This window comes from Ranitomeya imitator, chromosome 9, assembly GCF_032444005.1.
Source record: "Ranitomeya imitator isolate aRanImi1 chromosome 9, aRanImi1.pri, whole genome shotgun sequence".
Taxonomy (NCBI): domain Eukaryota; kingdom Metazoa; phylum Chordata; class Amphibia; order Anura; family Dendrobatidae; genus Ranitomeya; species Ranitomeya imitator.
In genome coordinates this window covers 40,592,651-40,664,739 of record NC_091290.1, presented here as the reverse complement: position 1 = coordinate 40,664,739, position 72,089 = coordinate 40,592,651, and the positions used below count along the sequence as shown (strand labels likewise).

At 42.7% G+C, this 72,089-nt stretch overlaps 1 protein-coding gene across 1 annotated transcript; it reads left to right on the top strand.

Annotated features, from left to right (window-relative positions):
- The first annotated feature begins 15,710 nt into the window (after positions 1 to 15,710).
- On the top strand, positions 15,711 to 66,621 carry LOC138649862 (phospholipase A and acyltransferase 2-like). The gene is made up of 6 exons (XM_069740583.1): positions 15,711 to 15,861; positions 35,774 to 35,865; positions 40,121 to 40,212; positions 47,367 to 47,466; positions 64,239 to 64,498; positions 65,731 to 66,621. Exons 3-6 carry the CDS (start codon positions 40,198 to 40,200, stop codon positions 65,830 to 65,832), a joined length of 477 nt encoding a protein of 158 aa, XP_069596684.1. The 5' UTR covers positions 15,711 to 15,861; positions 35,774 to 35,865; positions 40,121 to 40,197; the 3' UTR covers positions 65,833 to 66,621.
- The last annotated feature ends 5,468 nt before the right edge of the window (positions 66,622 to 72,089 follow it).

Genomic DNA, 72,089 nt, shown 5'->3' with positions numbered 1-72,089 from the left:
ACGTGAACGCTGCTGACGGATTCGTTTTATTGTTACGTTATCAGAGTAAAAATTCTTATTATTTGTGATCTTACATTGTGCATTAACGTTTTTCCTTTCCCTTGTTTTTCCTTCCTTTGTAGGATTTAGGCAAAACTTCCAGCAGCGCTGAAGAAGAAACCAGAGTGAAGAATCAATATGTAGGGTGGGTGGGTGGGCTGGGAGGGTCTTACAGTATACACACTGGCTACATATCTCATTACTATTCCATAAATTGGCTGCCTTTATATTTATTTATTTATTTTATATAGCGCTAACATATTCCGCAGCGCTTTACAGGTTGAACACATTATCATCACTGTCCCCGAGGGGGCTCACAATCTAGATTCCCTATCAGTATGTCTTTGGAATGTGGGAGGAAACCGGAGTGCCCGGAGGAAACCCACGCAAACACGGAGAGAACATACAAACTCTAGAACCCAGGACCCCAGCGCTGCAAGGCTGTAGTGCTAACCACTGCGCCACCGTGCTGCCCTTTATATAGCTCACAGGAACCTTTTGTATGCATGTACTTCATGTATACGTGTGTGTACATGGTTCCCCCTTGCAGGACGAGAGTGTCTGTGTCAGCATTGTCAAGAATTGTAAGAAATGATTCCCGATTCATTACATCCTTTAAAAGTTGGGTAAGGAGCTAGAAACTCGTATCAGGGATTCAAGCTTGAGGAAGATTATTTGCATATTCCAGGTGCCTTCTGGGAAAAGCGAAAAGTCTCCCTCAGCAAGAAGATCGTTGGGTACAGCCGGGACCAGCTGCTTGGAAAGCATCACCAAACCAGGGATTCAAGCTTGAGGAGGATAATTTGCATATTCCAGGTGCCTTCTGGGAAAAGCGAAAAGTCTCCCTCAGCAAGAAGATCATTGGGTACAGCCGGGACCAGCTGCTTGGAAAACATCACCAAACCAGGGATTCAAGCTTGAGGAGGATTATTTGCATATTCCAGGTGCCTTCTGGGAAAAGCGAAAAGTCTCCCTCAGCAAGAAGATCGTTGGGTACAGCCGGGACCAGCTGCTTGGAAAGCATCACCAAACCAGGGATTCAAGCTTGAGGAGGATTATTTGCATATTCCAGGTGCCTTCTGGGAAAAGCGAAAAGTCTCCCTCAGCAAGAAGATCGTTGGGTACAGCCGGGACTAGCTGCTTGGAAAGCATCACCAAACCGCGCGCCGTAGGGCGCGCAAATTTTTGCCTGTAGAACATTATTGCAAGAAAGCTTGGCTGAGTAGATTACACAAGAAGGAAAACACACAGCAAGTCAGCAGGATCTAGGAGCAACATGGCAGATGTGACAACCTACATGGTGAGCTGCAGCATGTGCTACATGTTCGCAGATCGACCAGAAGAAGAATCCAATTTCACCTGTCAGAAGTGTAGACTAGTGGCCCTTTTAAAAGAAAAGGTGCGGGGTCTGGAAGAAAGAATAGCAACTTTGAAACTCATCAAAGAGAATGAAGACTTCCTAGACAGAACAGAAGCATCTCTATTGGTCACAGAAGGTGAAAAAAGTGTCAGAGAACCTCCAAAAGCAGATGAGTGGAAGCATGTGACCAAAAGAAGCAAGAAGACGATGGAGAAATCACCAACCACACAACTGAAGAACCGATATCAAATCTTTGTAGAGGATGAAGATGGCACACCTAAGGATGAAGCAATACCAGCAAGCAAAAAAGAAAAGGGCACACAGCAACAAGTGACAGCAAAAAGTACAGCCAAGAAGCAACGAAGAGTGGTGGTGGTGGGAGACTCACTACTGAGAGGCACAGAAGCAGCCATCTGCAGACCGGACATAACCGCAAGAGAAGTATGCTGCCTTCCAGGTGCGATGATCAAGGATGTGACCGATAGGATACCAAAGCTCTTCAGCTTCAAGGACGTCCACCCATTTCTTCTGATACATGTTGGCACCAATGGCACGGCAAGGAAGGACCTACCGACAATCTGCAAAGACTTTGAAGAGTTGGGGAAGAAAGTAAAGGAACTGGATGCACAGGTAGTTTTTTCTTCTATCCTTCCAGTAGACGGGCATGGCACCAGGAGATGGAACAGGATCCTTGATGCGAACAACTGGCTAAGACGATGGTGCAGACAACAAGGATTCGGATTCCTGGACCACGGTGTGAATTACTTGTACGATGGACTCCTCGCCAGAGACGGACTACACCTCAACAAACCTGGGAAACACACATTCGCCAGAAGTCTCGCTACACTTATCAGGAGGACGTTAAACTAGAAGAAGAGGGGACGGGAAGAAAAACATTAGACTCGAACAAAGAAGAACCAGGAAAACATACTCAGAAGGGAGGTAAGAACATTTCTAAAACAATCCACAGCGAGGAGATTGGAACAAAACAAAATCCTCTAAACTGCATGCTCGCAAACGCCAGAAGCCTGACAAACAAGATGGAAGAACTAGAAGCAGAAATATCTACAGGTAACTTTGACATAGTGGGAATAACCGAGACATGGTTAGATGAAAGCTATGACTGGGCAGTTAACTTACAGGGTTACAGTCTGTTTAGAAAGGATCGTAAAAATCGGAGAGGAGGAGGGGTTTGTCTCTATGTAAAGTCTTGTCTAAAGTCCACTTTAAGGGAGGATATTAGCGAAGGGAATGAGGATGTCGAGTCCATATGGGTTGAAATTCATGGAGGGAAAAATGGTAACAAAATTCTCATTGGGGTCTGTTACAAACCCCCAAATATAACAGAAAGCATGGAAAGTCTACTTCTAAAGCAGATAGATGAAGCTGCAACCCATAATGAGGTCCTGGTTATGGGGGACTTTAACTACCCGGATATTAACTGGGAAACAGAAACCTGTGAAACCCATAAAGGCAACAGGTTTCTGCTAATAACCAAGAAAAATTATCTTTCACAATTGGTGCAGAATCCAACCATAGGAGCAGCACTTTTAGACCTAATACTATCTAATAGACCTGACAGAATAACAAATCTGCAGGTGGTCGGGCATCTAGGAAATAGCGACCACAATATTGTACAGTTTCACCTGTCTTTCACTAGGGGGACTTGTCAGGGAGTCACAAAAACACTGAACTTTAGGAAGGCAAAGTTTGACCAGCTTAGAGATGCCCTTAATCTGGTAGACTGGGACAATATCCTCAGAAATAAGAATACAGATAATAAATGGAAAATGTTTAAGAACATCCTAAATAGGCACTGTAAGCGGTTTATACCTTGTGGGAATAAAAGGACTAGAAATAGGAAAAACCCAATGTGGCTAAACAAAGAAGTAAGACAGGCAATTAACAGTAAAAAGAAAGCATTTGCACTACTAAAGCAGGATGGCACCATTGAAGCTCTAAAAAACTATAGGGAGAAAAATACTTTATCTAAAAAACTAATTAAAGCTGCCAAAAAGGAAACAGAGGAGCACATTGCTAAGGAGAGTAAAACTAATCCCAAACTGTTCTTCAACTATATCAATAGTAAAAGAATAAAAACTGAAAATGTAGGCCCCTTAAAAAATAGTGAGGAAAGAATGGTTGTAGATGACGAGGAAAAAGCTAACATATTAAACACCTTCTTCTCCACGGTATTCACGGTGGAAAATGAAATGCTAGGTGAAATCCCAAGAAACAATGAAAACCCTATATTAAGGGTCACCAATCTAACCCAAGAAGAGGTGCGAAACCGGCTAAATAAGATTAAAATAGATAAATCTCCGGGTCCGGATGGCATACACCCACGAGTACTAAGAGAACTAAGTAATGCAATAGATACACCATTATTTCTTATTTTTAGGGACTCTATAGCGACGGGGTCTGTTCCGCAGGACTGGCACATAGCAAATGTGGTGCCAATATTCAAAAAGGGCTCTAAAAGTGAACCTGGAAATTATAGGCCAGTAAGTCTAACCTCTATTGTTGGTAAAATATTTGAAGGGTTTCTGAAGGATGTTATTCTGGATTATCTCAATGAGAATAACTGTTTAACTCCATATCAGCATGGGTTTATGAGAAATCGCTCCTGTCAAACCAATCTAATCAGTTTTTATGAAGAGGTAAGCTATAGGCTGGACCACGGTGAGTCATTGGACGTGGTATATCTCGATTTTTCCAAAGCGTTTGATACCGTGTCGCACAAGAGGTTGGTACACAAAATGAGAATGCTTGGTCTGCGGGAAAATGTGTGTAAATGGGTTAGTAACTGGCTTAGTGATAGAAAGCAGAGGGTGGTTATAAATGGTATAGTCTCTAACTGGGTTGCTGTGACCAGTGGGGTACCGCAGGGGTCGGTATTGGGACCTGTTCTCTTCAACATATTCATTAATGATCTGGTAGAAGGTTTACACAGTAAAATATCAATATTTGCAGATGATACAAAACTATGTAAAGCAGTTAATACAAGAGAAGATAGTATTCTGCTACAGATGGATCTGGATAAGTTGGAAACTTGGGCTGAAAGGTGGCAGATGAGGTTTAACAATGATAAATGTAAGGTTATACACATGGGAAGAAGGAATCAATATCACCATTACACACTGAACGGGAAACCACTGGGTAAATCTGACAGGGAGAAGGACTTGGGGATCCTAGTTAATGATAAACTTACCTGGAGCAGCCAGTGCCAGGCAGCAGCTGCCAAGGCAAACAGGATCATGGGGTGCATTAAAAGAGGTCTGGATACACATGATGAGAGCATTATACTGCCTCTGTACAAATCCCTAGTTAGACCGCACATGGAGTACTGTGTCCAGTTTTGGGCACCGGTGCTCAGGAAGGATATAATGGAACTAGAGAGAGTACAAAGGAGGGCAACAAAATTAATAAAGGGGATGGGAGAACTACAATACCCAGATAGATTAGCGAAATTAGGATTATTTAGTCTAGAAAAAAGATGACTGAGGGGCGATCTAATAACCATGTATAAGTATATAAGGGGACAATACAAATATCTCGCTGAGGATCTGTTTATACCAAGGAAGGTGACGGGCACAAGGGGGCATTCTTTGCGTCTGGAGGAGAGAAGGTTTTTCCACCAACATAGAAGAGGATTCTTTACTGTTAGGGCGGTAAGAATCTGGAATTGATTGCCTGAGGAGGTGGTGATGGCGAACTCAGTCGAGGGGTTCAAGAGAGGCCTGGATGTCTTCCTGGAGCAGAACAATATTGTATCATAAAATTATTAGGTTCTGTAGAAGGACGTAGATCTGGGGATTTATTATGATGGAATATAGGCTGAACTGGATGGACAAATGTCTTTTTTCGGCCTTACTAACTATGTTACTATGTTAATACCTGCGTCTTACACCTCTTTGCGTTTTGCCTCGCTCAAAAGTGGGTATTGAAACCAGGCCGCTATATAATCTATACTTTTTTTATTTTTCTTTCTGCTTTCATCATCTCATGGTAATGTTATGTCGCCTCTGTCCCATCTCATTCCTACCTTCACTCGTAGAATCCATGATCTTTCACCCTTTGATCTTTCTTATTTGATCTTTAAACAGGTCATTCACCTTATTAAAATTATTTGTCAGGTCTATGTTCACACCCTAAACATCCGCTTTTTCTGCCCTCTCACACCCCTCACCCTTCAAAAAGTCTTCTCTCCTCTGTTTCTGTCCAGCTACTTAGTTCGATCACTGTTCTGTTCCACAAAATGCCACATTAACCAATATATTAGATTTTCTTACACCACAACCCAAGTTTTTATTATTTAACAATGCAGAATTTAATTTATATTTCACGTCTATACTGAGAAATAAGTGTAGAAATGCGTTAGAGAGTCGCTTCTGTTTTCTGGAAAGTTAGCAGACTTCTAAAGTGTCCCTCTCCTCCACTCCATGCTGGTGTCGCATCTTTCCTTTTTCCTGGCAGCAGGAGACCTGGAACATTCCCTACACTGTAAAGAACAATGCAATGTCATCCCCCTGACGGAGAAATTCCGAAATACCCGGCCAGCACTAGACAAGTACTGTAAGGCAGTCGTTGAAATGAATATCCCACCTTTTCTTATCCAAAACTCTTCTGCTTTATCTCTTAATAGAACTTTGATAGCAATTTCAGCTTCAATTTACTGATACAGAACTCCAAATTATCTACATAGAACTAAAAGCTGATGTGACGGACGATTGTGGCCATCATGAACTGCATATTATATATTCAACGCAATTGCATGATATGCAGTAAGGTCCCATCGCCGCAGCTGAATGATTTACAGCTATTAGCCAGGCTGAGTACATGTGGGGGTTGCCTGGTTGCTAGGGAATGCCCACAAGTAATCAAGCTGGCTAAGAGATGTAAATCATTCAGCTAAGGTGAGGAAAACTAAATCTCCGAGCACTAAAAAATACTCGGAGGACCCCCGAACGTGCTCGGTAAATCTCGAGTAACGAGTATATTCGCTCATCACTAGTTTACACCAAAAATACAGGACAAAATAGTGGTGTTTTACTGAATACCGTGACTGCAACACGATGAACCCCACAGAGACTGTTCGGCACTCCTCATGTTACTGATCTGGCAGTCTCCCTCGTCAAAGCTAAGGCGAAAAGCGCGTTGGGCTGTGCTGGTCCAACACCTGGGTATGTTTTCTCCTAGCAAGTAACTATGTTTATGGTACTTTGTTTGCGCAAAGAGTGTATGTTGCACAGTGGCACTTTTTATATTTATATTTAAATGGTACACTTTTTTTCATACTAGCTAATGTTATACTAATCACTTTTTGTTCCCAGTATTTGATCCTTTGATCATAATCACTGATACTAATTATTAACTTATAACACATTATTATAATGCACTGGGAATAATCAGATTTCAAGGGAATTGTTATATTTTAATCATTGTAGTAACTATTTATCTACTATAATAATCTATTTGCGCTACAAGATATTACATAACAATTATTATTGGACAGTGATATGTATAATTTTTTAAACATTCTTTAATATTAATATTTAATAGTCACTGTTCCAATATCACTTGCGATTTTTTTTGGAATTTATTCTATGTAACATATCATGTGTATTTAATTATCCATACCCTCGTGCTGATTCCAGCATTTTTATTGCCACTTGGTGGCCTTTTCCTTGTTATATTTATAAATATTTGTTTAGATTTTATGAAATAATAAAATATATATCTTTCTCAAGAAATGAAGTGTGTATCATATGTTTAGGTTTATAGTGATTGGTGGATACACGTCAAGTTTGATTATATCTTCTGTATGATAAGTGAATTTTTATGCAAAGTGATGGTAAAAAAAAATGGCATAATGCACTAGTCTTTACTGACCAGTCTATTGCTTGTCAACAGTAGGCAGCTCCTGTGCTCTCCTGCTTTGTGGCTGAACAGATGTGAGTGATTCAAACTGAATTTTTTCGATATGCCCTTCCAGAGTTTTATTACGGTAATGTGAAGCCAGCCTTAGGCCTTATTGACACGGCCATGTTTAACCCCTTTCTGACATCGGGCATAATAGTACGCCGATGTCAGACACCCTCCCTTTGATGTGGGTTCCAGCGCCAAGCCCACATCTTTTCCGGCACATGTCCACTGTTTTGAACAGCTGACATGTGCCTCTAACAGCTGTGGGTGGAATTTCGATCCACCCGTGGCTGTTAACCTGTTAAATGCCGCTGTCTAACTCTGACAGCGGCATTTAACACACGCTTCCGACAAGCGTCCCGGAAATCCCGCCCATCGATGCCCGTGTCACATGACTGCGGGTTGCCGATGGGTTGTCATGACAACCAGAGGTCTCCAGAAGACCTCTGGTTGCCACTGCCAGATTGCTATGAGCGCCGCCCGGTGATCGGCGCTCATAGCAAGTGAGCAATTCTGCTACATACAGGCGATCTGATCATCATCTGTATGTAGCAGAGACGATCAGGTTATGGCAGCTTCTATTCTCCCATGGAAACTATTGAAGCATGCAAAAAGTACAAAAAAATATTACAAATAGTACAAAATTTAAAAATATAAACGTGCAAATCACCCCCCCCCTTTTGCCCCGTTCAAAATAAACAATAAAAAAATCAAATATACACACATTTAGCATCGCCGCATTTAGAATCACCCGATATATCAATATAAAAAAAGAATTGACCCCATCGCTAAACGGCGTAACAAGAAAAACTCAAAACGCCAAAATTATGTTTTTTTGGTCGCTGCAACATTGCATTAAAATGCAATAAAAGGCGATCAAAAGATCAGACCTGCACCAAAATGATATTTTTAAAAACGTCTGTTCGGCGGCCAAAAAATAAGCCCTCGCCCAACCTGAGATCACAAAAGATGGAGACGCTACGGGTAGCGTCTTTAAAAAAAAATTTTTCACCACATGAATAAAAACCCTAGACATGATTGGTGTCTATGAACTCGTAATGACTTGGAGAATCATAATGACAGGTCAGTTTTAGCATTTAGTGACCCTAGTAAAAAGACAAACAAAAAACAAGTGTGGGATTGCACTTTTTTTGCCATTTCACCACACTTGGAATTTTTTTCCCATTTTCCAGTACATATGTTAAAACCAATGGTGTTGCTCAAAAGTACAATTCATCCCGCAAAAAACAACACGACCTCACATGACCAATATTGATGGAAAAATTAAAAAGTTATGGCTCTGGGAAGGAGAGCAAAAAACGAAAATGCAAAAACGGAAATACCTCCGAGGGGTTAAACATACATGAAAAAATGATACCACTGTCATCAATGTACAGTCCGTATGTCCATTTTTACCATCCTTGTGTTATCAGGGATTTTCACTGAATAAATTACTAAGTTGCTCCTATATTTTGCAATGCTAAATACGGGCAGCTCACCTATGCCATCCGTGTGCTGTATGTTTTTTCACGGACCTATAGACTTGAATTGGCCCTTTTCATCCATGCTGCATGGAAAAAAAAACCAGACATGTCTCCGTGTTTTGTGTGGACACACTTCTGTGAAAAACATGGACGTGTGAATAGCACCATAGATTGTAATGGGTACTTGTTGGATCCATAAAAAAAAAAAGAGATGCAACATGGACGGCTGAATGATGCAAAAAAAAAAAAAAAAAGTCTTACTGCTAAAGGAACAGATACTGACCACTCAAGTGTCTTAGGTCGGGTTCACATTAGTGTTTCAGTCCGCAGCGTGGTGCTGTGGACTTTTTTCCTTAGCTCCGCCTACTTCCGCATGCGTCCTGAGTACGTATCTTTAACATTGGGTATGCAGTGACATGCGTTGTATGCGGATACGTCCGCGTGCGTCGTTTTGACATGCCCTCCGAACGCAACATGTTGCATTGTCTTGCGCTATTTTTTCCTTGTACAGAGTCAATACATGGGAAAAAAAAATACATAGATATATCAATCCCCTAAAAAGTGATTCATATAGATGTAAACTGAAGCTTGGAGTCCACTTAATCCAATGCAGATTTTTCTTAATCCAGCTATCCGTGCACATCAATAAACTCTAGTTGGCAAATATTGCGGTTTTTTTACCTCTTTTTTAAGGCGATGTTAGAGTCCACAATAGGGTTGCTTAATTCCTCCTTGCGTACCCCTTAGTTCATGTGATGGTCGGAGTATAGGAATCAAAGCAGCAGCTCAGGAACTAGATATCTTCAGGAGCGCTGTCCCGGCCGGTGACAGACGCTCCCTCTCCTCCTTCCCAGCGGTGCACGAGCTCACCAGGCTCGTGATCAAGGTATGCAGTGCCGCGTTCAGCCAGCAGGACCTTGAGTGAGTTGTCACGTGACCAGCAGGAATACGAGGCGCTGTTAGGACCATATCCAACGCGTTTCGGAGATCGCGGTCTCCTTCATCAGGGATGGTCCAACAGAAAGCAGAGCCGCTTTATATACAATCTGTTCCTTCGTTGCAACAGGACGAGGGTGGAGATAGATGTTTTAAATAAACGCAAACAGCTCATCTTCACTGTTTAAACCAGACGGCTTTAGTGAGTCCAGATTGAAAATCCATCTACTCTCTGCTCTAGACATTTTGTTAATAAAGTCCCTTTTTTGCCAATCTTTTTTAATTGTCTCCAAGCCTGTGACTATTGTGCCATTAATTAACCCATTGTGATACTCTATATGTTTAGACAGTGGGTGGCCAGTGAACTTCTTCCTTATATTTCTCAAATGTTTGCTGATCCTTACATTAAGCGGGCGCTTAGTGCGTCCCACATAGATGTTGCTACATGGGCATTTTAAAGCGTAAATCACCCCAGTAGTGGTGCAAGTAATGACATCCCGAATTTTAAAATCCTTTGTCCCACTTGCAATAGATTGCTGTTTTGGTATTTTTAATAGTTTGCATATTTTGCAATGACAACAGGGGTGAAAACCTGGTGTTTTTCTCCCAATATAGCAGGTGGACCTCCTTTCTTGATTATAAATAGGTATTGAAGGAGCTATTGCATTACCCACATTATGGGTTTTTCTAAAGATGAATCTGAGATTTGGGGGTATTTTGTCACCAATTAATTTATTAATAAATCCCAGTCTCCCAACGATTAAGTGGATTCCAAGCTTCAGGTTACATCTATATGAATCACTTTTTAGGAGATTAATATATCTATGTATTTTTAGCCCTATCTATTAAAAATGTTTTTTTATTAGTATAGATGGTATGTATAGGCGCAAACTATGAGTTTTTTTTATAAGTCTAAGACATGAGTAATCCCACTGACCAATTAGTGTTAATGTTAGATAAAGGGATTTGCTATGTGACTTCTGATTGGGGCTGTCTGAACATAAAGGAATGCTCCTGCTGGTGTGATACCAACCCCCGGAAGACGGCTGAACGCCGAAACGTGCGTTGGTGCTGGCACCATCACCCACAGGAGGTAAGTTTTGTTTTTGCACTATTCTTACTACCCGTACAGGATTGTTAGTGATTCTTGTATAGATTATTATTTATTGTTATAGCGCCATTTATTCCATGGCGCTTTACATGTAAGGAGGGGTATACATAATGAAAACAAGTACAATAATCTTAAACAATACAAGTCATAACTGGTACAGGAGGAGAGAGGACCCTGCCCGCGAGGGCTCACAATCTACATGGGATGGGTGAGAATACAGTAGGCGAGGGTAGAGCTGGTCATGCAGCGGTTTGGTTGATCGGTGGTTACTGCAGGTTATAGGCTTTTCGGAAGAGGTAGGTCTTCAGGCTCTTTTTGAAGGTTTCGATGGTAGGTGAGAGTCTGATGTGTTGTGGTAGAGAGTTCCAGAGTAGGGGTGATACGCGAGAGAAATCTTGTATGCGATTGTGGGAAGAGGAGATAAGAGGGGAATAGAGAAGGAGATCTTGTGAGGATCGGAGGTTGCGTGCAGGAAAGTACCGGGAGACGAGGTCACAGATGTATAGATTATCATGCCTTGGGAGGGTTTCCTTACAGCTACACAGATTGTTTGAGGAATAACTATTGGGGATTTGTTGATATGTGCAGCCTCTTATGATTACAAATGTGGGTTATGGTGCCCTTTGGGTTACCCACTCTTCTTTTTTGTGTGGTATTTCTATGTATTTTTGTGAAATATAATAAAGGTTTATACTTTAAAAAAAAAATAATGGTTCAGGTTCATATGTGTTTATCGGAGCAATTGAACTTTAATGAACCTAGTGATGGGTCCAGTACTTAGTGGGGGCATATATCTTTCTATGGGTAAACATATTTTGTGAGAATGCCCCAAGTGGTGACTTCAACACGTTTGCTAAAATAGCGCTGTATATAAGTAGAGCAACAGACAGCAAAAACAGTGGAAAATCGGCCTAAAATGCCCAATCTTGGAGCACGCAGATATGTGGCCTGTATCTTTTATCTTTTTCAATGCAAAATAGTACTGTATATAGGTAGAATAACCACACTGCTTCTTCCTGCCTGTTGGGGTGCTACGCCTCCTTCCCCATGTGTGCTGCTGTCCTCACTCTGCATGTCCTCCTGCCAGGTTGGGTCAGTCACTATGTCATCCACCACCTCCTCTTCCACATCCGCACCCTGCTCCTCCTCCTGACTTTCTGGCAATTGTGTGTCTCATGATCGTCCACCTCTTGTGACACTTTCCCACCATCACCTTCGTGTGACCGTGGCTGTTCAAATGTTTGGGCATCGCTACATGCGATCTCATCTGGCCCCACTTCAAGTTGACCGGCCGAGAGTCCAGAATCTTTAAAGTGTAAACTGAACAGCTCTTCGGAGTGTCCAAGTGTGGGATCAGTTGTCTCAGGACACTCGGCATGGTGGGAGGAAGGAGGATGAGGGTGAGTAATATCCAGTCCACACTCACGGCTACTCAGACTTGACCGTGTGGAAGACATGGTGGTGGTTGTGGCTAAGTGACTGAAAGCATTATCCGCTATCCAACCAACAGTTTCACGCTGCTCTGGCTTCAATAGTGGTGTGCTGCGATCCCCTAGAGACTGGGACAGGAAGGTCAAGCGAGAAGATGTGGGTCTTTGTTGTAGCCCACTTTCAGCTTTGCCACGGCCTTGTCCTCTGCATGCACCATCAGAATCACGTCCACTTCCCCGACTCTTTCCCACTGACTTCTACATTTTAAATGGAGTACTAAACTATTTCAAAAGCTCAACACCAATGTATTTATTTGGAGTTAAATTATATCTGATCAGTATGCCTTCCAAGCTACGATTTTTCCACCACAGACACAACAGGCCCCAGACACAGATAACAGACTATATTTTTTTTTCTCTTGCATGTGACATTTGGCAAAATAATAAAAATGAGTACAACAAGGCTAGCAAACAGAATTATGAAACTTATGCCTACGAAGCAACAATTTTTTCACCACAGATACAACAGGCCTCAGCCTGACATAACAGACTGTATTAAATTTTTTGGGGGGGTTGGAGAATTTTTAAAATAACAAAAAAGAGTGGAACAAGGCTAGCAGACAGAACTATGAAACTTATGCCTGCGAAGCTACGATTTTTCCACCGCAGATACAACAGGCCTCAGCCTGACATAACAGACTGTATTCAATTTTTTGGTTGTTTTGGAGAATTTACCTACAAAAAAAATTGACCAAGGTTAGCACACAGAACTATGCCACATATGCCTGCGGAAATATGATTTTTCAAAAACAGATACACCAGGACTCAGCCTGACTTAACAGACTGTATTAATGTGTTTTTGGTTTTGGTGAATTTAACTACAAAACAAATTGACCAAGGCTAGCACACAGAACTATGCTACGTATGACGGCAGAAATACTATTTTTTAAAAACAGATACATCAGGCCTCAGCCTGACATAACAGACTGTATTAATTTTTTTTTTTTTTGCTGTTGGGTTAAATTTAACTACAAAAAAATTGACCAAGGCTAGCACACAGAACTATGCTACGTATGCCTGCGGAAATATTTAAAAAAAAAAAAAAAAAACAGATACACCAGGACTTAGCCTGACATAACAGACTGTATAAATTAATTAATTTTTTTTGCTTTTGGGTGAATTTAAAAAAAAAAGTGGCACAAGGCTAGCACACAAGTATGCTACGTATGCCTGTGGAAATACGATTTTTCAAAAACAGAAACACCAGCCCTCAGCCTGACATAACAGACCGTATTTTTTTTTTTTTGCTTTTGGATTAGCGAGAAGATGTGGGTCTTTGTTGTGGCACGCTTTCAGCTTGGCCACGGCCTTGTCCTCTGCATGCATCATCAGAATCACGTCCACTTCCCCATCCCCTTCCCATTGACTTCTACATTTTAAATGGAGTACTGAACAATTTCAAAAGCTCAACACCAATGTATTTATTTGGAGTTAAATTATATTTGATCAATATGCCTTCAAAGTTACGATTTTTCCACCACAGACACAACAGGCCCCAGACACAGATAACTGACTGTATTTTTTTTCTCTTGTATGTGACATTTGGCAAAAAATTAAAAATGAGTACAACAAGGCTAGCAAACAAAATTATGAAACTTATGCCTACGAAGCTACGATTTTTCCCCCACAGATACAACATGCCTCAGCTTTACATAACAGACTGTCTTAAATTTTTAGGGTGGTTTGGAGAATTTTTAAAATAAAAAAAGAGTGGAACAAGGCTAGCAGACAGAACTATGAAACTTATGGCTGCGAAGCTACGATTTTTCCACCACAGATACAACAGGCCTCAGCCTGACATAACAGAATGTATTCAATTTTGGGGGGGTTTGGAGAATTTTTAAAATAAAAAAAGAGTGGAACAAGGCTAGCAGACAGAACTATGAAACTTATGGCTGCGAAGCTACGATTTTTCCACCACAGATACAACAGGCCTCAGCCTGACATAACAGAATGTATTCAATTTTGGGGGGGTTTGGAGAATTTTTAAAATAAAAAAAGAGTGGAACAAGGCTAGCAGACAGAATTATGAAACTTTTATGCCTGCGAAGCTACGATTTTTCCACCACAGATACACCAGGCCTCAGCTTGACATAACAGCATGTATTAAATTTTTTGGGGGGTTTGGAGAATTTAACTACAAAAAAAATTGACCAAGGCTAGCACACAGAACTATGCTACGTATGCCTGCTGAAATATGAGTTTTCAAAAACAGATACACCAGGACCCAGCCTGACTTAACAGACTGTATTAATTTTGTTTTTTGCTAATTAAAAAAAAAAGAGTAGAACAAGGCTAGCACACAGAAGTATGCTACATATGCCTGCAAAACTATGATTTTTAAAGAGATACATCAGGCCTTAGTCTCACATAACTGACTGTGTACATTTGGGGGGGGGGGGGGGGGTGAAACAAGAAAACTGCAGCTAGGTATATAGTAAATAAGCAGCAGAAGTGATGGAGCTTTGGGAGGGATGCAGTGGGAGCTATGTACGCACATACAGTGCCTGCAGGCCTTGCACTGATGTGGATATGCTGTGCCCTGCATACCTAGCGCTGAAATCTCGGGACCCACAAATTAGCCCTAAAAAGGACTGTTGGCTTCTCAGGAGCTGCGGACTGAACAGTTGCAGACCTACACTGACTATTAAAAGCACGATTCTGACCCTACCTCGGCAGCAGCTCTCCCTACTCTCCTGTCTGAACCCCTATATTAGGCCTAATGATTTTTGAGAGGAAATGTGTCCTACTGATTCTTCACTGCAGCACAGTTTTAGCCAAAACCATTTGGATTAGGTCATACGGCCGTCTGATTGAACCCCTATATTAGGCCTAACAATTTTTTAAGATAAAATGGGGCCTCCTGGCTGCAACACTGTTTTAGCGCTATCTAGCTAGATGCTGGGAGATGGATTTCACACAGAACAGCATCCTATCCAGCTAATGGACACGTTCACTTTCAGCACCAGGAGCGGCCTCTCTGTGCTGTGACACTGAGGAAATGGCACCAGAAACAAGATGGCTCCTTCTTACAGGGACAGGGACATGTGACTTCTGCAGCCAATCACAGAACACCTTGTGCCATGATGTTTGGATCTTTTCTGAGCGCCCTGATTGGCTGCTGGACTGCAACCACACTACAGAAAAAAATTACACTGCGCAGGTCCTCCGACCTAGACACACCCACCCCCCTCATAAAACACGTCCCCTCCATCACATCCCCTCATTAAACCGCGCCACACCTCCTCTTATTAAACACGCCCCACCCCACCCATCATTAAGCATGCCAATCCTGCTCATTATGCAGAAACACTAATCAGAAAAAAAAACTACATTTTGCACGGAATCACTTCCCAGAAGGCTGTCTACACTGGCGCTGCGGGAAGGAGTCTCACAGGAGCCGCCAATCTAGACGCGCCCTAACTGGTTAATATGCGGGGCAAGGCTGACAGCGCGCCCTCCACCGTAGGCCGCAGAGCCGCGGTTGCCTGGTAACAGGGTAGACACTGCTTCCAGGTATGTTGTAATTTCTGGGGGCGTGTCATACCCGGGGGGCGTGTCATACCCGGGGGGCGTGTTCTAGCAAAGTCAGGACCTGGAGGGAGGAGCTCATAGTCTAGCTACAACCGGCGGCTGTGGCTGCACATGAGGCTGCGGAGCGGCGTGAGGCTGGACATATGCCGGCACCGTCCCCTGCTCTATCCTCGGTGTCCGCCGTCCTGCTCCTCCTCAGCCCGGTGTCCGGCTCCCATCTGTGCTGGTCTATGTATGTGTGCACTGCCTGACAGCGGAGCTGAGCGATGCAGCATATGCCGGGTGTATATATATATATATATCAGCCAGTATAAACAGATTACTAATGTACATTAGAGGGTCTCCTGGGATCCCTGTATCTCCTCATAAGTTCCCCCCTGCCGGCACCAAATACCCCAACTGCGAAAGGCGGGAAGACAGACACATAGTTTACACTAAGCCCCCAACATCGGCCAGTACTCCATATGCCCCGCACCGACATGCTGCTGCCAGGGGGCCCCATAGTGGTCCCACACAGGGCAGTGCTGATCTCATGGCCCCCAAAGTGCTCACCCCACACTACAGTGCTGCCACGGTGCCCACCCCACACACTATAATGCCACCACAATGACCACCACACTATAATACCGCTAGAGTGCCCACCCCACACACACACTATAATGCCCCCACAGTGCCCACCACACACACATACTATAATGCCCCCACAGTGCCCACCACACACATACTATAATGCCCCCACAGTGCCCACCACACACACATACTATAATGCCCCCACAGTGCCCAACACACACACATACTATAATACCGCTAGAGTGCCCACCACACCCACATACTATAATGCCCCCACAGTGCCCACCCCACGCACATACTATAATGCCCCCACAGTGCCCAACACACACACATACTATAATACCGCTAGAGTGCCCACCACACACTCATACTATAATGCCCCCACAGTGCCCACCCCACGCACATACTATAATGCCCCCACAGTGCCCACCACACACACATACTATAATGCCCCCACAGTGCCCAACACACACACATACTATAATGCCGCTAGAGTGCCCACCCCACACACACACTATAATGCCCCCACAGTGCCCACCACACACACATACTATAATACCCCCACAGTGCCCACCCCACGCACATACTATAATGCCCCCACAGTGCCCACCACACACACATACTATAATGCCCCACAGTGCCCACCCCACACACATACTATAATGCCCCCATAGTGCCCACCACACACATATAATATAATGCTCCTTCAGTGCCCACCACACACATACAATAATGCCCCAACAGTGCTCACCACCACCCTCACTATAACACACACATACTATACACACATACTATAATGCCCCCACATACAATAATGCCCCTACAGTACCCACCACCCTCACTATAATGCCCCCACAGTGCCCACCACACACACATACTATAATGTCCCCACAGTGCCTGTACAAAAAGAAGAAAGCTGCGCAAAAATAGTGCACACACAACCCATATAATATATGAACAATGCTTTATTAAGACTATAGAAAGTGCAAAAACAAGACATAAAAACATTTAAAAACATGTGGAGAAAACACCCATACATGCATGATCAATATCCCCTGTATATGAAGACATGAATAAAGTAGGCCCAACAAGGGTACAATACACCCATTAACTATTCCAGTGAGTTATAATAATTTATCTTCAAAATTTGTGTATAGAAAACCTTGTGCAACTGTTTGCACGACTGAGGTGTGGCCCTCTCCAACAGTTCATTACCAATATAGTACTATAATTAAATAGGTATAAATGCACTTTCTATAGTCTTAATAAAGCATTGTTCATATATTATGGGTTGTGTGTGCACTATTTTTGCGTTGCTTTCTTCTTTTTTACAGGTATGCTCTTGGCGCATTGGTAGCACCCTTCCTTTATTTAAGATTACACAGTAGTGGCGCCCGCTTAATTTGTATATTTCTATATGTCCCCACAGTGCCCACACACATACTATAATGCCCCTTCAGTGTCCACCACACACAATAATGCCCCAACATTGCCAACCACCCTCACTATAATGCCCCCACAGTGCCCACCCCACACACATACTATAATGCCCCCACAGTGCCGACCACACACATACTATAATGCGCTCACAGTGCCCACCCCACACACATATACTATAATGCCCCCACAGTGCCCACCCCACACATACTATAATGCCCCCACAGTGCCCACCACACACATACTATAATGCCCCCACAGTGCCCACCACACACATACTATAATGCCCCCACAGTGCCCACCCCACACACATACTATAATGCCCCCACAGTGCCCACCACACACACATACTATAATGCCCCCACAGTGCCCACCACACACATACTATACTGCCCCCACAGTGCCCACCACACACTATAATGCCCCTACAGTGCCCACCACACACACTATAATGCCCCTACACTTGGAAACTGCCTTTAACATGCAAACCACCCTTGGGGGTAAAGGGGTTAAAGGGAATCTGTCACCTCATTTTTTGCATATAAGCTTCGGCCACTGCCATTAGGGGCTTATCTACAGCATTCTATTATGCTATAGATAAGCCCCCCGATGTAACCTGAAAGATATGAAAAACAAGTTACATTACACTCACCTGTTGCGGTCCGGGTCCGATGGGCGTCGCGGTCCGGCGCCTCCCATCCTCCCATCTTCATGCGATGAAATCCTCTTCCTTGCTTCTGTCACGGCTCCTGCACAGGCATACTTTATCTGTCCTGTTGAGGGCAGAACAAAGTACTGCAGTGCGCAGGCACTGGGAAAAGTCAGAGAGGCCCGGCGCCTGCGCACTGCAGTACTTTACTCTGCCCTCAACAGGGCAGACAAAGTACTCCTGCGCAGGAGCTGTGACAGAATCAAGGAAGAGGACGGCATCGTATGAAGATGGGAGGCGCCGGACACGGACCGCAAGGCCCATTGGACCCGGACTGCACCGGAACGCCCCTGGGTGAGTATAATGTAACTTGTTTTTCTCATCTTGCAGGTTACATCGGGGGGGTTATCTACAGCATAATAGAATACCCCTGATGGCCGATTCCCTTTAAGTATAATATGCATCGTGTTGCCGACGCAGTGGCTGTGAGCTGATTTAGGTGGTGTAGCCACAGGGAGCGGTGCATGACAATGGCTCACACTCCGATGTCAGCTGCCGGCTGTGTGGTGGCTACAAAAGACACTGCGCAACCTGGGAGCCGAGGAAAGGTGAGGAAAATCTTTTTGTTTTTAATTATGCATTAGGGGCAGAACGGGGACACATACACTAGGACTGCGGACCATGTAAACCAGGATGGGGACATATATACCAGGGTGATGGGCATATATACCAGGAAGAGGGCATATATACCATGATGGAGACCATGTGCACCATATATACCAGAATGGGAACTATATATACCAGCATTGGGACATATATACCAGGATGCGGACATATTCACCAGGATGATGGGCATATATGTAACATCCCAGGTAACCAGTAGTTACAGTGGCATTGCTTTCCTCACGGGGAGAGTGATGTCATGCTTGGAAGCGTGGAAGGATCCCTTTAACAGGTATTCAGCACATACAACACCGTTTTGACTCCACGCCAGAAGGGAGAGCTCTACACCCGACTTCAGGGTTGCTGCTCTCTCTGGTCGGAAGGAGGAGTCAGTTACTAGGCAGTTGGGGAGAGTTAGTCAGTTGGTGAGAGGAGGGGGAGGAGTGAGGAAGGAAAGCTGGGGCCTTGCAGACAAGTGATTCTGCAGCTCCTGGGAAGGAAAAAGACAACAGAGCAACTTGTAAATTGACTGAAAGGAGGAAGGAGCAAAGGCGAAGTGAAGAGCTTGAGAGTGAAGTTGCGACTGAACTTCCTCCACACTGAGCGCATATACCGGTAGCCGGAAAAAGCCGGATTACTTACCGGTAATGCTCTTTTAGTGAGTCCACAACAGCACCCCACTGGAGCGAGGGATCCGCCCCGCAGGAACAGGAAACCTACAGAAAATAAAAGGGGGCGGTCCGCCTCTCCTCAGTTTTGATTTCAGAGTACCCGGAGGACGGCCAGTATTAGGCAAATATCATTTATTCAATTTTCAAACTTATTTGCTTTATGATTAAAAGAATTTTACTCAATAGTATACACTATATTAATCTAGGGAGGGATGTAAGAGGGTGCTGTCGTGGACTCACCAAAAGAGCATTACCGGTGAGTAATCCGGCTTTTTACTCTTCGCTACGACAGCACCCCACTGGAGATTTTCCAGAGACCATCACCTAGGGGGGGACCACCGTGATGAGGACAGTCCTGCCAAAGTCTAGGTCAGAAGTTGACGATAGGTCAAGCCTATAGTGGTTATAGAAAGTAGAAGGATCTGACCAAGTTGCCGCCTTACATATAGTTTCAATTGGGACCTCTCCCCTTTCTGCCCAGGAGGATGCCATAGCTCTGGTAGAGTGCGCTGTTATGCCTACCGGAGGATTTTCTTTCCTCGCGGAATAAGCCAGTCATGGAAAGTCTACTTCTAAAGCAGATAGATGAAGCTGCAACCCATAATGAGGTCCTGGTTATGGGGGACTTTAACTACCCGGATATTAACTGGGAAACAGAAACCTGTGAAACCCATAAAGGCAACAGGTTTCTGCTAATAACCAAGAAAAATTATCTTTCACAATTGGTGCAGAATCCAACCAGAGGAGCAGCACTTTTAGACCTAATACTATCTAATAGACCTGACAGAATAACAAATCTGCAGGTGGTCGGGCATCTAGGAAATAGCGACCACAATATTGTACAGTTTCACCTGTCTTTCACTAGGGGGACTTGTCAGGGAGTCACAAAAACACTGAACTTTAGGAAGGCAAAGTTTGACCAGCTTAGAGATGCCCTTAATCTGGTAGACTGGGACAATATCCTCAGAAATAAGAATACAGATATAAAATGGGAAATGTTTAAGAACATCCTAAATAGGCAGTGTAAGCGGTTTATACCTTGTGGGAATAAAAGGACTAGAAATAGGAAAAACCCAATGTGGCTAAACAAAGAAGTAAGACAGGCAATTAACAGTAAAAAGAAAGCATTTGCACTACTAAAGCAGGATGGCACCATTGAAGCTCTAAAAAACTATAGGGAGAAAAATACTTTATCTAAAAAACTAATTAAAGCTGCCAAAAAGGAAACAGAGAAGCACATTGCTAAGGAGAGTAAAACTAATCCCAAACTGTTCTTCAACTATATCAATAGTAAAAGAATAAAAACTGAAAATGTAGGCCCCTTAAAAAATAGTGAGGAAAGAATGGTTGTAGATGACGAGGAAAAAGCTAATATATTAAACACCTTCATCTCCACGGTATTCACGGTGGAAAATGAAATGCTAGGTGAAATCCCAAGAAACAATGAAAACCCTATATTAAGGGTCACCAATCTAACCCAAGAAGAGGTGCGAAACCGGCTAAATAAGATTAAAATAGATAAATCTCCGGGTCCGGATGGCATAACCCACGAGTACTAAGAGAACTAAGTAATGTAATAGATAAACCATTATTTCTTATTTTTAGGGACTCTATAGCGACAGGGTCTGTTCCGCAGGATTGGCGCATAGCAAATGTGGTGCCAATATTCAAAAAGGGCTCTAAAAGTGAACCTGGAAATTATAGGCCAGTAAGTCTAACCTCTATTGTTGGTAAAATATTTGAAGGGTTTCTGAGGGATGTTATTCTGGATTATCTCAATGAGAATAACTGTTTAACTCCATATCAGCATGGGTTTATGAGAAATCGCTCCTGTCAAACCAATCTAATCAGTTTTTATGAAGAGGTAAGCTATAGGCTGGACCACGGTGAGTCATTGGACGTGGTATATCTCGATTTTTCCAAAGCGTTTGATACCGTGCCGCATAAGAGGTTGGTACACAAAATGAGAATGCTTGGTCTGGGGGAAATTGTGTGTAAATGGGTTAGTAACTGGCTTAGTGATAGAAAGCAGAGGGTGGTTATAAATGGTATAGTCTCTAACTGGGTCGCTGTGACCAGTGGGGTACCGCAGGGGTCAGTATTGGGACCTGTTCTCTTCAACATATTCATTAATGATCTGGTAGAAGGTTTACACAGTAAAATATCGATATTTGCAGATGATACAAAACTGTTTAAAGCAGTTAATACAAGAGAAGATAGTATTCTGCTACAGATGGATCTGGATAAGTTGGAAACTTGGGCTGAAAGGTGGCAGATGAGGTTTAACAATGATAAATGTAAGGTTATACACATGGGAAGAAGGAATCAATGTCACCATTACACACTGAATGGGAAACCACTGGGTAAATCTGACAGGGAGAAGGACTTGGGGATCCTAGTTAATGATAAACTTACCTGGAGCAGCCAGTGCCAGGCAGCAGCTGCCAAGGCAAACAGGATCATGGGGTGCATTAAAAGAGGTCTGGATACACATGATGAGAGCATTATACTGCCTCTGTACAAATCCCTAGTTAGACCGCACATGGAGTACTGTGTCCAGTTTTGGGCACCGGTGCTCAGGAAGGATATAATGGAACTAGAGAGAGTACAAAGGAGGGCAACAAAATTAATAAAGGGGATGGGAGAACTACAATACCCAGATAGATTAGCGAAATTAGGATTATTTAGTCTAGAAAAAAGACGACTGAGGGGCGATCTAATAACCATGTATAAGTATATAAGGGGACAATACAAATATCTCGCTGAGGATCTGTTTATACCAAGGAAGGTGACGGGCACAAGGGGGCATTCTTTGCGTCTGGAGGAGAGAAGGTTTATCCACCAACATAGAAGAGGATTCTTTACTGTTAGGGCAGTGAGAATCTGGAATTGCTTGCCTGAGGAGGTGGTGATGGCGAACTCAGTCGAGGGGTTCAAGAGAGGCCTGGATGTCTTCCTGGAGCAGAACAATATTGTATCATACAATTAGGTTCTGTAGAAGGACGTAGATCTGGGGATTTATTATGATGGAATATAGGCTGAACTGGATGGACAAATGTCTTTTTTCGGCCTTACTAACTATGTTACTATGATAGACTCCCTGATCCACCGGGATAAGGTGCTTTTTGTTACTCCATGACCCTTCTTGTGACCCTGGAAGGATATAAACAGAACCCTACACTATTGCCAGCTGCTGGTCCTTTCAATGTATTTTAAAACTACTCGTTTAACATCTAAAGTGTGATACTTCTGTTCTTCAGGAATGAAGGGATTACTGAAGAAAGTGGGCAAGATTATCTCTTGTGACCTATGGAATTTCTTTGCTACTTTGGGAAGGTAGGAAGGGTCTGGTTTAAGAATCAACTTATCCTGAAAAGTTACCAGGAAAGGTGGATCTATAGAAAGAGCTTAGATGTCACTGATTCTCCTAGCCGAAGTCAGTGCTACCAAGAGGGCCGTTTTGAGTGATAGGTGTTTAATGGGTATTAAGTCTATTGGTTTGAACGGAGAGTCTGTTAGGGCTTGTAAAACTAAATTTAGATCCCAGGGTGGAATTCTAGGTATGTTAACTGGATTTATCCGTTCGCAGGCTGTGATAAATCGGGATACCCATCTATTTCCCGCAATGTTATTGCCATAGAGGGCTCCTAGTGCCGATACATGAACCAAGTATTTACAGTTAAACCTAGTTCCCTCCTTTTTTGAAGGAATTCCAGGATAGATTGTATTAGGATTTCTGATGTGTTGGGAGATGTATGGAATTGTAGGAATTTCTTCCATATCCTTGTATATATTTTCGTGGTGGAATGTTTTCTACTTTGGAGGAGTGTGTCAATCAATCCCTCCAAGAACCCCCATAATTTTACATAGTAACATAGTAACATAGTTAGTAAGGCCGAAAAAAGACATTTGTCCATCCAGTTCAGCCTATATTCCATCATAATAAATCCCCAGATCTACGTCCTTCTACAGAACCTAGTAATTGTATGATACAATATTGTTCTGCTCCAGGAAGACATCCAGGCCTCTCTTGAACCCCTCGACTGAGTTCGCCATCACCACCTCCTCAGGCAAGCAATTCCAGATTCTCACTGCCCTAACAGTAAAGAATCCTCTTCTATGTTGGTGGAAAAACCTTCTCTCCTCCAGACGCAAAGAATGCCCCCTTGTGCCCGTCACCTTCCTTGGTATAAACAGATCCTCAGCGAGATATTTGTATTGTCCCCTTATATACTTATACATGGTTATTAGATCGCCCCTCAGTCGTCTTTTTTCTAGACTAAATAATCCTAATTTCGCTAATCTATCTGGGTATTGTAGTTCTCCCATCCCCTTTATTAATTTTGTTGCCCTCCTTTGTACTCTCTCTAGTTCCATTATATCCTTCCTGAGCACCGGTGCCCAAAACTGGACACAGTACTCCATGTGCGGTCTAACTAGGGATTTGTACAGAGGCAGTATAATGCTCTCATCATGTGTATCCAGACCTCTTTTAATGCACCCCATGATCCTGTTTGCCTTGGCAGCTGCTGCCTGGCACTGGCTGCTCCAGGTAAGTTTATCATTAACTAGGATCCCCAAGTCCTTCTCCCTGTCAGATTTACCCAGTGGTTTCCCGTTCAGTGTGTAATGGTGATATTGATTCCCTCTTCCCATGTGTATAACCTTACATTTATCATTGTTAAACCTCATCTGCCACCTTTCAGCCCAAGTTTCCAACTTATCCAGATCCATCTGTAGCAGAATACTATCTTCTCTTGTATTAACTGCTTTACATAGTTTTGTATCATCTGCAAATATCGATATTTTACTGTGTAAACCTTCTACCAGATCATTAATGAATATGTTGAAGAGAACAGGTCCCAATACTGACCCCTGCGGTACCCCACTGGTCACAGCGACCCAGTTAGAGACTATACCATTTATAACCACCCTCTGCTTTCTATCACTAAGCCAGTTACTAACCCATTTACACACATTTTCCCCCAGACCAAGCATTCTCATTTTGTGTACCAACCTCTTGTGCGGCACGGTATCAAACGCTTTGGAAAAATCGAGATATACCACGTCCAATGACTCACCGTGGTCCAGTCTATAGCTTACCTCTTCATAAAAACTGATTAGATTGGTTTGACAGGAGCGATTTCTCATAAACCCATGCTGATATGGAGTTAAACAGTTATTCTCATTGAGATAATCCAGAATAACATCCCTCAGAAACCCTTCAAATATTTTACCAACAATAGAGGTTAGACTTACTGGCCTATAATTTCCAGGTTCACTTTTAGAGCCCTTTTTGAATATTGGCACCACATTTGCTATGCGCCAGTCCTGCGGAACAGACCCTGTCGCTATAGAGTCCCTAAAAATAAGAAATAATGGTTTATCTATTACATTACTTAGTTCTCTTAGTACTCGTGGGTGTATGCCATCCGGACCTGGAGATTTATCTATTTTAATCTTATTTAGCCGGTTTCGCACCTCTTCTTGGGTTAGATTGGTGACTCTTAATATAGGGTTTTCATTGTTTCTTGGGATTTCACCTAGCATTTCATTTTCCACCGTGAATACCGTGGAGAAGAAGGTGTTTAATATGTTAGCTTTTTCCTCGTCATCTACAACCATTCTTTCCTCACTATTTTTTAAGGGGCCTACATTTTCAGTTTTTATTCTTTTACTATTGATATAGTTGAAGAACAGTTTGGGATTAGTTTTACTCTCCTTAGCAATGTGCTTCTCTGTTTCCTTTTTGGCAGCTTTAATTAGTTTTTTAGATAAAGTATTTTTCTCCCTATAGTTTTTTAGAGCTTCAGTGGTGCCATCCTGCTTTAGTAGTGCAAATGCTTTCTTTTTACTGTTAATTGCCTGCCTTACTTCTTTGTTTAGCCACATTGGGTTTTTCCTATTTCTAGTCCTTTTATTCCCACAAGGTATAAACCGCTTACACTGCCTATTTAGGATGTTCTTAAACATTTCCCATTTATTATCTGTATTCTCATTTCTGAGGATATTGTCCCAGTCTACCAGATTAAGGGCATCTCTAAGCTGTTCAAACTTTGCCTTCCTAAAGTTCAATGTTTTTGTGACTCCCTGACAAGTCCCCCTAGTGAAAGACAGGTGAAACTGCACAATATTGTGGTCGCTATTTCCTAAATGCCCAACCACCTGCAGATTTGTTATTCTGTCAGGTCTATTAGATAGTATTAGGTCTAAAAGTGCTGCTCCTCTGGTTGGATTCTGCACCAATTGTGAAAGATAATTTTTCTTGGTTATTAGCAGAAACCTGTTGCCTTTATGGGTTTCACAGGTTTCTGTTTCCCAGTTAATATCCGGGTAGTTAAAGTCCCCCATAACCAGGACCTCATTATGGGTTGCAGCTTCATCTATCTGCTTTAGAAGTAGACTTTCCATGGTTTCTGTTATATTTGGGGGTTTGTAACAGACCCCAATGAGAATTTTGTTACCATTTTTCCCTCCATGAATTTCAACCCATATGGACTCGACATCCTCATTCCCTTCGCTAATATCCTCCCTTAAAGTGGACTTTAGACAAGACTTTACATAGAGACAAACCCCTCCTCCTCTCCGATTTTTACGATCCTTTCTAAACAGACTGTAACCCTGTAAGTTAACTGCCCAGTCATAGCTTTCATCTAACCATGTCTCGGTTATTCCCACTATGTCAAAGTTACCTGTAGATATTTCTGCTTCTAGTTCTTCCATCTTGTTTGTCAGGCTTCTGGCGTTTGCGAGCATGCAGTTTAGAGGATTTTGTTTTGTTCCAATCTCCTCACTGTGGATTGTTTTAGAAATGTTCTTACCTCCCTTCTGAGTATGTTTTCCTGGGTCGTCTTTGTTCGAGTCTAATGTTTTTCTTCCCGTCCCCTCTTCTTCTAGTTTAACGCCCTCCTGATGAGTGTAGCGAGTCTTCTGGCGAATGTGTGTTTCCCAGGTTTGTTGAGGTGTAGTCCGTCTCTGGCGAGGAGTCCATCATACCAGTAATTCACACCGTGGTCCAGGAATCCAAATCCTTGTTGTCTGCACCATCGTCTTAGCCAGTTGTTTGCATCAAGGATCCTGTTCCATCTCCTGGTGCCATGCCCATCTACTGGAAGGATAGAAGAAAAAACTACCTGTGCATCCAGTTCCTTTACTTTCTTCCCCAACTCTTCAAAGTCCTTGCAGATTGTCGGTAGGTCCTTCCTTGCCGTGTCATTGGTGCCAACATGTATCAGAAGAAATGGGTGGACGTCCTTGGAGCTGAAGAGCTTTGGTATCCTATCGGTCACATCCTTGATCATCGCACCTGGAAGGCAGCATACTTCTCTTGCAGTTATGTCCGGTCTGCAGATGGCTGCTTCTGTGCCTCTCAGTAGTGAGTCTCCCACCACCACCACTCTTCGTTGCTTCTTGGCTGTACTTTTTGCTGTCACTTGTTGCTGTGTGCCCTTTTCTTTTTTGCTTGCTGGTATTGCTTCATTCTTAGGTGTGCCATCTTCATCCTCTACAAAGATTTGATATCGGTTCTTCAGTTGTGTGGTTGGTGATTTCTCCATGGTCTTCTTGCTTCTTTTGGTCACATGCTTCCACTCATCTGCTTTTGGAGGTTCTCTGACACTTTTTGCACCTTCTGTGACCAGTAGAGATGCTTCTGTTCTGTCTAGAAAGTCTTCATTCTCTTTGATGAGTTTCAAAGTTGCTATTCTTTCTTCCAGACCCCGCACCTTTTCTTCTAAAAGGGCCACTAGTCTACACTTCTGACAGGTGAAATTGGATTCTTCTTCTGGTCGATCTGTGAACATGTAGCACATGCTGCAGCTCACCATGTAGGTTGTCACATCTGCCATGTTGCTCCTAGATCCTGCTGACTTGCTGTGTGTTTTCCTTCTTGTGTAATCTACTCAGCCAAGCTCTCTTGCAATAATGTCCTACAGGCAAAAATTCGCGCGCCGTAAGGCGCGCGGTTTGGTGATGCTTTCGAAGCAGCTGGTCCCGGCTGTACCCAACGATCTTCTAGCTTAGGGAGACTTCGCTTCTCCCAGAAGGCACCTGGAATATGCAAATTAGCCTCCTGAAGCTTGGATCCCTGGTTTGGTGATGCTTTCGAAGCAGCTGGTCCCGGCTGTACCCAACGATCTTCTAGCTTAGGGAGACTTCGCTAAGCTATTTTAGCATTTGCCTTTCAAATTCCAGGCCGTCAGATGGAGATTGTCCACCTGAGGATGGAAAAACGGTCCCTGGAAGAGAAGGTTGGGTATCGAGGGGAGGACCCAAGGATCTGAGACCGACATGGTTTGCAGCCACGAGAACCATGGTCTCTTGGGCCAGAATGGAGCTTTCAGTATAACTCTCGCTCCTTCTTCTCTGATTTTCCGTATGACCTGTGGTAATAATATCATCAGAGGAAAGGCATATGCCAGACTGAACTGCCAAGGGGCTTGGAGAGCGTCCAGAATGTCCGGATGATCCGCTGGAGATAAGGAGGCAAATCTCCGGACTTGTTTGTTTCTTCTTGTGGCAAAGAGATCTATCTGAGGACGACCCCATAGGGATACTATATCTTGGAAGATATGATGGTTTAGGCACCACTCCCCCTGCCTCAAGGTGTGTCGACTTAAGAAGTCTGCCTGCTGGTTGCTTTCCCCTTTTATATGAAGCGCAGTAAGGGATGACAGATGTTTTTCTGCTAGATCCAAGATTTCCCCAACAGAAGACATCAGAGTCTCTGATCGAGTGCCTCCTTGTCTGTTTAGATACGCCACTGTGGTGGTGTTGTCGTAAAGGATTCTGACGTCTTTTCCCCGAAGCTGTGGGAGAAAATGGTATAAGGCGTATTTTACTGCATTTAATTCTTTAAGGTTAGATGAGTTGTAGCGTTCTTCCATGTCCCATAACCCTTGGCAAAAATTATTCCCCATATGGGCGCCCCATCCGTAAGGACTGGCGTCAGTGGTTATAGTATGAGATGTGTTATTACCCATGGAACACCACTCATCAATTGGTTAGAATCTAGCCACCACGTTAAGGAAGTTAAGACCTCCTGGGACAAGGTTATTTTTGCATTTAGGTGACCAAGTAACCATCTTTCTTCTTGTAGGATCTGGTGTTGCAGTGTTCGGGTATGATATTGGGCCCATTTCACTGCAGGTGTACAAGAAATAAGGGATCCCAGCAACGACATAGCTTGTCTTAGGGATATACGTCGACTATTTATTGCAGCTATGACTTTGTGTCTGATGAGTAGTATTTTTACCTGAGGGAGAAGACACTTTTGGGTTATGGAGTCTAGATGAAACCCCAAGAACGCTTGACGGGAAAGTGGAGTAAGTCTGGATTTGTTGATATTGATGATCCAGCCTAGATCCTGTAGAGAGGAAATTGCGTGAGCCAAGCAGTCAGCACATTGAGTGATTGAATTTCCGATGACCAAAAAGTCATCCAGGTAAGGCACAATTAATGTTTCTTTTTGGTGAAGATAGGCCATCACCTCTAGCATTATTTTGGTAAAGATCCTTGGCGCGGTAGAAAGGCTGAAGGGCATGGCTGTATACTGGAAATGATGAATCTTGCCATTGATTGTCACTGCTACCCTGAAGAATTTCTGGTATCTGTCATGGATAGGGAGATGGTAATAAGCATCTTTTAGATCAATGCCCCCCATCATACAGTTTGGAAAAAGGAGCTTTATAGTGGATCTAATGGATTCCATTTTAAATGTATGGTTTTCAATAAATGAGTTGAGTTTTTTAAGGTTTACGATTGTTCCAAATGAACCATCGGGTTTGGAAATCAGGAATAAGGGAGAGTAGAATCCCCTACCTTCCTGGCCCTCAGGAACCCGGACTAAAACCCGTTTTGATAATAAGGTTTGAATTTCAAGCTCAAGGGCCTGTTGTTGCGCAGGTGAGCTGAGTGATGTTATAATATATGATTCGTGGGGAAAGCGAGAGAATTGTAACTTTATTCCATCTCGGACTATATTTAACCCCTTAGTGACAGAGCCAATTTGGTACTTAATGACCGAGCCAATTTTTGCAATTCTGACCACTGTCACTTTATGAGTTTATAACTCTGGAACGCTTCAACGGATCCCGCTGATTCTGAGATTGTTTTTTCATGACATATTGTACTTCATGTTAGTGGTAACATTTCTTCAATATTACTTGCGATTATTTATGAAAAAAACGGAAATATGGCGAAAATTTTTATAATTTTGCAATTTTCAAACTTTGTATTTTTATGCCCTTAAATCAGAGAGATATGTCATGAAAAATAGTTAATAAATAACATTTCCCACATGTCTACTTTACATCAGCACAATTTTGGAAACAAAATTTTTTTTTGTTAGGGAGTTATAAGGGTTAAAAGTTGATCAGCAATTTCTCATTTTTACAACACCATTTTTTTTTAGGGACCACATCACATTTGATGTCATTTTGAGGGGTCTATATGATAGAAAATAATGAAGTGTGACACCATTCTAAAAACTACACCCCTCAAGGTTCTCAAAACCACATTCAAGAAGTTTATTAACCCTTTACGTGCTTCACAGGAACTGAAACAATGTGGAAGGATAAAATGAACATTTAACTTTTTTTTGCAAACATCTTAATTCAGAACCATTTTTTTTATTTTCACAAGTGTAAAAACAGAAATGTAACCATAAATTTTGTTATGCAATTTCTCCTGAATACGCCAATACCCCATATGTGGGGGTAAACCACTTTTTGGGCGCACCGCAGAACTTAGAAGTGAAGGAGCGCCGTTTGACTTTTTCAATGCAGAATTGGCTGGAATTGAGATTGGACGCCATGTCACGTTTAGAGAGCCCCTGATGTGCCTAAACAGTGGAAACTCCCCACAAGTGACACCATTTTGGAAACTAGACCCCTTAAGGAACTTATCTAGATGTGTGGTGAGCACTTTGAACCCCCAAGTGCTTCACAGAAGTTTATAACGTAGAGCCGTGAAAATAAAAAAATCGCTTTTGTTTACACAAAAATGATCTTTTCGCCCACAAATTCTTATTTTCACAAGGGTAACAGGAGAAATTAGACCACAAAAGTTGTTGTGCGATTTCTCCTGAATACGTCGATACCCCATATGTGAGGGTAAACCACTGTTTGGGCGCACCGCAGAGCTTGGAAGTGAAGGAGCGCCGTTTGACTTTTTCAATGTAGAATTGGCTGGAATTGAGATTGGACGCCATGTCGCGTTTGGAGAGCCCCTGATGTGCCTAAACAGTAGAAACCCCCCACAAGTGACCCCATTTTGGAAACTAGACCCCTTAAGGAACTTATCTAGATGTGTGGTGAGCACTTTGAACCCCCAAGTGCTTCACAGAAGTTTATAACGTAGAGCCGTGAAAATAAAAAAATCGCTTTTGTTTACACAAAAATGATCTTTTCGCCCACAAATTTTTATTTTCACAAGGGTAACAGGAGAAATTAGACCACAAAAGTTGTTGTGCAATTTCTCCTGAGTACGTCGATACCCAATATGTGGGGGTAAACCACTGTTAGGGCCCACCGCAGAGCTTGGAAGAGAAGGAGTGCCGTTTTACTTTTTCAATGTAGAATTGGCTGGAATTGAGATTGGACGCCATGTCGCGTTTGGAGAGCCTCTGATGTGCCTTAACAGTGGAAACCCCCCACAAGTGACCCCATTTTGGAAACTAGACCCCTTAAGGAACTTATCTAGATGTGTGGTGAGCACTTTGAACCCCCAAGTGCTTCACAGAAGTTTATAACGTAGAGCCGTGAAAATAAAAAAATCGCTTTTGTTTACACAAAAATGATCTTTTCGCCCACAAATTTTTATTTTCACAAGGGTAACAGGAGAAATTAGACCACAAAAGTTGTTGTGCAATTTCTCCTGAGTACGTCGATACCCAATATGTGGGGGTAAACCACTGTTTGGGCGCACCGCAGAGCTTGGAAGAGAGGGAGTGCCGTTTTACTATTTCAATGTAGAATTGGCTGGAATTGAGATCGGACGCCATGTCGCGTTTGGAGAGCCCCTGATGTGCCTAAACAGTAGAAACCCCCCACAAGTGACCCCATTTTGGAAACTAGACCCCCCATGGAACTTATCTAGATGTGTGGTGAGAACTTTGAATGCCCAAGTGCTTCACAGAAGTTTATAATGCAGAGTCGTGAAAATAAAAAATATATTTTTTTCCACAAAAAAGATATTTTAGCCCCCAAGTTTTTATTTTCACAAGGGTAAAAAGAGAAATTGGACCACAACAGTTGTTGTCCAATTAGTCCTGAGTATGCTGGTACCCCATATGTGGGGGTAAACCACTGTTTGGGCGCACGGCAGAGCTCGAAAGGAAGGAGCACCGTTTTGGAATGCAGACTTTGATAGAATGGTCTGCGGGCATTATGTTTGCGTTTGCAGAGCCCCTGATGTACCTAAACAGTAGAAACCCCCCATAAGTGACCCCATTTTGGAAACTAGACCCCCCAAGGAACTTATCTAGATGTGTGGTGAGAACTTTGAATGCCCAAGTGCTTCACAGAAGGTTATAATGCAGAGTCGTGAAAATAAAAAATATTTTTTTTCCACAAAAAAGATATTGTAGCCCCCAAGTTTTTATTTTCACAAGGGTAACAGGAGAAATTGGACCCCAAACGTTGTCCAATTTATCCCGAGTACACTGATGCCCCATATGTGGGGGTAAACCACTGTTTGGGCGCACGGCAGAGCTCGGACGGGAAGGAGCGCCGTTTTGGAATGCAGACTTAGATAGAATGGTCTGCGGGCGTTATGTTGCGTTTGTAGAGCCCCTGATGTACCTAAACAGTAGAAACCCCCCAAAAGTGACCCCATTTTGGAAACTAGACCCCCCCAAGGAACTTATATAGATGTGTGGTGAGAACTCTGAATGCCCAAGTGCTTCACAGAAGTTTATAATGCAGAGTCGTGAAAATAAAAAATATTTTTTTTTCCACAAAAAGATTTTGTAGCCCCCAAGTTTTTATTTTCACAAGGGTAACAGGAGAAATTGGACCCAAAAGTTGTTGTCCAATTTATCCCAAGTACGCTGATGCCCCATATGTGGGGGTAACCCACTGTTTGGGCGCACGGCGGAGCTCAGAAGGGAGGGAGCACCATTTGACTTTTTGAGCGCAAAATTGGCTGTCGTGTTTGGAGACCCCCTGATGTACCTAAACAGTAGAAACCCCCCAATTCTAACTCCAACCCTAACCCCAACACACTCCTAACCCCAATCCCAACCCGATCCATAATCCTAATCACAACCCTAACGATAATCACAACCCTAACCCCAGAACAACCCTAATGTCAACCCTAACCAGAACCCTAATCAAAACCCTAAATCCCACACACCCCTAATCCTAATCTCAACCCTAACCTCAAACCTAACCCTAATCCCAATACACCCCTAATCCCAACCCTAACCTTAACCCTAATCCCAAACCTAACCCTAATCCCAAGCGTAACCCTAATGTCAACCCTAACCCTAATACCAACCCTAACCCTAATCCCAACTCTAACCCTAACTTTAGCCGCAACCCTAGCCCTAACTTTAGCCCCAACCCTAACTTTAGCCCCAACCCTAACCCTAGCCCTAACTTTAGCTCCAACCCTAACCCTAGCCCTAACTTTAGCCCCAACCCTAACCCTAGCCCTAAGGCTACTTTCACACTTGCGTCATTTGGCATCCGTCGCAATCCGTCGTTTTGGACAAAAAACGGATCCTGCAAATGTGCCCACAGGATGCGTTTTTTTGCCCATAGACTTGGATTGCCGACGGATCGCGACGGATGGCCACACGTCGCGTCCGTCGTGCACTGGATCAGTTGTGTTTTGGCGGACCGTCGGCACAAAAAAAGTTCAATGGAACGTATTTTTGTACGTCGCGTCCGCCATTTCCGACCGCACATGCGTGGCCGTAACTCTGCCCCCTCCTCCCCAGGACATAGCTTAGGCAGCGGATGCGTTGAAAAACTGCATCCGCTGCCCACGTTGTGCACAATTTTCACAACATGCGTCGGTATGTAGGGCCGACGCATTGCGACGGCCCCGTACCGACGCAAGTGTGAAAGAAGCCTAACCCTAAATTTAGCCCCAACCCTAACCCTATATTTAGCCCCAACCCTGACCCTAACCCTAAATTTAGTCCCAACCCTAACCCTAAATTTAGCCCCAACCCAAACCCTAACCCTAAATTTAGCCCCAACCCAAACCCTAACCCTAAATTTAGCCCCAACCCTAACCCTAACCCTACATTTATCCCCAACCCTAACCCTAAATTTAGCCCCACCCTAACCCTAATTTTAGCCCCAACGGCTTTCTCCTGCCAGCCGGCAGATGGCGACAGATGGCGGGCGCACTGCGCATGCGCCCGCCATTTTGTTTCCCAAAGAAGATGCCGGCGGGCAGGAGAGGACGCAGGAGGACCCAGGGACACCGGTGAGTATAATAGGGTCCCCGAATCCCCCTATTTCTCTGTCCTCTGACAGTTAATTACCGGCGATCGCCAAGCAGGGTCGGTAAAACTGACCCCGATCATGTTCTTTGGGGTCTCGGCTACCCCCGGCAGCCGAAACCCCAAAGATCCTCCCGGTGCCGGCCGGCGGGCGCACTGCGCATGCGCCCGCCAATTTTTTGCCGGAAAAAGATGGCGGCGCCCATCGGGAGCCACGAGGAGCACCGGGGGAGACGGGTGAGTATCCAGGGGCTATTGGGGACCCCATTTCTCTGTCCTCTGATGTGCGATCACATCGGAGGACAGAGGAATTAAAAGGGGAATTGCGTTTTTTTTTTTGCGATCGCCGGTAAACGGTTAATTACCGGCGATCGCAAAAGCGTGGTCGGTAAAAACCGACCAGAATCATGTTCTCCGGGGTCTCGGCTACCCCCGGCAGCCAAGACCCCGGAGAAAATCGGACTGTGGTGGGCGCTATTTACTTTTTCCACAGCGCTGTTAATTAACGGCGCAGTGGTTTAAGTACCCTTAACTGCCGCCATTAAAAGGCGTATCGGCGGTCGTTAAGGGGTTAAATGCCTCAAATGTAGCTGCCGCTTAGTCGCGTGTCGATGTATATACTGTATGTGTGTACCCATAAAATCTGATCTAATAACATGGATGCCACTATATACCTACGTTTGGGCCACTCTGTATTATTTCACTACATCTAGATCCTTTGATTTTATATTACACTACACTACACTTACGTAATAAATACTGAAAGATGAAACACTCTAAAGTCATAATTTGCCTTTCTAACCCCCTCCCAGCTATAAAGCTGCTTACTCAGATTTTTGCTTCTTTTATTCCCATTACTGTAGTAACTGCGGGTGGCATCTCCTCAGTAGTGGCCTATTTTTAACCCTTTAAACCCAAAGATTATGTAAATTGCTTAATCCTTTAATTGTTTTTTTTTGTTTGTTTTGTTTTATGTTTTGTGCATATTATGGCTTTTTGCTTGTATTGACATTTTGGAAGCCAAAACTCCAGAGATTGCATTATCTGTGGGCTGCAAATACTCGAAGCCAAGTCATGTGCTTGGTGCCAGTCTCAGCCTCTTCTTCCTACTCTCCGATTTTTCAGCAGTAATTGCAGACTGTGCATGGGCCTAGTATTTTTGCTCTTTTTTTATAAGCCTTATTATTTAGAATGTATAGAATATATATTAATCCTAATATCGCTCCATATCGACTGCCTTGGCGACTGGAATGTGAGAAACGTGAACGCTGCACTAGACTGTGATCCTTGCTCGCTCTCACTCCCTTGTCATCTGTGACTGCCGGCTTTTCCACCCTTTCTGTTCAGGGCTCTCAGTTTATGTCTATGTGGCCTTCTAGAAATCTGTGAATAGGAGTGGTCTGACTGTGACGCATCTGTTTTTGCAACCTCATATTTATTTATAAGCAGAGCCATATTTCCTGCGTCTAGATGACGGAAAATTAGAGAGCAGACGTCCTATTAGAAGGTCAGAGACGCGGAGAGACATGCCTCTGGAGTCGGTGAGTGAAATAATCTCCTATTGTAACTACTTAACCAAGCGATACGAAAATAACCAGTGTCTAATTCCATCCATAAACTTTTGTGTTTACATGTGAAAAATTGATTTCACTCATCAATGAGACAATTATGTTGAACTTTCCTGTTAAACCAGTTTCACTAATTTAATGCATCCTTCAACTGTCTGGACACAAGGGTCCTTTATACGGGCTGACTTTTTTCACGTTATCGAACTCCTATAAGGGTATGTGGAAACATTGCGGATTTGCCTTTGTAAAAATCTGCGCTAATCCTGCCTCTCTTGGCAGAAAACGCAGTTGAAAATCCTCACAGTTTTTATGCGGTTTTGATTTAGATTTGATGCAGATTTTCATGAGTTTTTAATACGGATTTGTCTGTGGATTTGCAAGCTAACTATAGATATATTATTGAACAAAAAAAAAATTGTGATGTAATTTCCTTGTCCAACTTCTTCTTTTACATTCTCCATTGAAGACCATTACATACCATGTTCAAATATAATGTTTACACAAACAAAACAAATATAAAGTTAATTATATATATATATAATATATATGTATGTGTAAAGCCAGATACCCTCCTTAATAAAATGTTACATAAAGAGTTAAACAAAAGACACGAACACGCAAATGAAATTTGCGTAAAACACAAAGTCTGTTTATTTTTCAAAAACATTATTTTTAATTGCTTGGGCTTTGTTTTGTCCGGTGACATCAAGCCCACGGATTAGTAATGGAGAAGCGTCAATAAGATACCTATCCATTACTAATCTTATAGTTATATGGTAAATAATGACACAGCCAGAATTTATTATTACTATTATTATTTATTATTATAGCGCCATTTATTCCATGGGGCTTTACATGTGAGGAGGGGTATACAAATAATAATTGGAATAAAATCCTTTATTTGAAATAATCACACACACTCCTTTATTGAATCTTAATGTACCATACTTACTGCATCGCCAAATCCCCGAATCCCTCGATCTACGGCAACAAAAATAAAATAATAAACCAACACAAATACTCCCTGTCCAGCGTAGTCCAATACCGATTGTGTCCCACAACGATCTCACGTGTAGAACAGTCGCATCAGGAGATGTGACCACTCTACCCGGCCTCCGGTGATACACTGACAGGAGGTAATTGCTCCTGCAGTGCAACACTGAGACTTCACCGGTGTTCGTACTCTCACTTACGGCACCGCTGCGTGAGAATTTTCTCCCACAGCAGTGCCGCAAGTGACAGCACGAACTCCGGTGACCTCTAACAGCGGAGCAGTGATACACTACAGGAAGATCACCTCATGCCAGTGTATCATCGGAGCCATGTAGAGCGGTCACATCTCCCGATGTGACTGTTCTACACGTGAGATCGCCGTGTAACACTCGTTATTAAATGGACTACAGCGGAAAGGTAAGTATATGTTGGCTTATTATTTTATTTTTCTTGCAGGAGATCAAGGGTATCGGGGAATAGGTGTTTGGTGAGTATGAATGTGTTTATTTTGGTTTTACAATTGAACACAGTCGCCGGATGATGGGAGTACTATCCCATCATTGGCTCATGTTGTCACTGTTATATGTGACAGCAGACATAGCTGGATGGGGTAGCCATCTGATGTGTGTAGCCACATGATGCCTGGTGTGAGGCAGTGACCCCTGTTACAGCTAGGGGGCACTGTTTGTGCTCTCCAGAATGCGCATGGAGGCATAGTGAGGCCATGAGAGTGTACTGCAGACACAGGTGTGGCTGTAATTAGAATGGTGAAGCAGTGACTGATTAAAAGCCCTGTAGTAGAGGGGGAGATGTGTCAGTGTTGGTCTTGGAAGCAGACAGAGCAGTTGTGCGGCGCCCCAGGGTCCTGGTCATCGCAGTGGTATTGTTTTCCTCTCGGGGAGAGTGATGCTACGTTTGGAGGCAAAGAAGGATAACTGCATCCAGGTATCACAAACATGCAACATATTTCACACTCCAGGCCACCAGGGGGAGCTCTTGCTCCTATTTATTAGGTCACTCCCCACATAGGTAAAACTGGTCGCCTGTGGGGAAAGTTAGTTAGTTGCTGGCTGAGCTCCGCTCAGTTAGTTGGTCCCCGAAAGGGGTGGGATCCTGTCAGAGAACGAAGGAGAAAGGACAAGGAGCTGTGCATGCTCTCAGAGCTGCAGCTCCTAGAAAGAGACATTGAAGGCAGAACTGTATTGCAGCGAGCATGAAGGAAGTCGTAGCAAAGGAGAGGATACCAGAAGGGGACCAGCCCTACACAGGCTGCCTCCTTCTGAGGCGCAGAAGCCCGGAACACCGAGGGAGTAAGGACCTTTACGCTTTGCTCCAGAGACCGGCAGGACAGCTAATTTCACGTTACCTGTCCGCTCTACACCCAGGAGGCACGGTGGCACCCCTTAGAGGCTGGGGCATGATAGAGTCCTTATAAACAACCTCAAGGCACCAATCATACGGATTTGTCCTATCCTATATGGGGGACAGAGAGAAAGACATTACATCTGTGAGGACCTTATGTGAAGCCTTAGGCAGTAAGGAACTACAACACCACGGCGCTAGAGGAAGGCTACTGATTTCCACCTGGATAAGGGGACTCTGGACTTGCCTCCAAACCGGCCGGACTCCCTTTAAAGACCTTTCCCTTTTACATGGACGTCCCAGGGCCACGGACTGGGTCAGCCACCGTGACATCCCCCTGTGAACCGCAGGACCCGGTACCGAGTACCCCACGGCCCCATGGGGGCGATCCAGTTGTCTGCAGAGCTTTTCTGTGTGGAGCAACACAGGGGCAAAAGGAACCAAAGAGACTGACACTCTGCGTCCCGGGCTGTCTTGTGTTTGCCTGATTGCAATCCGGAGGATAGCATGATGTGCACGGCGTGAGTAGAGACTTGGTATTGGCGGGCGGTCGCCCCAGGAAAACTGGACAAAGGGAACTCTGCGCATGCGCCCGCCAATTTTTTGCCGGAAAAAGATGGCGGCGCCCATCGGGAGCCACGAGGAGCACCGGGGGAGACGGGTGAGTATCCAGGGGCTATTGGGGACCCCATTTCTCTGTCCTCTGATGTGCGATCACATCGGAGGACAGAGGAATTAAAAGGGGAATTGCGTTTTTTTTTTTGCGATCGCCGGTAAACGGTTAATTACCGGCGATCGCAAAAGCGTGGTCGGTAAAAACCGACCAGAATCATGTTCTCCGGGGTCTCGGCTACCCCCGGCAGCCAAGACCCCGGAGAAAATCGGACTGTGGTGGGCGCTATTTACTTTTTCCACAGCGCTGTTAATTAACGGCGCAGTGGTTTAAGTACCCTTAACTGCCGCCATTAAAAGGCGTATCGGCGGTCGTTAAGGGGTTAAATGCCTCAAATGTAGCTGCCGCTTAGTCGCGTGTCGATGTATATACTGTATGTGTGTACCCATAAAATCTGATCTAATAACATGGATGCCACTATATACCTACGTTTGGGCCACTCTGTATTATTTCACTACATCTAGATCCTTTGATTTTATATTACACTACACTACACTTACGTAATAAATACTGAAAGATGAAACACTCTAAAGTCATAATTTGCCTTTCTAACCCCCTCCCAGCTATAAAGCTGCTTACTCAGATTTTTGCTTCTTTTATTCCCATTACTGTAGTAACTGCGGGTGGCATCTCCTCAGTAGTGGCCTATTTTTAACCCTTTAAACCCAAAGATTATGTAAATTGCTTAATCCTTTAATTGTTTTTTTTTGTTTGTTTTGTTTTATGTTTTGTGCATATTATGGCTTTTTGCTTGTATTGACATTTTGGAAGCCAAAACTCCAGAGATTGCATTATCTGTGGGCTGCAAATACTCGAAGCCAAGTCATGTGCTTGGTGCCAGTCTCAGCCTCTTCTTCCTACTCTCCGATTTTTCAGCAGTAATTGCAGACTGTGCATGGGCCTAGTATTTTTGCTCTTTTTTTATAAGCCTTATTATTTAGAATGTATAGAATATATATTAATCCTAATATCGCTCCATATCGACTGCCTTGGCGACTGGAATGTGAGAAACGTGAACGCTGCACTAGACTGTGATCCTTGCTCGCTCTCACCCCCTTGTCATCTGTGACTGCCGGCTTTTCCACCCTTTCTGTTCAGGGCTCTCAGTTTATGTCTATGTGGCCTTCTAGAAATCTGTGAATAGGAGTGGTCTGACTGTGACGCATCTGTTTTTGCAACCTCATATTTATTTATAAGCAGAGCCATATTTCCTGCGTCTAGATGACGGAAAATTAGAGAGCAGACGTCCTATTAGAAGGTCAGAGACGCGGAGAGACATGCCTCTGGAGTCGGTGAGTGAAATAATCTCCTATTGTAACTACTTAACCAAGCGATACGAAAATAACCAGTGTCTAATTCCATCCATAAACTTTTGTGTTTACATGTGAAAAATTGATTTCACTCATCAATGAGACAATTATGTTGAACTTTCCTGTTAAACCAGTTTCACTAATTTAATGCATCCTTCAACTGTCTGGACACAAGGGTCCTTTATACGGGCTGACTTTTTTCACGTTATCGAACTCCTATAAGGGTATGTGGAAACATTGCGGATTTGCCTTTGTAAAAATCTGCGCTAATCCTGCCTCTCTTGGCAGAAAACGCAGTTGAAAATCCTCACAGTTTTTATGCGGTTTTGATTTAGATTTGATGCAGATTTTCATGAGTTTTTAATACGGATTTGTCTGTGGATTTGCAAGCTAACTATAGATATATTATTGAACAAAAAAAAAATTGTGATGTAATTTCCTTGTCCAACTTCTTCTTTTACATTCTCCATTGAAGACCATTACATACCATGTTCAAATATAATGTTTACACAAACAAAACAAATATAAAGTTAATTATATATATATATAATATATATGTATGTGTAAAGCCAGATACCCTCCTTAATAAAATGTTACATAAAGAGTTAAACAAAAGACACGAACACGCAAATGAAATTTGCGTAAAACACAAAGTCTGTTTATTTTTCAAAAACATTATTTTTAATTGCTTGGGCTTTGTTTTGTCCGGTGACATCAAGCCCACGGATTAGTAATGGAGAAGCGTCAATAAGATACCTATCCATTACTAATCTTATAGTTATATGGTAAATAATGACACAGCCAGAATTTATTATTATTATTATTATTTATTATTATAGCGCCATTTATTCCATGGGGCTTTACATGTGAGGAGGGGTATACAAATAATAATTGGAATAAAATCCTTTATTTGAAATAATCACACACACTCCTTTATTGAATCTTAATGTACCATACTTACTGCATCGCCAAATCCCCGAATCCCTCGATCTACGGCAACAAAAATAAAATAATAAACCAACACAAATACTCCCTGTCCAGCGTAGTCCAATACCGATTGTGTCCCACAACGATCTCACGTGTAGAACAGTCGCATCAGGAGATGTGACCACTCTACCCGGCCTCCGGTGATACACTGACAGGAGGTAATTGCTCCTGCAGTGCAACACTGAGACTTCACCGGTGTTCGTACTCTCACTTACGGCACCGCTGCGTGAGAATTTTCTCCCACAGCAGTGCCGCAAGTGACAGCACGAACTCCGGTGACCTCTAACAGCGGAGCAGTGATACACTACAGGAAGATCACCTCATGCCAGTGTATCATCGGAGCCATGTAGAGCGGTCACATCTCCCGATGTGACTGTTCTACACGTGAGATCGCCGTGTAACACTCGTTATTAAATGGACTACAGCGGAAAGGTAAGTATATGTTGGCTTATTATTTTATTTTTCTTGCAGGAGATCAAGGGTATCGGGGAATAGGTGTTTGGTGAGTATGAATGTGTTTATTTTGGTTTTACAATTGAACACAGTCGCCGGATGATGGGAGTACTATCCCATCATTGGCTCATGTTGTCACTGTTATATGTGACAGCAGACATAGCTGGATGGGGTAGCCATCTGATGTGTGTAGCCACATGATGCCTGGTGTGAGGCAGTGACCCCTGTTACAGCTAGGGGGCACTGTTTGTGCTCTCCAGAATGCGCATGGAGGCATAGTGAGGCCATGAGAGTGTACTGCAGACACAGGTGTGGCTGTAATTAGAATGGTGAAGCAGTGACTGATTAAAAGCCCTGTAGTAGAGGGGGAGATGTGTCAGTGTTGGTCTTGGAAGCAGACAGAGCAGTTGTGCGGCGCCCCAGGGTCCTGGTCATCGCAGTGGTATTGTTTTCCTCTCGGGGAGAGTGATGCTACGTTTGGAGGCAAAGAAGGATAACTGCATCCAGGTATCACAAACATGCAACATATTTCACACTCCAGGCCACCAGGGGGAGCTCTTGCTCCTATTTATTAGGTCACTCCCCACATAGGTAAAACTGGTCGCCTGTGGGGAAAGTTAGTTAGTTGCTGGCTGAGCTCCGCTCAGTTAGTTGGTCCCCGAAAGGGGTGGGATCCTGTCAGAGAACGAAGGAGAAAGGACAAGGAGCTGTGCATGCTCTCAGAGCTGCAGCTCCTAGAAAGAGACATTGAAGGCAGAACTGTATTGCAGCGAGCATGAAGGAAGTCGTAGCAAAGGAGAGGATACCAGAAGGGGACCAGCCCTACACAGGCTGCCTCCTTCTGAGGCGCAGAAGCCCGGAACACCGAGGGAGTAAGGACCTTTACGCTTTGCTCCAGAGACCGGCAGGACAGCTAATTTCATGTTACCTGTCCGCTCTACACCCAGGAGGCACGGTGGCACCCCTTAGAGGCTGGGGCATGATAGAGTCCTTATAAACAACCTCAAGGCACCAATCATACGGGTTTGTCCTATCCTATATGGGGGACAGAGAGAAAGACATTACATCTGTGAGGACCTTATGTGAAGCCTTAGGCAGTAAGGAACTACAACACCACGGCACTAGAGGAAGGCTACTGATTTCCACCTGGATAAGGGGACTCTGGACTTGCCTCCAAACCGGCCGGACTCCCTTTAAAGACCTTTCCCTTTTACATGGACGTCCCAGGGCCACGGACTGGGTCAGCCACCGTGACATCCCCCTGTGAACCGCAGGACCCGGTACCGAGTACCCCACGGCCCCATGGGGGCGATCCAGTTGTCTGCAGAGCTTTTCTGTGTGGAGCAACACAGGGGCAAAAGGAACCAAAGAGACTGACACTCTGCGTCCCGGGCTGTCTTGTGTTTGCCTGATTGCAATCCGGAGGATAGCATGATGTGCACGGCGTGAGTAGAGACTTGGTATTGGCGGGCGGTCGCCCCAGGAAAACTGGACAAAGGGAACTCTGGTCTCTGTAGGGACTGCAAACTGAAACCGTTTACTGTGTATTTCTGATAGACTGTGTGAAGAAGCCGTGTACTGTGTATTTTCCATTGGTCTGGATGAAGAAGCTATTACTACAGTATGTATTGCTAATAGACTGTGTGAAGTAACACAATAAAGGAACGTTTTGTTTGAACTTGCTTGGCTCACTGCCGTTTCACTGCATATGGTCCTACCGCTGCATCACACTGGCTACACACACTGACACCCACAGACACCTGCGCACACAGACACCCTCACACACAGACACCCGCAGACACAGACACCTGCGCACACAGACACCCTCACACACAGACACCCGCAGACACAGACACCTGCGCACACAGACACCCTCACACACAGACACCCGCAGACACAGATACCTGCGCACACAGACACCCTCACACACAGACACCCGCAGACACAGACACCTGTGCACACAGACACCCTAACACACAGACACCCGCAGACACAGATACCTGCGCACACAGACACCCTCACACACAGACACCCGCAGACACAGACACCTGCGCACACAGACACCCTCACACACAGACACCCGCAGACACAGACACCTGCGCACACAGACACCCTCACACACAGACACCCGCAGACACAGATACCTGCGCACACAGACACCCTCACACACAGACACCCGCAGACACAGACACCTGCGCACACAGACACCCTCACACACAGACACCCACAGACACCTGCGCACACAGACACCCTCACACACAGACACCCGCACACAAAGACACCCACAGACACCCGCAGGCAGACACAGACAGCTGCAGACAGACCTGCACATATTCTCCTCTCACGCATAGTCTCCGCCCACACACTCTTCCTCCTTCCTTTCTATGGCATTTTTGGCATGCAAATCAACAGCTAATCTGCAGACCTTTTTAAACCTGCGGTTTAGCTGCAGATTTGACTGACTTAATGTAAGTCAATGGGTGCAGAAACGCTGCAGATCCGCAAAAAGATTTGACATGCTGCGGAAAATAAAACGCTGAGAATCAGTGCGAAATTTTCTGCATCATGTGCACAACAATTCTGGATTCCCATTCATTAACAATGCTTAAGCTACCCTTTGTGGGCTTGGTGCAAATCTGCGTGGAAAAAACACTGCGGATCCGCAACAAAATCTGCAACGTGTGCACATAGCCTAACAATATTCAAGCTGGTTTGTAATAGTTTATATTAAACTAGATGGTGGCCCGATTCTAATGCATCGGGTATTCTAGAATATGTATGTATGTATGTATGTATATAGCAGCCACATAGTATATAGCACAGCCACGTAGTATAGCACAGCCACGTAGTATATAGCATCCACGTAGTATATAGCATCCACGTAGTATATAACCCAGCCACGTAGTATATAGTGCAGGCACACAGTATATAATACAGCCCACAAAGTATATAGCACAGCCATGTAGTATATAGCACAGCCCATGTAGTTTAGAACACAGCCCACGTAGTATATAGCACAGCCCACATAGTATATAGCACAGCCCACGTAATATTTAGCACAGCCCACGTACCATATAGCACAGCCCACGTAGTATATAACACAGCCCACGCAATATATAACACAGCCCACGCAGTATATAACACAGCCCACATAGTATATAGCAGTGTGGGCACCATATCCCTGTTAAAAAATAAATAAATAAAAATAGTTATATACTCACCCTCTGGCGTCCAGCAAAGCTGTGCCAAGCTGGCGGCAGCATCGCACGCATCGGTGGACCTTGGAAGGTGAGAATAGCACGATTTTTTAATTTTTTTAATATATCTTTTTACTATTGATGCTGCATAGGCAGCATCAATAGTAAAAAGTTAGTCACACAGGGTTAATAGCAGCGTTAACGGAGTGCGTTACACCGCGGCATAACGCGGTCCGTTAACGCTGCCATTAACCCTGTGTGAGCGCTGACTGGAGGGGAGTATGGAGCGGGCGCTGACTGGACGGAAGTAGGGTGGGGCGAATTCGCGGCCGCACTGTACCCGTCGCTGATTGGTCGCGGCCTGGTGGCTGCGACCGATCCTCAACATGGGATTTCCGAGACAGACAGACAGAAGTACCCCTTAGACGATTATATACTGTAGATAGACTGTATGGGGAATATATATACACTACCGTTCAAAAGTTTAGGGTCACCCAGACAATTTTGTGTTTTCCATGAAAACTCATACTTTTATTAATCAAATGAGTTTCCAAATGAATTGAAAATCTAGTCCAAACACTGACAAGGTTTGAAAAAAAGATTTTTTATTTGAAATAATAATTTTCTCCTTCAAACTTTGCTTTCCTCACAGAATGCTCCCTTTGCAGCAATTCCGGCATTGCAGACCTTTGGCATTCTAGCAGTTAATTTGCTGAGGTAATCTGGAGATATTTCCCCCCATGCTTCCAGAAGACCCCCCCCTCCCCCCCCCCCACAAGTTGGTTTGGCTTCATGGCGTTTTTTGCACCATACGGTCAAGCTGCTCCCACAACAGCACAATGGGGTTGAGATCTGGTGACTGCACTGGCCGCTCCATTACAGATAGAATACCGGCTGCTGCTTCTTCCTTAAATAGTTCTTGCATAATTTGGAGGTGTGCTTTGGGTCATTGTCCTGCTGTAGGATGAAATTGGCTCCAATCAAGCGCTGTCCACAGGGTATGGCATGGGGTTGCAAAATGGAGTGATAGCCTTCCTTATTCAAAATCCCTTTTACCTTGAACAAATCTCCCACTTTACCAGCACCAAAGCAACCCCAGACCATCACATTACCTCCACCATGCTTGACAGATGGCGTCAGGCACTCTTCCAGCATCTTTTCAGTTGTTCTGCATCTCACAAATGTTCTTCTGTGAGGAAGGAGGGAAGGTATCTAAGCTGGGTTTTGTCTGGAGAGAGTTGGACCTATAACTAAGTTGGTGTACCCATACTGTTGTACAACCTGTTAATTTTCTTTTTTAACCTTGTGCCAAAAAAGGACACTTTACATTGTTTGAGCACCGCTGGAGTTTATGAACTGAATAAACCTCATCTTGTTTGGACCAGAGATATTACCTACATGTATGCTAGAGGCTACCAAAGAGCACTGATCCCCTACAATACACACAATAAATATTTGATTGAAACACACAACTACCCACAAAAATACATTTTAAAAGTTAATAGTAAAAACAAGGAACAATGAAAACAAAGGGAAGCCGAGACATAAAATAACGAACATAAGAGTACAATACCAAGGATAGCCACCAGATAGCAGAATACTACCAATGAGTAATGATAAAAGGTAAACTGAGAATCCCTTTTTTTTAGCTTCACTCAGCTGCTTTATATCCACAGACCACATTAAAGTTGAATCTGCCGGGGAAACAAAGAGTCGGTAAAAAGCCAAACGGTGCAACATTTTTAATACAACCCAATTGCAAAAATGATGTTTAGCCCAAAGTTTAGTTGAAAAAAAAAATGACTTCAACCTCTTTAAGTTAAGGTTGTCTAACCACTAGACAGCATTAGATAATATGGGCCCTTGTTTTTGAAAGTGTATGAAATCAGAAATTAGGATATTTTGATCAGATAGGTAGAATGTGTTTGGGAATTAGTTCGTCTTCCTTAATTTTGTTTTTTTTAGGAGGGGAGGTGGATTGTGTGATTTGTCTTATTAGTTTACAAAGGATAATCATACATATTTTTAATTAATTCTCTTTTTTTGTTGAATTATAACATGTGAATAATAATATAAAAATGAAAAAGAGTATTATGAGAGGTGTATGCAACAGGTAAAAAAGCCATTGTAACAACAAATATCTCCCAGGGAAATCCCTGCTTGCAAGGAAAATAAATATGTTCATGATGATAGTTTTGTGGTAACAGTAGGTATGAATGCTGTTTGGCATGGGCCTAATAATCAATGTCTCCTGGATATATATTTTCTGATTTTCCATTGACTGCTCATGTTATGTGACTGTGAATGTTGTCATTAGACCAAAAATGTCCATTGCGTTCAATGACTTCAGATAGGTATCCACGTAACTCAGTCATCATCGGTGTGACCGTGGAGCAGGTACCCACTACAGTCTCTGCAGGTTTTGTTGAAGCTCTAAATATATTCCATGTGGATAGATTTGTTACCGTAATGTGTTATTCCTTTGATGTCATTTTTCAGGGTCCACCTCCTCAACTTGGCGACCTGATTGAATTCATCCGCCCCTTTTATCAGCACTGGGGCATATATGTTGGTGACGGCTATGTCGTACATCTCACAGGTAATCTATTTCTACTTCAAGCTGAACCCCCGGCATTATGAGTTGGTGTGGACGGCCATTCATTTACCCTTCAACAGCCATGTAATATACAGTACACTATTCCTGAAGCCTGAGCAGTATATAGAAGTGTCCTCATCACTGTTCTGACAATCCCTCATACTGTACTGAATATGGAGGAACCATCCTCTGACAATCCCTCACTATACTGAGCATGGCGGAATCATCTTCTGACATTCTCTTATACTGTACTGAGTATGGACGAATCCTTTTCTGATATTCCCTCATACTGTACTGAGTATGGACGAATCCTTTTCTGATATTCCCTCATACTGTACTGAGTATGGACGAATCCTTTTCTGATATTCCCTCGTACTGTACTGAGTATGGAGGAACCATCTTCTGACAATCGCTCATACTGAACTGAGTATGAAGGAATCCTCTTCTGACAATCCCTCATACTGTACTGAGTATGGAGGAACCATCTTCTGACATTCTCTTATACTGTGCTGAGTATGGAGGAACCATCTTCTGACAATCCCTCATACTGTGCTGAGTATGGAGGAACCATCTTCTGACAATCCCTCATACTGTACTGAGTATGGAGGAACCATCTTCTGACATTCCCTTATACTGAACTGAGTATGGAGGAACCATCTTCTGACAATCCCTCATACTGTACTGAGTATGGAGGAACCATCTTCTGACATTCCCTCATACTGTACTGAGTATGGCAGAACCATCTTCTGACAATCCCTCATACTGTACTGAGTATGGAGGAACCATCTTCTGACATTCTCTTATACTGTGCTGAGTATGGAGGAACCATCTTCTGACAATCCCTCATACTGTGCTGAGTATGGAGGAACCATCTTCTGACAATCCCTCATACTGTACTGAGTATGGAGGAACCATCTTCTGACATTCCCTTATACTGAACTGAGTATGGAGGAACCATCTTCTGACAATCCCTCATACTGTACTGAGTATGGCAGAACCATCTTCTGACAATCCCTCATACTGTACTGAGTATGGAGGAACCATAAATATATGCAAATATATGCAAATTGCCTCTTCTGAGAAAAAGAGGACTTAAACTCTATAGCGCCACGACTCGTTTAAAGGGTTGATTGTGACTTGTAGAATCGCTACTTCCAACAGGTGGCGCTAAAGAGTTTAAGTCCTCTTTTTCTCAGAAGAGGCAATTTGCATATTATATTTCCCAGAGGAGCATTGCACGGCGAATAAGCCTCCTTACCTTGACAAGCCAGAGATGGTATGTCACTCTCCATAAGGAGAAACGATACCCCTTAGACCCCAGTCCAGATCCTCTCAGCTAGCCAAATCAGTTCTCATGCTTCGCACTGACGAGGGCCAACAGCCCGAAACACCGTGTCTGCGAATTGAGATACTGATTTGGCTTTTATCCTAAGTCATATTGCACGACTCGTTTTAAAGGGTTGATTGTGACTTGTAAGATCACTACTTCCAACAGGTGGCGCTATAGAGTTTAAGTCCTCTTTTTCTCAGAAAAGGCAATTTGCGCATTGTATCAGGACATTCATCTAATAAGGATGGATCAGGATACTTGGCCAATGAAGTGGACAGGCAAGAAGCCCTCCTGGATGCTGTACAGGTAATACTATCATTAGCTATAGCACTTCCATCACTGGCCTCTACCTGTATGTCTTTGGAGAACGGGTGGCAGCCCACCTGAGCACAGGGAGAACATACAAACTCCTTGCAGATGTCATTCATGGTGGGATTTGAACCCTGGACTCCCATGTTGCAAAGCACCAGTGCTTTCCACTGAGCTACCGTGCTGCTTGGAAGATAACCTTTGGCAGAATAATTGATATTACTACCAGCACCAATGGGAAGATCAGGAAAAACTAGAGCAGGTCCATTTGCATTTTCTAAAGTGCAAATGAAAGGTAGAATTACTCTGACCTCAGTCAGAATTGAACGAAGGACCCAAGTGTTAAAAGATAACTGCGCTAACCTCTGAGCCATCATAGAATTATCTAGTGGCTAGGTCATCAATACGCCTATCAGTACCCACCGACAGGTCATGAAAAGGAAGAGCAAATATGTCCCAACTATAGCTCTGATGGGGAAAATCTGGCAGAAAATCAAGCAGTGAAGTATAATGGAGTTTACGCGTTACACGCCAATTTGGTTTGACCCTAGAATGGTGGAGCTGATGCGATTGAAGGGTTTGGTCACTGGAGGCGTATAGGCATTTGGTTCGTGTCACAGCCGCTTGATGGTGGTGTACTAAAGACGTCTGAAATGCTCGGGAGGGAGTTTCCTTTGAGCCAGAATTTATTTTTCCAGTATCTGCAGCTGAGACATGCTCTTAATAAGCAGATTGATGTCTCACGGGTGCTTCTGCAATCAGACAGTTTATTGAGTCTCATAGGACCTCGGAGGAACACGAGGGGGTTCATTACATTAGTGTACAGGGGTCTGCTGGAAACATTCTTACTGCGACACCCGTTAACGATGAGAGAGAAATGGGTGGCAGACCTGGGTCCGATTTCGGAGTCTCAGTGGGAGCCCATATTGTAGTATATTCCCCGAGTGTCTATGAGTGAGGCCAGAAGGGTGTCGCATTTGTACTTAGTCTATAGACTGTGCAGGACCCCAGTGTGGATGATGAAGGCAGGACTGAGAAGGAACTCAAAATGCCCTAGATGTTCAGATGAGGGGACTGATCTTTTACATCTGATGTGTTCGTGTCCTCGCCTTCAGCCTTTTTGGGTGAAGATACTTAACTTGATTCAGGAGGTGATGGGTGTGAATATTCTGCGTACTCCGCTGACTTGTGGGGTGGATAGATGGACTATGCGGGTGTGGCTTCATCTGAACTGCTGCAGAATAGGATGGATGCCGCCTAATTGCTTTCGATACAATGTTATTTTGTAAATTGAGGTGATGTAAAGTTCTATATAACTGTGCTAAGCTGTGATGTACATTGTTGAAAATAAGGTTTATTTGGTTAGGGTTTGGGTGTGGGGTGCGGGGGATGGTGGGATATTGATTAAGGCTGTTACTTAAGGAAAAAACTGAACTGGAAAATCTGTATCATTCTGGAACTTACATTGAACTGTTTTATACTTTGGATTTTTTCAATCCAAAAAAATTATTTGTGTTAAAAAAAAAGAAAAGAGCAGGTTCCCTTGTGGTCACTGATTTCATTGTCTGAGATGTGTCTGAGAGGAGAAATCTCATTGCTCTTCGTCAGAGCTGAACCAATGAAAACAGCAACAAGAAAAAAGAAAGCAACAGTGTTAGCATGCTGCCCCATGTGTGCTTAACCACCAGCAACAGCAGGCTGTGCACCGATCTATGAGATGGGAACAAAAGGCTTTTAGTCTCTGTGTTCTCAGACAAGAGACCGGCGAGGGCGGCCGTTCACTGCGGGACATTTCTGACACATCCACGTACTTGAAAACATCACGTAATAATCTCCATGACACGGTGTCCAGAGCTCGGTGCACAGGATCCATTCCATGAGCGGGCTTATCCTCCACTGCATTCACTGTCTATGGGACTGTCTGGAATAATGGAGCTCTGCTTTCCCAGATGATCTCATAAACAATGAATGGAGCAGAGGTGCGCAGGCTTATCCTCCACTGCATTCATTGTCTACGGGACTGTCTGGAAATAACAGAGCTCTGTGTTCTCAGACGGTCCCATATACCATGAATGGAGCATAGTATGAGCAGCTCCACTTCCAAAGACATACTGATAGGATGTGAGTCCTGAGGGGGCAATAATGTCTGCAAAGTGAGACCGTTCTTATGAAGCATAATAAATAAGCATATTGATTGTACAGCACTTTACAGACATCACTGCACCCATCAGGGGTCATATCTCTTACAGGTCTGTCTTCAGAACATGGGAGGAAACCCACACAGTCACACAAAATCAGGGCTGTGGAGTCGGTAAGCCAAACCTCCGACTCCGACTCCTCAATTTCCATGACTCTGACTCCGACTCTGACTCCACTCCCTCATACATGGCTCATGTTTAGTTTAAGTAATGGTAACATCAGGCTTTTAATCATCATTATGATACATTAATCAAGCCATTTAGATAGAACACAAAATATATTTATTGGAATACAACTTTGGAACAAAAAACTTTTGCATATTTGCAATTTATTATACAGTATGCAGTAAGTGCAGTAAGTGGAAAAAATACAGCTTGCAACAAAAAAGTACTGAATAACATTTGTGCAGTCTATGAATTTGTTCTGAGAAATAGTAGTATCACCTCTATCAGATCTTCCTTCATAGATGACCTCAAATCTGGCCTAATTACAGTGCCTTGCGGAAGTATTCGGCCCCCTGGCTCTTTTCAACCTTTTCCCACATACTATGCTTCAAACATAAAGATACCAAATGTAAATTTTTGTGAAGAATCAACAACAAGTGGAACACAATTGTGAAGTTGAACGAAATTTATTGGTTATTTTAAATTTTTGTGGAAATTCAAAAACTGAAAAGTGGGGCGTGCAATATTATTCGGCTCCTTTAACTTAATACTTTGTTGCGCCACCTTTTCCTGCAATTACAAGTCTCTTGGGGCATGTCTATCAGTTTTGTACATTGAGAGACTGAAATTCTTGCCCATTCTTCCTTGGCAAACAGCTCGAGCTCAGTGAAGTTTGATGGAGATCGTTTGTGATCAGCAGTTTTCAGCTCTTTCCACAGATTCTCGATTGGATTGAGGTCTGGACTTAGAATGACCAAGTCAAACACCTGGATATGTTTATTTGTGAACCATTCCGTTGTAGATTTTGCTTTATGTTTGGGATCATTGTCTTGTTGGAAGACAAATCCCCGTCCCAACCTCAGGTCTTTTGCAGACTCCAACAGGTTTTCTTCAAGAATGGTCCTGTATTTGGCTCCATCCATCTTCCCAACAATTTTAACCATCTTCCCTGTCCCTGCTGCCACCACCATGTTTGACAGTGGGGATGGTGTGTTCAGGGTGATGAGCTGTGTTGCCTTTACGCCAAACATATCGTTTGGCATTGTTGCCAAAAAGTTTGATTTTGGTTTCATCTGACCAGAGCACCTTCTTCCACATGTTTGGTGTGTCTCCCAGTTGGCTTGTTGCAAACTTTAAACGATACTCTTTATGGATATCTTTGAGAAATGGCTTCCTTCTTGCCACTCTTCCATAAAGGCCAGATTTGTGCAGTATACGACTGATTGTTGTCCTATGGACAGACTGTCCCACCTCAGCTGTAGATCTCTACAGTTCATCCAGAGTGATCATGGGCCTCTTTGCTGCATCTCTGATCAGTCTTCTCCTTATTTGAGATAAAAGTTTAGAGGGACGGCCGGGTCTTGGTAGATTTGCAGTGGTATGATACTCCTTCCATTTCAATATGATCGCTTGCACAGTGCTCCTTGGGATGTTTAACGATTTGGAAATCATTTTGTATCCAAATCTGGCTTTAAACTTCTCCACAACAGTATCACGGACCTGCCTGTTGTGTTCCTTGGTCTTCATGATGCTCTCTGTGCTTCAAACAGAACCCTGAGACTATCACAGAGCAGGTGCATTTATACAGAGACTTGATTACACACAGGTGGATTATATTTATCATCATTAGGCATTTAGGACAACATTGGATCATTCAGAGATCCACAATGATCTTCTGGAGTGAGTTTGCTGCACTGAAAGTAAAGGGGCCGCATAATATTGCACGCCCCACTTTTCAGTTTTTGAATTTCCACAAAAATTTAAAATAACCAATAAATTTCGTTCAACTTCACAATTGTGTTCCACTTGTTGTTGTTTCTTCACCAAAAAGTTACATTTGGTATCTTTATGTTTGATGCATGATATGTGGGAAAAGGTTGAAAAGGTCAAGGGGGCCGAATACTTTCTCAAAGCACTGTATTTTAAGGCTAGAGAAGAACCTCTCTACACTAACTTCGGTTGGTGGCAAAGCAGTAACCACATGGGCGACATCTCTAAGGGTATGTTTCCACGCTCAGGAAACGCAGCGTCAAACACGCAGCGTCCAGATGTTACAGCATAGTGGAAGGGATTTAATGAAATCCCGTCTCCACTATGCATTAAAAGACGCATGCGGCAGACCCGCGGAAACTGACATGCGGTGTTTCTTTTCAGAACACAGCATGTCCTTACAATGCTCAAACAACGCAAGGACAACGCAGGTGACCTGCCAGTGACCTCAGGTGCAGATTTGGTGCAGATTTTACCTGCGTAAAATCCTGACCAAATCCTGATGCAATCCTAAACGTGGACACATACCCTAGCAATTTCAGGGTATAAAGGAATTGCCTCGTGCACAGTCAGTTTTGATGAACGATTGAACTCTTCTACTTCTTTGAGAGCGAGTGAAAAATTTTGCTGAAATATGGTCAATCTGTTTTCCATGGGAGTGGAATCTTTTTCCCTGCGGCAACGCTTTGCCTGCTCCATGTCGTCCAAATACTTTTCAAAATCAAACTCCTCATCTGGAGACGATGAAGAAACGGCAGCAGCAGCACTGGCAGGACCCGGGTCCTCTTGCTCTTGGCTGTCCTGTAGCCACTCATCCTAACTGCTACCTAAATCATAGCTTCTTTTCCTTTTGTAAGCTGTTGATCATCCTGCAGTATACAATGACTCAGGTCCACATAAACAGCTGCAGAACAATTTCATTGAAGCAGCAATGCCATCTGTGAATAAACCTCCTCTTTGGGACAGGCAAAACAACAAGTTCTTCCACTCCTTTATAAAAATACCAGGAGTTAAATCCTCAGCTTGTAACTTGTTAGTCACTGTAAATGGGTGATGAAGCAATTCCTTCAATTCAGCCACCTGTGTCCATTGACCTTCATGTAGTGTTACCTGAGTGTTGGCCATATCTACAAGGAAGGGTTTCAGCTCAAGCAATTGCTCAATCATTAAATAGGTGCTGCCCCACTGAGTGGCTTGATCCACAATTGCCCCTTTTCCAGTACGACTCTTCAAGATGGAATCAATTTTAGGGGCTCTGGCAGCAATAGCCAATTTCCTCACTTTGCTAATCAGAGTTCCAGCATGTCCCTCTTGCAGACGATCTCTTATTGCCAGCTGCAGCGTGTGCACAACTCAGTGCATGTGATGAATAGGAAAGAGGTGTGAAGCAGCTTCAACAAGATCATCTCCATCAGTCATGTTCATGCCCAGCGGTGCCAAGAGAAGCCAAAAGAAACTGGTATAAATGTATGTGGGAGAAAGAGAGACGAAACGGGCCCTGAGAAACGACAAACAGGTTCTCTACAGCCGCACTGTGCTCCGTAAGATGGATGGCTGATAGATGATGTAGATGGGTGATGGAAGCATTATGGATAGTTAGGATTGAAGCAAAGATTATATAAGAAAGCTACAAAACTTTTGATACCACAATAAATGATTAAATGGGTATTCCTTTCCAGTTTACCATTTTTGCCATATTTATGTCAAGCAATCCAGTCCTGCAAATGTATATGTATCAAAACCACCTTTCCATAACAAAATACTTATAGAAAAAAGAGGCTATCACTGATAGTTTAAAAAGTACAATATTTATTGAAACAGATAAAATAACAAGCAACAAAAAAATTCTACTACTAAAATACGCTGGGAGCAACACGTGGTCGGGACAACAAAGTCCACACAACCCATGCAAAATATGGATGTAATAACAAAAATGTAAACAATAATGTAAACAAGTTATATGGCGTAGCAAGACAAAAATCACTAGGCATCAAATGCAAGGCATTATTACAAGAGAGGGGAGAGATATGAAATTACAGCTCTAACTGGAGAAAGTACAATACCGTTAAACATATCCCCAAAGAGCACATATACAAATCCCACCGTTAACAAACTAAATGCAGGCCAGGTATATAGACAGATAGATATATCTCAAGCATGACTGCTACGAAAGATTTACCATGCATAATCCCTATCTATACCTGCCTCAATGTCCCTAACAGGGAATCTGTAAGCTGTATGATATAATAGCTAGCAATGCTTATAATAAAGGTGCCTAGTAAAAGACTAATACTACCTGCTACAAGGGTAGACGAGCATGCACTCCCTATATAAGTAATTTGTAAACATCCCTATCCTGGGAACTTAATAAAGTGCATGCCACAACGGCCCATAAGCCATAAATACTAAGTGTATAAAAGATAAACTTACATGGATTCTTATTGTCCCAACCCAGAGCGTTCCACAGCGACCCCGACAGCGCCGTTTTGCCTGACTGGCTTCCTCAACAAGGGGGCGTAAGTGTCTTACATCCAGCTACTCTGACTATATATAAGCCCAGCACAGCTGTAAAGAAGCGTCTCCTAATGAATACACAACAGCGCATGCGTCAGTCAATGCGCGTAACAAAAAAAGGGGGCGACCACTGATACTCCGCACAGCTGACAGCAAGCGTCTCCTGATGAATATGTAATGGCGCATGCGTCAGTCCGAGCGCGTCACACAAGGAGGCGACTTCCGGTACACCGCACATAGAGAGCGAGCGTACAACGCTTCACTCCCCCCCTGCACGGCGTCGGAAGTCACCATGACAACGCCAGACCAGCGCATGCGCGCATCATCAACAGAGGCAGGAGCTAAAACAAATAGACCCACGGCAGAGAAGGAACGCAAAGAAGCCCATAGAGCTGATGGTAACAAAGTCCCCAGGGCAGCGCGATCCTAATGACACCAATTCCCATCTATAGAAATATAACAGATAAACCCACGGCTATAAAGGAACACTGGAACGCCCGTAGGGCAGATGGTAAAACAAGGTATCACCAGGGCAGCGCGATCCTAGTGACACAAATTCTAATCTGTGGACTCATAAATCTCCAAGGGGACACAGGCAACTAAAATAATCCCCAGATAACATACTCTAAATAAATATATATATACTCATCAATAATAGAAGAATAAATAACCTATACCCTATATTTGTATTAGCCCTTATATACATAATAGTGTAGACATCAATATAATATAAAACTGCCATAAATAGAAAAATGTCTCTACGCTATCAATGCAATAACACTAACTACCACTGTATTTTCATATTATACAAAATTATTATACAAACTGTGAAACTATATCTATATAACAAATATTCCCATAGTAATTACTAAACCAAAATATATGAATACAGGACCAAACAACTAATGGTACACAATACTTATTACAAAAGAGATAACAATATCCCATATACAAACAATTAAATATAATTCTATAGCCGAATCTTCTAATGTTCTTTTTTCTTCCTTATTCATCTGTAGATGGAGACCTCAAAAAGGACAACAATCACCAACACGCTTCAACGCCAGGTAAGTAGCCACCAATATAAGAAAAGGACAACTATAAAGAATAAAAGAAAATTAATAAAAATAATAATACAAGACACAAACGAACACAATTAAAACCAAGGATACAGGACTATGAATAGAGATATAGAAACAAACAGACTGCTAAGAGATTGTAAACTACCAAAAGAACAGATATTGATATCCCATAAACACTACAGACAGAATCTTCATGTACTTCAAGAAAAAACATATATATATCTTTTAAGGCCTACAAAAATGATCCAAAACCCTGCGTCTCATTAAGACCATCAGGGGCTAGAGTACCAAGCAAATAAATCCACTTGCTTTCTTTTTGCGCAAGTATTTTTGCCACGTTACCACCTCTTCTTCCCAAATGGATTTGATCAATTGCCTGGATTTTAAGCCCTCTAGGGTCAGACTTGTGGCAAAGTTTAAAATGCCTAGATAGAGTTTTCAAGGCACTTGGATCAGTTATAGTAACAGATTTTTCAATATCTCTTACGTGTTCTCTCGTTCTAGCACGTAATTCACGTGTAGTTAAACCGATATAAACTTTGCCACACAGACACTGAGCATGATAAATAACATTTTTGGATGTACATGTAAGCCTCTTTCTTATTTCAAAGATTCTAGATCCGTCATGGTTAACAAATGATTTACTTTTGAACATATTACTGCATCCCTTACACATATTGCAAGGAAAAAAGCCATTCTCACCAAAAGTACCTGTTACAGACCCAGTTGCTGTATAATGACTGTGTACGAGAAGATCTTTAAGATTCCTTGATTTTCTCGGAACCATCAATGGCCGATCCGGCAAAATTGTTTTCAAAACTGGGTCCGTTTGCAAGATGTTCCAATGCTTTCGCATAATCCCACATAGTTCCGGCCATTGTTTGTTGAACCTCGTAATGAATCGTACTTCGCTTGTTGCCTTTTTGGAGGTCTTCACCTTCTTTCCATTCCCATACAATAATTCATCCCTAGAGACAATAGCGGCTTTTTTGCGGCCTTTTTTGATTTGACGATTACTATATCCTCTATCAGAGAACCTTCTGGCTAGATCAGATGCCTGGTGTTCATAATCATCTACAGTGGTACAGATTCTCTTGATTCTAAGAAATTGCCCAGTTGGAATGCCATTGATTGTAGACTTATGATGGGCAGAAGAGGCATGCAGCAGTGTGTTAGTTGCTGTGGGTTTCCTGAACACATTGGTAATTATATTGCCATCTTCCAATACCCTAATATCCAGATCTAAAAATTCCACTTTTTTGCCAAAATTATAGGTCAACTTGATGTTACATTGATTTTGATTTAATTTCTTCATGGCTGCGGGCAATTTATCAATAGAGTCTTCCCATATGAATAGGATGTCGTCTATATAACGACTCCACCCTTGTATGGCATGACTATCCCACTCATCATCCTGGAATATCTGTCGTTCCCAGTACCCCATGAATAAGTTCGCATAGGCCGGGGCACAAGTGGCCCCCATGGCAGTACCTTGTTTTTGTATAAAGACTTCATCTTTAAATAAGAACACATTATGTTCCAATACAAACTTTAAAAGTACCAGGAGGAGTTCTATCAAAGATGTTTCTAGGTTACTCTCATACAGATAATGGGCCACAGCTTTCAAGCCATCATCCTGCTTAATGGATGAATATAGAGCCTCTACGTCAGCTGTAACTAAAACAGCTCCTTTCTCCAACTGTAACGTATCCAGTCTTTTCAACATCATTGTGGTGTCTTTGATGTAAGAAGGCAAGGAGGACACTAAAGGCTGTAGGTAATAGTCTATAACAGTACATATTATCTCACAGAGACTTCCATTTCCCGCCACAATTGGCCTACCTGGTGGGTCCAAAGAATTTTTATGCAATTTTGGTAAAAGTTAGAATGTGGCCATTCTGGGCTGTAACTTCAAAACAGTCTCCACCAGTCTTTTAGGGATGATTCCGTCATCAAACTCAGACTCAAGTATAGCCACAAGTTCACCTTGAAATTTAGCAAGAGGATTATAACATAATTTTTTGTAGCAATTACTGTCATTTAGGATTTTATAGGCCTGTTTTTCATACATTTTACAAGGCCAAAGTTGGAGAAAGGAGCTGTTTTAGTTACAGCTGACGTAGAGGCTCTATATTCATCCATTAAGCATGATGATGGCTTGAAAGCTGTGGCCCATTATCTGTATGAGAGTAACCTAGAAATATCTTTGATAGAACTCCTCCTGGTACTTTTAAAGTTTGTATTGGAACATAATGTGTTCATATTTAAAGATGAAGTCTTTATACAAAAACAAGGTACTGCCATGGGGGCCACTTGTGCCCCGGCCTATGCGAACTTATTCATGGGGTACTGGGAACGACAGATATTCCAGGATGATGAGTGGGATAGTCATACCATACAAGGGTGGAGTCGTTATATAGACGACATCCTATTCATATGGGAAGACTCTATTGATAAATTGCCCGCAGCCATGAAGAAATTAAATCAAAATCAATGTAACATCAAGTTGACCTATAATTTTGGCAAAAAAGTGGAATTTTTAGATCTGGATATTAGGGTATTGGAAGATGGCAATATAATTACCAATGTGTTCAGGAAACCCACAGCAACTAACACACTGCTGCATGCCTCTTCTGCCCATCATAGGTCTACAATCAATGGCATTCCAACTGGGCAATTTCTTAGAATCAAGAGAATCTGTACCACTGTAGATGATTATGAACACCAGGCATCTGATCTAGCCAGAAGGTTCTCTGATAGAGGATATAGTAATCGTCAAATCAAAAAAGGCCGCAAAAAAGCCGCTATTGTCTCTAGGGATGAATTATTGTATGGGAATGGAAAGAAGGTGAAGACCTCCAAAAAGGCAACAAGCGAAGTACGATTCATTACGAGGTTCAACAAACAATGGCCGGAACTATGTGGGATTATGCGAAAGCATTGGAACATCTTGCAAACGGACCCAGTTTTGAAAACAATTTTGCCGGATCGGCCATTGATGGTTCCGAGAAGATCAAGGAATCTTAAAGATCTTCTCGTACACAGTCATTATACAGCAACTGGGTCTGTAACAGGTACTTTTGGTGAGAATGGCTTTTTTCCTTGCAATATGTGTAAGGGATGCAGTAATATGTTCAAAAGTAAATCATTTGTTAACCATGACGGATCTAGAATCTTTGAAATAAGAAAGAGGCTTACATGTACATCCAAAAATGTTATTTATCATGCTCAGTGTCTGTGTGGCAAAGTTTATATCGGTTTAACTACACGTGAATTACGTGCTAGAACGAGAGAACACGTAAGAGATATTGAAAAATCTGTTACTATAACTGATCCAAGTGCCTTGAAAACTCTATCTAGGCATTTTAAACTTTGCCACAAGTCTGACCCTAGAGGGCTTAAAATCCAGGGAATTGATCAAATCCATTTGGGAAGAAGAGGTGGTAACGTGGCAAAAATACTTGCGCAAAAAGAAAGCAAGTGGATTTATTTGCTTGGTACTCTAGCCCCTGATGGTCTTAATGAGACGCAGGGTTTTGGATCATTTTTGTAGGCCTTAAAAGATATATATATGTTTTTTCTTGAAGTACATGAAGATTCAGTCTGTAGTGTTTATGGGATATCAATATCTGTTCTTTTGGTAGTTTACAATCTCTTAGCAGTCTGTTTGTTTCTATATCTCTATTCATAGTCCTGTATCCTTGGTTTTAATTGTGTTCGTTTGTGTCTTGTATTATTATTTTTATTAATTTTCTTTTATTCTTTATAGTTGTCCTTTTCTTATATTGGTGGCTACTTACCTGGCGTTGAAGCGTGTTGGTGATTGTTGTCCTTTTTGAGGTCTCCATCTACAGATGAATAAGGAAGAAAAAAGAACATTAGAAGATTCGGCTATAGAATTATATTTAATTGTTTGTATATGGGATATTGTTATCTCTTTTGTAATAAGTATTGTGCACCATTAGTTGTTTGGTCCTGTATTCATATATTTTGGTTTAGTAATTACTATGGGAATATTTGTTATATAGATATAGTTTCACAGTTTGTATAATAATTTTGTATAATATGAAAATACAGTGGTAGTTAGTGTTATTGCATTGATAGCGTAGAGACATTTTTCTATTTATGGCAGTTTTATATTATATTGATGTCTACACTATTATGTATATAAGGGCTAATACTAATATAGGGTATAGGTTATTTATTCTTCTATTATTGATGAGTATATATATATTTATTTAGAGTATGTTATCCGGGGATTATTTTAGTTGCCTGTGTCCCCTTGGAGATTTATGAGTCCATAGATTAGAATTTGTGTCACTAGGATCGCGCTGCCCTGGTGATACCTTGTTTTACCATCTGCCCTACGGGCGTTCCAGTGTTCCTTTATAGCCGTGGGTTTATCTGTTATATTTCTATAGATGGGAATTGGTGTCATTAGGATCGCGCTGCCCTGGGGACTTTGTTACCATCAGCTCTATGGGCTTCTTTGCGTTCCTTCTCTGCCGTGGGTCTATTTGTTTTAGCTCCTGCCTCTGTTGATGATGCGCGCATGCGCTGGTCTGGCGTTGTCATGGTGACTTCCGACGCCGTGCAGGGGGGGAGTGAAGCGTTGTACGCTCGCTCTCTATGTGCGGTGTACCGGAAGTCGCCTCCTTGTGTGACGCGCTCGGACTGACGCATGCGCCGTTACATATTCATCAGGAGACGCTTGCTGTCAGCTGTGCGGAGTATCAGTGGTCGCCCCCTTTTTTTGTTACGCGCATTGACTGACGCATGCGCTGTTGTGTATTCATTAGGAGACGCTTCTTTACAGCTGTGCTGGGCTTATATATAGTCAGAGTAGCTGGATGTAAGACACTTACGCCCCCTTGTTGAGGAAGCCAGTCAGGCGAAACGGCGCTGTCGGGGTCGCTGTGGAACGCTCTGGGTTGGGACAATAAGAATCCATGTAAGTTTATCTTTTATACACTTAGTGTTTATGGCTTATGGGCCGTTGTGGCATGCACTTTATTAAGTTCCCAGGATAGGGATGTTTACAAATTACTTATATAGGGAGTGCATGCTCGTCTACCCTTGTAGCAGGTAGTATTAGTCTTTTACTAGGCACCTTTATTATAAGCATTGCTAGCTATTATATCATACAGCTTACAGATTCCCTGTTAGGGACATTGAGGCAGGTATAGATAGGGATTATGCATGGTAAATCTTTCGTAGCAGTCATGCTTGAGATATATCTATCTGTCTATATACCTGGCCTGCATTTAGTTTGTTAACGGTGGGATTTGTATATGTGCTCTTTGGGGATATGTTTAACGGTATTGTACTTTCTCCAGTTAGAGCTGTAATTTCATATCTCTCCCCTCTCTTGTAATAATGCCTTGCATTTGATGCCTAGTGATTTTTGTCTTGCTACGCCATATAACTTGTTTACATTATTGTTTACATTTTTGTTATTACATCCATATTTTGCATGGGTTGTGTGGACTTTGTTGTCCCGACCACGTGTTGCTCCCAGCGTATTTTAGTAGTAGAATTTTTTTGTTGTTTGTTATTTTATCTGTTTCAATAAATATTGTACTTTTTAAACTATCAGTGATAGCCTCTTTTTTTCTATAAGTATTTTGTTATGGAAAGGTGGTTTTGATATGAAGCATTTGAGGTGTGTCTTGCACTATCTATGGATTTATGAGATTATTAAAATGTATATGTATGATGCCATATACAAAGTGCTGTGCCCCGCAGCCGCCTGTCACGATATGTAGTGACCCCACAGCGTGTAGCTCAGTGGACGGCACAATGCACACACACACAATGGGATGGAAACAGAGAGAGGAAGGCCCTACTGTTAGGGAAATGAGGGATGCACACCTCCCACTCAAACCTGAGACTGACCTTGCACTCCCCTATTGCCCTAAGTGGGTCCTTCCCCCACCGACGTCATTAATCTCATCCGTTGCTGTTACCTAGCACTGCCCTGGCTAGTGCACTGGCTGACAAGGGCACTAGCCTCATCACTGCAGATGGAACGACACAGAGGACAGTGACAAACACGAGACCGATGAAGACAAAAACACCTATCTTAGCTTAACAGCCTTCTCTGCTACAAGCACTGCACAGCAGAAGAAAGGCACCCAGACCACGAATCCAGCTGAAACAACACAGCAGCTAGAGAGCTCCTTCCTCCAGGCTTGGTCAATATAGAATGCTCTATGACTGACAGTCAGCTGATGCATCAGGTGACTATTTAAAGGATGGTGAGAGTGGTCACCACCTACATCAGCTGACCTAGCCACTCTGCAGTTGCAGCAGGGTTCCAGCAGGGGAAACTCACATTAACCCCCGCTGGTCCTGAAAGGAAAAAAGCTCCATTTAAATCAAAGTGGAACCAGAGCTGCCACAAATCCAAAAATGGATCGTGACACCGCCTTATCCTCACACTGGGTCAGTGGATGGTTCACCACCGTCAGTTATTGCCACTAATGGATGATGAGAACTAGATAAACACCCAGCCAGAAAGAGGAGAACCTCAAGTTTCAGTGTCATTATTATATATCCCAAGAATCAGTGTGTAATTATTCTGTTCTGTAATTTTCTGCATCATTACTCCCTATTCAAGGTATCAGTGTCATTACCCTGTACCCAAAGTGTTTGTGTCATTATGCTGTAACCCAAGTGTCAGTGTCATTATGTACTGTTTGCAGGAGAGAAAATGAAGCATACACTGAAAGGAACACGCAGCCTACAGTGAAACATGGCGGAGGGCTTGGGGATTTCTACAGTGAAGCATAGTGGGACCTTATTGATTCCTGCAGTGATGCATGGTGGTGGCTTGCTGATGCTTATAGTGTAGCACAGTGGCAGTTGCCAGGTAATACAGTGGCTCAGCGGTTAGCACTGGAGTTATTGGTTCAACTCTGACCAACGATGAGATTCCTCTTCCTAGGAGTATGCAGGAATCATCTTCTGACAATCCCTCATACTGAACTGAGTACGGTGGACTCTTCATCTGGCAATTCCCCAGATACTGGCACATACTCTGTACTAAATGGAAACTGGGGAGAGTATAAATTGCTGCTCTGTGCTTGTGCAGTGCGACACCATAGTGGATGGTTGAGATTTTGGGGAGGCTGGTATTGGTTAATGGTCAGAGGGACATCAGTCAGGACTGGGAGGACTCGAACCCAGGACTCCGTGACTCTCTTTGCTGGTGGTAACGCCTAGAGGACTCTTCACTAGTATTTAGCACTCAGTGCACAAGGCGTCAAAAGTTTACGGTATAGTTTAGTGCCCAAAACAAGTTTACAGTTAATATATAGATAAATGTGTTAAGTATTTGCTTGTTATATGGCCATGGTACATTGAAAGTGATAATCTTGGCGTTAACGCTATTCTTATTTTTTCCAGATCAAGAAGGTGGGTCCAGCCTGTCATCCGCTTTTGGGGGCTCGGCAGTAGTCAGAAAAGACCATCTGGAGAAAGTCGCAAAAGGGTGCTGCTACAAGGTTAATAACAAATATGATGAGAAAATCCCACCATACTCCCCTGAAAAGGTGGTGCGGGCAGCCCTGGAGCTGGTAAATCAGACAATGCCATACAGTGTTACCCGCGCCAATTGTGAACACTTTGCCACAGAACTGCGATACGGAAAAGGCTTCTCCGACCAGGTATGGTGCATTATCTAGATGCAGTGTCAATCTTATTGGTGCCGAGACACCGCAGGGTACAGATGGCAAAAAAGACAACTTGATAAAAAATGTGTTTCCTTTTCCATACAGCAGGAAATATGTTGTTTTCTCATGATTTAGGGACGCGTGATTTGTGCAGGAATAGTGAAGAATTCTCAGCATGCTTAAATTGAAGAGAATTTATGAGAAGGTTTTTGATATGTATTCTGAGAACAGCATGATGTAGGGACAGAGACCCTGATTCCAGCGATGTATAACTTACTGGGCTGTGTGTTGCTTTTTCAATAAAATCAGTGTTTTATCATCAGGAGATTATCACTATAGGACTAGGTGTCCCGTGTCTTCTGATCTAACCACGCCTCCAGCAACTTTCTGCCCATACACAGTGAACATAGGATGCTACCAAACAGAGGGGTGGGCGAGGTAATGAACAGCTCAGCATTCAAAGCACTGCTAGATCTGCAGTATAGAAAAAAGAAAAAAGGACAGCATGCAGACCAGCAAGTGATACTTTGCTGGAATCAGGCTCTCAGCCCCTACATCATGTTGTACTCAGATTATATAGCAAAAAAACGGCTCACAGATTCCCTTTAAGGGAACTTTAATGGTAGAATAAACAGAAATTATGAAGCATCTAAATAAGGTTTTCAACGTTGAACTTTTCCATCAGAGAACCAAACAATCCTTAATGTCCTGGAGAAGATAACCCCACTTAGGGGCCAATCACTTGTCACTTGGGTCGATCTCTTATAGGCTGATTCTCAAGTTACCCATTTAAAATAAGTAGTAAAAAACCAATAATAGTAAAGAGTTTTATAGTTTATTGTGTTGTGCCTTGGTGCACCTTTACTGTAGCACATTTTTAGTGCTCTTTCTATGCTCGAGGCAGTGCTGTCCATCACCAGCGAGGGAGGCGGAGACATGCAAAACCAGTGGGCGGAGCAGTGAACTGAGCTTCTTGGCCACACCCAGGGTGCAGCAAGCAAGCTAATTAGCATATTTGATTAAACGTCAGTTTTTGCAGAATGGAGGCAGAAATTAGACTTTTTTCTAGGACCCATACTCCCTGTAAGACTTTGTGGCTAGTTTATACTGAAAAGTTTGGGTCCACCAGTTCCCTTTAATTTTTTTTGTTTCAGTACAATGGGATTGCCTTGCAGTTTTCTATATCATTTCCAATGTACAGACAAATCAATTCTTCGTTGTTTCAGGTTGCCAACGCTGCGGTGTACACGGCTGTCGGAGGAGGAATCTTTGCTGCCGTTCTGGCCGCCATAGCTGTCGTTACCAGAAGCAGAAGACAAAACCAATGAGAACATAGAAATACATTTGTGCGCGGCAACATTTTTGCAAATTAGATTAAAATAAAAAAAAAATAGATCTGTCACAAAACAAACTGCATACATTTTTTTTAAATAAATCTCATAAACCTGATGAAGCTGCTGTATTTACTTAGAAAATCCATGCCAGATTGGCCGTTATTATACTTTTGGAAAAAACGTTCCTAACTGATATTAAAAAGTACATTTTTATTATTCCAGCTTCTGCCTTAATATTCAGATTATAGAGCCATTCTCAAGTGGATTTTCAGTGTAAATACATCAGTCTCATCAAGTCCGATAGATCTATCTATGAGGTTTTTATTTTTTTTCTACTTCGAAGATGCTCTCTACTCTCTAAGTCAATGAAAAAGCTCAAAAGACGTCAAGGTGGTTTTTTTGGATTGTTTTGGCAACGATGACGCTTTTTAATGAAGGTAGTATTGTATCTAATATTAGTGTGAAATAATAAGTGAAAGCTTATTCTTATATTTATATTCTTATATTTATTATTCATAATGTACATATTAAGTTAAATAACTTTGTAATACGTCACATTCCTTATCTAATTCTAGTTTTACAGACTACTCCTTCTAGAATACAGGCTGTAGCTCAGGACCGACGCAAAATAAACTACAACAGTGTCCAAAGCAGTGAGCAGAACTAGCTGCGTCCTATATTCTTCTCTCCGCTGTCTAATACTGTACATCACATTTTATATTCTATTCTATGTAATATTGCACGAACATTTCCTGTATTTAAATATTAAAAAGAAATATATAATTTTTATTGTTATGTGTTCCCTTCGTCTGTGATCCTGCAGTAATTTATCACCTCCCAAAAAAAAACTATTTACCGTATCTGTAGATATCGGGCTACTCTACAAGTAAATCACATCTGACCGACCTACTGAAAGTGCAGCTACAAGGAGTAAATGAACCTTTTTTTCTCCCTGCAGCTTCTCGTCATTGGGTCTTTACATGGCTCTCAATACAGTGAGTGCACTGTAATCACTCCTGGGACTTTGAGTGACGGTTCGCTCTGCAGTGTGTATGTGCAGGCTGACAATCAATGTGCAGCTATTTACACTGTGTAGTGAGTGGTGACTGGAACAATGCACTGCTCCAAGTGGCTGCAGGGAGAATACAACTTCGTTTTCTCCTTGCAGCTACATTTCCAGTACACCATCGGAACATTATTTAAGTGCCATCAAATGTAACCAAATTCATTAATTAGTGGGATGCTGCCTACATACTTTAGGTCACATAGTCTAGTTATACTTCACAGTAACTACTGCTACCATCAATCCCAGCATTCTCTGTCCTTTTGTCCGGACATTGCTAATGTTGTGATGGCCGTGCTTCCTTATTGGATAGACCCTTTAACCCTGCTGTTGTCTTCGGTCTGGGGAGACCGATTTTGAACTTTGGTATTTTTGGGGGTGTTCAAGATGCGGTTCTGAAACTTGTGGTTGATTGACTTAAATGAGGATGGGTCGGTCGGCCACGGGTTTCAGAGCCGCATCTTGAATATTTTAAAGAATATTGAAGTTCAAGGTCGGTCGTTTTTGACCGAAGACAACAGCAGGGTTAAATGCTAGTGATGTTTTCCGGTCTTCCTTATAACATTTTTGCACCAGTAGAATCAAACCATGCAATTTCTGCAATTATTTATTTTTGCCTAAAGTGAGAGTGAACTGTCACTCGGAGGCTTCACATCACAACTGCATTTTTCTGCCGTGTAGTATACACAATATTGCACGCAATAAATACGTACGTCTCCAAAAACGTGGTGTGACCCTAGGCTTACTTCCGCGACAGAGAGGAAGCAGGGGAGGAGGAGATTTGGAACGGAGCTGTGAGCCTCGCTTCTGTAAGGCTACGTTCCCACAATGAGTTTTTGGTGAGTTTTTTTTTTTTGGCGCATATTTTTGAAAAATGCAAGGAACTGATTTTACTTCTTGGGTGTAGAATATCTTGAACATCAAAGTAACCAAAATCCTCTCATGGGAACATAGCCTAAGATATATTATGAATTGATGGTGGTATCATTAACATAGTAACATAGTAACATAGTTAGTAAGGCCGAAAAAAGACATTTGTCCATCCAGTTCAGCCTATATTCCATCATAATAAATACCCAGATCTACGTCCTTCTACAGAACCTAATAATTGTATGATACAATATTGTTCTGCTCCAGGAAGACATCCAGGCCTCTCTTGAACCCCTCGACTGAGTTCGCCATCACCACCTCCTCAGGCAAGCAATTCCAGATTCTCACTGCCCTAACAGTAAAGAATCCTCTTCTATGTTGGTGGAAAAACCTTCTCTCCTCCAGACGCAAAGAATGCCCCCTTGTGCCCGTCACCTTCCTTGGTATAAACAGATCCTCAGCGAGATATTTGTATTGTCCCCTTATATACTTATACATGGTTATTAGATCGCCCCTCAGTCGTCTTTTTTCTAGACTAAATAATCCTAATTTCGCTAATCTATCTGGGTATTGTAGTTCTCCCATCCCCTTTATTAATTTTGTTGCCCTCCTTTGTACTCTCTCTAGTTCCATTATATCCTTCCTGAGCACCGGTGCCCAAAACTGGACACAGTACTCCATGTGCGGTCTAACTAGGGATTTGTACAGAGGCAGTATAATGCTCTCATCATGTGTATCCAGACCTCTTTTAATGCACCCCATGATCCTGTTTGCCTTGGCAGCTGCTGCCTGGCACTGGCTGCTCCAGGTAAGTTTATCATTAACTAGGATCCCCAAGTCCTTCTCCCTGTCAGATTTACCCAGTGGTTTCCCGTTCAGTGTGTAATGGTGATATTGATTCCCTCTTCCCATGTGTATAACCTTACATTTATCATTGTTAAACCTCATCTGCCACCTTTCAGCCCAAGTTTCCAACTTATCCAGATCCATCTGTAGCAGAATACTATCTTCTCTTGTATTAACTGCTTTACATAGTTTTGTATCATCTGCAAATATCGATATTTTACTGTGTAAACCTTCTACCAGATCATTAATGAATATGTTGAAGAGAACAGGTCCCAATACTGACCCCTGCGGTACCCCACTGGTCACAGCGACCCAGTTAGAGACTATACCATTTATAACCACCCTCTGCTTTCTATCACTAAGCCAGTTACTAACCCATTTACACACATTTTCCCCCAGACCAAGCATTCTCATTTTGTGTACCAACCTCTTGTGCGGCACGGTATCAAACGCTTTGGAAAAATCGAGATATACCACGTCCAATGACTCACCGTGGTCCAGTCTATAGCTTACCTCTTCATAAAAACTGATTAGATTGGTTTGACAGGAGCGATTTCTCATAAACCCATGCTGATATGGAGTTAAACAGTTATTCTCATTGAGATAATCCAGAATAACATCCCTCAGAAACCCTTCAAATATTTTACCAACAATAGAGGTTAGACTTACTGGCCTATAATTTCCAGGTTCACTTTTAGAGCCCTTTTTGAATATTGGCACCACATTTGCTATGCGCCAGTCCTGCGGAACAGACCCTGTCGCTATAGAGTCACTAAAAATAAGAAATAATGGTTTATCTATTACATTACTTAGTTCTCTTAGTACTCGTGGGTGTATGCCATCCGGACCCGGAGATTTATCTATTTTAATCTTATTTAGCCGGTTTCGCACCTCTTCTTGGGTTAGATTGGTGACCCTTAATATAGGGTTTTCATTGTTTCTTGGGATTTCACCTAGCATTTCATTTTCCACCGTGAATACCGTGGAGAAGAAGGTGTTTAATATGTTAGCTTTTTCCTCGTCATCTACAACCATTCTTTCCTCACTATTTTTTAAGGGGCCTACATTTTCAGTTTTTATTCTTTTACTATTGATATAGTTGAAGAACAGTTTGGGATTAGTTTTACTCTCCTTAGCAATGTGCTTCTCTGTTTCCTTTTTGGCAGCTTTAATTAGTTTTTTAGATAAAGTATTTTTCTCCCTATAGTTTTTTAGAGCTTCAATGGTGCCATCCTGCTTTAGTAGTGCAAATGCTTTCTTTTTACTGTTAATTGCCTGTCTTACTTCTTTGTTTAGCCACATTGGGTTTTTCCTATTTCTAGTCCTTTTATTCCCACAAGGTATAAACCGCTTACACTGCCTATTTAGGATGTTCTTAAACACTTCCCATTTATTATCTGTATTCTCATTTCTGAGGATATTGTCCCAGTCTACCAGATTAAGGGCATCTCTAAGCTGTTCAAACTTTGCCTTCCTAAAGTTCAATGTTTTTGTGACTCCCTGACAAGTCCCCCTAGTGAAAGACAGGTGAAACTGCACAATATTGTGGTCGCTATTTCCTAAATGCCCAACCACCTGCAGATTTGTTATTCTGTCAGGTCTATTAGATAGTATTAGGTCTAAAAGTGCTGCTCCTCTGGTTGGATTCTGCACCAATTGTGAAAGATAATTTTTCTTGGTTATTAGCAGAAACCTGTTGCCTTTATGGGTTTCACAGGTTTCTGTTTCCCAGTTAATATCCGGGTAGTTAAAGTCCCCCATAACCAGGACCTCATTATGGGTTGCAGCTTCATCTATCTGCTTTAGAAGTAGACTTTCCATGCTTTCTGTTATATTTGGGGGTTTGTAACAGACCCCAATGAGAATTTTGTTACCATTTTTCCCTCCATGAATTTCAACCCATATGGACTCGACATCCTCATTCCCTTCGCTAATATCCTCCCTTAAAGTGGACTTTAGACAAGACTTTACATAGAGACAAACCCCTCCTCCTCTCCGATTTTTACGATCCTTTCTAAACAGACTGTAACCCTGTAAGTTAACTGCCCAGTCATAGCTTTCATCTAACCATGTCTCGGTTATTCCCACTATGTCAAAGTTACCTGTAGATATTTCTGCTTCTAGTTCTTCCATCTTGTTTGTCAGGCTTCTGGCGTTTGCGAGCATGCAGTTTAGAGGATTTTGTTTTGTTCCAATCTCCTCACTGTGGATTGTTTTAGAAATGTTCTTACCTCCCTTCTGAGTATGTTTTCCTGGGTCGTCTTTGTTCGAGTCTAATGTTTTTCTTCCCGTCCCCTCTTCTTCTAGTTTAACGCCCTCCTGATGAGAAAAATGTATAAGTGGCTTTAAAAAAAAAAAAAAAAAAACAATAAAAATGATTTAAAAACCATAAAAGAAAAAGAAAAGAAAAAGAAAAATTAGCCTTTGAAAACAAAAAAAAATGCAGTGGTAGTCTAGGCACTGTCAAACAAGGCCCATCCGGGACAATGATGAAGAAGTTTATTTAAAAAGACAACGCGTTTCGAAGTCGGTCATCAAATTTGTGAAAAAGTGTTGCCTTTGTTTTGCAAGATTTCAAATATATATATATATATTATTATTTTTTTATTTTTATTTTTTTAATAGAAATTTTGAAATAGAAAAAAGAAAATGACAAAATTAAGAAAAATAAAATAATATTCCATTTAATTAAAGAACCTGATTTAAGCAATAGATCCGTTTTAGAGTTGATGTGAATTGATTCTCAGGATCGAAGTCCAGTACCCAGTAATGGGAAACTAGTGCACCCTGACATTTCAATCAGTGAAGAAGAAAAAAAAACGCTCCTCTGCACCGCCCCATTCTATAACATTGGTCCAAGTGCGGTCCATTTTCTTCACGGACGGTGCTCGGACCGAAAATACGAGCCCTTAAGGGGTTAAAAAAACAAGGAGATGTATCAATGTGCTTAAATAATTAATAAGAATTGCTTACCTCTTCGATATCCCGGCGCTTCAGTACTGCTGCTCTGGTGATACTACTTTGCCCAGGAGCGATGATGTCACATTAATTCACAACCGCTGCAGTCAATCGCCGGCTTTGGTGCTCAGGGTCGTGAATGCCAACAGGATCACGGAAGCAGTTGATTGGCTGCAGCAGTTACGCAAATGATGGATCGTTGTAGTGAGCCCGGCAGGAGGCTACTGGAATAGCGGAGTATTCAATAAGTCAGTTATGTTATGTGAACAGATTTCAATGTATTATCACATACGACTAGTGATGAGCGAGTGTGCTGGGATAAGGTGTTATCTGAGCATGCTCGGGTGCTAACCGAGTAACTTCAGCGTGCTCCAAAAATATGTTTGAGCCCCCGCGACAGACAATCCCTGTATGTGTTAATCTAGTTTAACACTAGCGTTAGGCAGGGCTGTTAAAAATATATTAAAAATAGGGTACGCAGGACGTATTCAGCCGTAGGCGGAGCTGAAGGAAG

Coding starts and splice junctions, on each gene's coding strand:
- LOC138649862 (XM_069740583.1), top strand. Junction 47,467..64,238: donor CTATGTCGTACATCTCACAG/GTAATCTATTTC, acceptor TATTTTTTCCAG/ATCAAGAAGGTGGGTCCAGC. Junction 64,499..65,730: donor GAAAAGGCTTCTCCGACCAG/GTATGGTGCATT, acceptor TCGTTGTTTCAG/GTTGCCAACGCTGCGGTGTA.